Here is a 72089-nt window from a genome sequence, read left to right on the forward strand (position 1 = left end):
ACATGGCCTCGGAACACAGAAGACCGAAAGGTCGAGCATGAGTCGTATAGAAGATACGATCAACATGAAGATGTTCACCGACGTTGACTAGTCCGTCTCACGTGATGATCGGACACGGTCTAGTTAACTCGGATCATGTAATACTTAGATGACTAGAGGGATGTCTAATCTAAGTGGGAGTTCATTAATAATTTGATTAGATGAACTTAATTATCATGAACTTAGTCTAAAATCTTTGCAATATGTCTTGTAGATCAAATGGCCAACGTAGTCCTCAACTTCAACGCGTTCCTAGAGAAAACCAAGCTAAAAGACGATGGCAGCAACTATACGGACTGGGTCCAGAACTTGAGGATCATCCTCATAGCTGCCAAGAAAGATTATGTCCTACAAGCACCGCTAGGTGAAGCTCCCGTCCCACAGAACCAAGACGTTATGAACGCTTGGCAGACACGTGTTGATGACTACTCCCTCGTTCAGTGCGGCATGCTTTACAGCTTAGAGCCGGGGCTCCAAAAGTGTTTTGAGAGACATGGAGCATATGAGATGTTCGAAGAGCTGAAAATGGTTTTTCAAGCTCATGCCCGGATCGAGAGATATGAAGTCTCCGATAAGTTCTTCAGCTGTAAGATGGAGGAAAATAGTTCTGTTAGCGAGCACATACTCACTATGTCTGGGTTACATAACCGCTTGTCTCAGCTGGGAGTTAATCTCCCGGATGATGCGGTCATTGACAGAATCCTCCAGTCGCTTCCACCAAGCTACAAGAGCTTTGTGATGAACTTCAACATGCAGGGGATGCAAAAGACCATTCCTGAGTTGTTCTCAATGCTGAAATCAGCGGAGGTAGAAGTCAAGAAGGAACATCAAGTGTTGATGGTCAATAAAACCACTAAGTTCAAGAAAGGCAAGGGTAAAAAGAACTTCAAGAAGGACGGCAAGGAGGTTGCCGCGCCCGGCAAGCAAGCTGCCGGGAAGAAGCCAAAGAATGGACCCAAGCCAGAGACTGAGTGCTTTTATTGCAAGGGAAGCGGTCACTGGAAGCGGAACTGCCCTAAATACTTAGCGGACAAGAAGGCCGGCAAAACAAAAGGTATATGTGATATACATGTAATTGATGTGTACCTTACTAGTGCCCATAGTGGCTCCTGGGTATTTGATACCGGTGCAGTTGCTCACATTTGTAACTCAAAGCAGGGGCTGCGGAATAAGCGGAAACTGGCAAAGGACGAGGTGACGATGCGCGTCGGGAATGGTTCCAAGGTCAATGTGATCGCCGTCGGCACGCTACCTCTATATCTACCTTCGGGATTAGTTTTAAACCTTAATAATTGTTATTTAGTGCCAGCTTTGAGCATGAACATTGTATCAGGATCTTGTTTAATTCGAGATGGCTACTCATTTAAATCTGAGAATAATGGTTGTTCCATTTATATGAGAGATATGTTTTATGGTCATGCTCCTATGGTGAATGGTTTATTCTTCATGAATCTCGAACGTGATGCTACACATGTTCATAATGTGAGTACCAAAAGATGTAAAGTTGATAGTGATAGTCCCACATATTTGTGGCATTGCCGCCTTGGTCACATAGGTGTCAAACGCATGAAGAAGCTCCATGCTGATGGACTTTTAGAGTCTCTTGATTATGAATCATTTGACACGTGCGAACCATGCCTCATGGGTAAAATGACCAAGACTCTGTTCTCAGGAACAATGGATCGAGCAACCAACTTATTGGAAATCATACATACTGATGTGTGCGGTCCAATGAGTGTTGAGGCTCGCGGTGGCTATCGTTATGTTCTCACCCTCACTGATGATTTGAGTAGATATGGGTATGTCTACTTAATGAAACACAAGTCTGAAACCTTCAAAAAGTTCAAGGAATTCCAGAGTGAGGTTGAAAATCAACGTGACAGGAAAATCAAGTTTCTACGATCAGATCGTGGAGGAGAATACTTGAGTCACGAGTTTGGCACACACTTAAGAAAATGTGGAATAGTTTCACAACTCACGCCGCCTGGAACACCTCAGTGTAACGGTGTGTCCGAATGTCGTAATCGCACTCTATTAGATATGGTGCGGTCTATGATGTCTCTTACCGATTTACCGCTATCCTTTTGGGGCTATGCTTTAGAGACTGCTGCATTCACTTTAAATAGGGCTCCGTCGAAATCCGTTGAGACGACACCGTATGAATTATGGTTTGGGAAGAAACCTAAGCTGTCGTTTCTAAAAGTTTGGGGATGCGATGCTTATGTCAAGAAACTTCAACCTGAAAAGCTCGAACCCAAGTCAGAAAAATGCGTCTTCATAGGATACCCTAAAGAAACTGTTGGGTATACCTTCTACCTCAGATCCGAAGGCAAGATCTTTGTTGCCAGAAATGGATCCTTTCTAGAGAAGGAGTTTCTCTCGAAAGAAGTAAGTGGGAGGAAAGTAGAGCTTGATGAAGTATTGCCTCTTGAACCGGAAAATGGCGCGACTCAAGAAAATGTTCCTGAGGTGCCTGCACCGACTAGAGAGGAAGTTAATGATAATGATCAAGATACTTCTGATCAAGCTCCTACTGAAATTCGAAGGTCCACAAGGACACATTCCGCACCAGAGTGGTACGGCAACCCTGTCTTGGAAATCATGTTGTTAGACAACGGTGAACCTTCGAACTATGAAGAAGCGATGGCGGGCCCGGATTCCGACAAATGGCTAGAAGCCATGAAATCCGAGATAGGATCCATGTATGAAAACAAAGTATGGACTTTGACTGACTTGCCCGTTGAACGGCGAGCCATAGAAAATAAATGGATCTTTAAGAAGAAGACAGACGCGGATGGTAATGTGACCATCTATAAAGCTCGACTTGTCGCTAAGGGTTATCGACAAGTTCAAGGGGTTGACTACGATGAGACTTTCTCACCGGTAGCGAAGCTAATGTTCGTCCGAATCATGTTAGCAATTGCCGCATTCTACGATTATGAGATATGGCAAATGGACGTCAAAACGGCATTCCTTAATGGTTTCCTTAAGGAAGAATTGTATATGATGCAGCCGGAAGGTTTTGTCGATCCTAAGAATGCTGACAAAGTGTGCAAGCTCCAACGCTCGATCTATGGGCTGGTGCAAGCATCTCAGAGTTGGAACATTCGCTTTGATGAGATGATCAAAGCGTTTGGGTTTACGCAGACTTATGGAGAAGCCTGCGTTTACAAGAAAGTGAGTGGGAGCTCTGTAGCATTTCTCATATTATATGTAGATGACATACTTTTGATGGGAAATGATATAGAACTCTTGGACAGCATCAAGGCCTACTTGAATAAGAGTTTTTCAATGAAGGACCTTGGAGAATCTGCTTTTATATTAGGCATCAAAATCTATAGGGATAGATCGAGACGCCTCATAGGTCTTTCACAAAGCACATACCTTGATAAGATATTGAAGAAGTTCAATATGGATCAGTCTAAGAAGGGGTTCTTGCCTGTGTTGCAAGGTATGAAATTGAGCTCAGCTCAATGTCCGACCACGGCAGAAGATATAGAAGAGATGAGCGTCATCCCCTATGCATCAGCCATAGGTTCTATTATGTATGCCATGCTGTGTACCAGACCTGATGTAAACCTTGCCGTAAGTTTGGTAGGAAGGTACCAAAGTAATCCCGGCAAGGAACACTGGACAGCGGTCAAGAATATCCTGAAGTACCTGAAAAGGACTAAGGAAATGTTTCTCGTTTATGGAGGTGACAAAGAGCTCGTCATAAAGGGTTACGTCGACGCTAGCTTCGACACAGATCTGGATGACTCTAAGTCACAAACCGGATACGTGTATATTTTGAATGGTGGGGCAGTAAGCTGGTGCAGTTGCAAGCAGAGCGTCGTGGCGGGATCTACATGTGAAGCGGAGTACATGGCAGCCTCGGAGGCAGCACATGAAGCAATATGGGTGAAGGAGTTCATCACCGACCTAGGAGTCATACCCAATGCATCGGGGCCGATCAAGCTCTTCTGTGACAACACTGGAGCTATTGCTCTTGCCAAGGAGCCCAGGTTTCACAAGAAGACAAGGCACATCAAGCGTAGCTTCAACTCCATTCGTGAAAATGTTCAAGATGGAGACATAGAGATTTGTAAAGTGCACACGGACCTGAATGTAGCAGATCCGTTGACTAAACCTCTCCCTAGGGCAAAACATGATCAACACCAGAATTCCATGGGTGTTCGATTCATCACGATGTAACTAGATTATTGACTCTAGTGCAAGTGGGAGACTGTTGGAAATATGCCCTAGAGGCAATAATAAAAGCATTATTATTATATTTCCTTGTTCATGATAATTGTCTTTATTCATGCTATAATTGTATTGTCCGGAAATCGTAATACATGTGTGAATAAAAGACACCAACATGTCCCTAGTGAGCCTCTAGTTGACTAGCTCGTTGATCAACAGATAGTCATGGTTTCCTGACTATGGACATTGGATGTCATTGATAACGAGATCACATCATTAGGAGAATGATGTGATGGACAAGACCCAATCCTAAACATAGCACAAGATCGTATAATTCGTTTGCTAGAGTTTTCCAATGTCAAGTATCTTTTCCTTAGACCATGAGATCGTGTAACTCCCAGATACCATAGGAGTGCTTTGGGTATGCCAAACGTCACAACGTAACTGGGTGACTATAAAGGTAGACTACGGGTATCTCCGAAAGTGTCTGTTGGGTTGACATGGATCAAGACTGGGATTTGTCGCTCCGTATGACGGAGAGGTATCACTGGGCCCACTCGGTAATGCATCATCATAATGAGCTCAAAGTGACCAAGTGTCTGGTCACGGGATCATGCATTACGGTACGAGTAAAGTGACTTGCCGGTAACGAGATTGAACGAGGTATTGGGATACCGACGATCGAATCTCGGGCAAGTAACATATCGATTGACAAAGGGAATTGCATACGGGGTTGATTGAATCATCGACATCGTGGTTCATCCGATGAGATCATCGTGGAGCATGTGGGAGCCAACATGGGTATCCAGATCCCGCTGTTGGTTATTGACCGGAGAGTCGTCTCGGTCATGTCTGCTTGTCTCCCGAACCCGTAGGGTCTACACACTTAAGGTTCGGTGACGCTAGGGTTGTGAAGATAAGTATATGCAGTAACCCGAATGTTGTTCGGAGTCCTGGATGAGATCCCGGACATCACGAGGAGTTCCGGAATGGTCCGGAGGTAAAGAATTATATATAGGAAGTGCTGTTTCGGCCATCGGGACAAGTTTCGGGGTTATCGGTATTGTACCGGGACCACCGGAGGGGTCCCGGGGGCCCACCGGGTGGGGCCACCTGTCCCCGGGGGCCACATGGGCTGTAGGGGGTGCGCCTTGGCCTACATGGGCCAAGGGCACCAGCCCCACTAGGCCCATGCGCCTAGGGTTTCCATGGGGGAGGAGTCCCACTAGTGGAAGGCATCCCGAGGTGCCTTGGGGGGGAGGGAAACCTCCCCTTGGCCGCCGCACCTAGGAGATTGGATCTCCTAGGCTGCGCACCACCCCCCCCCTTGGCCCTCCTATATATAGTGGGGGAGAGGAGGGACTTACCAGCCCCTGGTGCCTCCCTCTCTCCCCGTTACGTCTCTCTCTCGTAGTATAGGCGAAGCCCTGCTACTGTGACGCCCTGCATCCACCACCACGCCGTCGTGCTGCTGGATCTTCATCAACCTCTCCTTCCCCCTTTCTAGATCAAGAAGGAGGAGACGTCTCCCGTCCCGTACGTGTGTTGAACGCGGAGGTGCCGTCCGTTTGGCGCTTGGTCATCGGTGATTTGGATCACGTCGTGTACGACTACATCATCACCGTTCTTTGAACGCTTCCACACGCGATCTACAAAGGTATGTAGATGCATCCGATGGCTCGTTGCTAGATGAACTCCTAGATGGATCTTGGTGAAACGAGTAGGAAAATTTTTGTTTTCTGCAACGTTCCCCAACAAAAATCACTTGGTGGCGCGTTTGGATTTTTTTGCACCCATGTGACCACTGCTGGAATCAAGCTTGTAAAGGCAGCCACCATATCATCTCTACAGGCAGCGATTATCTCAGCTTTGGTCTCAGCTTTTGCTTTCTCCATCGCCCGCGCCACCTTTTCGTCGATAGTCATTTGACTGAACTTCTTTCTCTGTCGTTTGGCCTCGAGGTCCTCGTTATAATAGTACTTCCACGTGGCGCCATCCCTGGCGCCGTGCACACGTCCATATTGCGGCCGCTGGCCGGGCGGGTGTCCCATCGTTATGTTCATGGCCCGCTTGAAAGGAGTGTCCCACTTGTACTTCGCCGACAACTGAGTCGACGAGTCGCTCTCGACCGCAAGCTTGTGTTGGTTTCTCTGCGAAATGGACCGTGAATCATTTACGAATGCGACAAGAATGTAGTAGACTTCGTTGATCAGAACCTAATATGTAAGGTGGTAAAAGGATAATTACCCGTATTCTCATGAATTTCCTAGTCGGCCTGTCGGTGAAAAAAATCTTTTTTGGGGGTCCCACGAGAATCGGGCCCTGATGAAGCCGTGCTCCTGCTGGTCGGTGAACTCAGCCAATGGGTCTGGGATCCCCTGACGTTCATGTTCTGCGTCCTCCTTAGCCCACACGAGCCTCTTTCCCGTGTAACCACAACTTCCAAGGCGGTGGTTCCCCATGTTCTTTGCCTGCAGCTACTTGCCTCTCTCCGACCTGGCCTTGGCAGTTTCTTCATTGCAAGTCTCCTTGAACCTTTCAAAGTCCTCTATCGTAATTTTCGGATTGTCTGCAACAATCTCGGCGTAGGTTTCATGGTCTACTTGAATCTCCCTTTTCACCCTAGTTTTCCAAGCGCTCAATGCGTTGCTAAACTTCCCTAGGGCTTTGTTGTTGATTTTTTTCATGCCATCATCATCCCATGGGTCGACATCGTCATTCTGACCGGGGAACAGGAATCTTGCGTGCAACCTAGTTAGAAGCAGCTTCTTCAAATGTTTATTCTTCTGTATTTTTGTGGTGTTGATGTTAGCGGTATCCCGTAGGATGCATGCTAGTTGGTTGCCGTAACACGCTGCCACTTCTCGCGGCTCTATTGGCTCGAACTCGCCAGGGTGCACCGCCATGACCACCAGTCTTCCGGTGTCGAGCTCATTTGGGTGTCGTGTCCTCTTTTCCTTCTTTCCCTCACTGGCTTGGGAGGTCCCACCTTCCGTGCTGTAGTTAGGAACATCATCAGCGCTAGTCTCAGTGCCGGTGTCGTTGGTGGCATCAGTGTCGGCGCCGGCGCCACCACCATCGTCATCCGTCATGACAAGGCGGTCCGGACACCCAGCTTGCTGTCTCTCCTGATCCGCCAGAAAGTCGAGGTAGGCGTGTGCTCGACCTAATTGGGACTGAGAACCTCCGGCCTCATCGGTGTCGGTCATGTTTCCTAGGGTTCAATGTCGTAGTCGTTTAATTATCAAGCTTTATATAATAAAGTGAATAATGACAAAAAAGTGACCTTTGTTTTGCCAGAAATGTCGTTTCATTCCCGTCGCGACAAATCTCAAGCACTCGATATGTCCAACTTTCTAGCACAAGTCATGCCGAAATTCACGGAAAATTTCGGCATGGACTTTGCTAAAAAGTGCACATATAGAGCGCCTGAAATTTGCCCTAATGGAAATAAATCAACATTTCCGGCAAAACATAGGTCACTCGCAACCGGCAAAACATAGGTCACATATAGAGCATCTCGCAAGCAATGGAGCAACTCCAAATGGACTCCAATGGACATCATTTCATTTCATTTCATTTCATAAACTTACTGTTGTGTCCATCAACATTGCATTCAAATAACAATACTTTCTTCCAACTAGTTACAGAAATGCAAAATTGATCACTGCAAAATTTCACTAACAATACTTTCTGCCAACTAGCAACTTGCTGCCAATACAACTACTTGTGGCTTAATACAAAAAACAATCTTCAGTTTCCACTAATCTTCAGTGGCAGAAAAATGCAAAATTGATCACAGCATATTTTCAGTTCCAAATTTCCCGCAAACATGACACTTTCCAAGATACTTTTTGAGCATTGTGATTTGCAATGATGCTAGGTACTCCATTTTCAGTGGCTACTTCATTTACTTTTTTTGATAACCAGTTTTTAGTCCAAATTTGGTTACATTTTGTAGGTTAATTCCTTGTGCTTATCAAGATAGTTGGTCCAACACTAAATGTTTAGTTATCAAAAGAAATTTGCTGAAGTTTGGACAGTTATCAAAACTAAAATGTTCAGTTAACTAAAAATTTCAAAAATTTCTGTAACTGAACAGTGTGCTCTAACTGAATTCATCAAAAATTTCTAGTTTGCTTTGAATTCTGTTAGTGAACAATTCTAGTTTGCTCTAACTGAAAACAGTAGCAGCACACATGCATCAATGACAGCAAAAAAACAGACTGCAGGGGGAGAACCTGCTGCACCTTGCCGAGCACCTTGCTTCTGGCCACCTTCTCCTCCTCGCCGAGCACCTTGCTTCCGGCCAAACCTGCTGCAGAGAACACATATGGCCGATCAGAGAGAGAGAGAGAAAGAGAGAGAGACTGCTGGGGGAGGGGCGCCGGCCGGTGGAGGGACTGCTCGGGGGAGGGGCACCAGCCGGTGGAGGGGAGAACTCGGGGGAGAGGGGCGGCACGGGGGGAGGGGCCGGGCCGGCGGGTGGACCTATGGGGACGGGGCGGCAAGGGGGGAGTGAGTGTCGGGGCAGCGCGCGTCGACGGCGGCGTGGGCCAGCGCGGCGTCTGGGTCTGGTGCAGCGTCGGCGGCGGGGAGGTGCGGCACAGAGAAAGGGGATCGATCGGATCGAGCGAGAGTGACAGAGGAAAGAGATGGGCGCAGTGCATGGCTCTGTATACGCAACTTAGCTATAGCGCGTCTTGGCAAAATGCACTATAGCTAACTTAGCTATAGCGCCGCTCTAGCGAAAACGCACTACTGCTAACTTTTTCTTTTTCTTTTTTCCTTTTTCTTTTTCTTAGCTATAGCGCTGCCCTGGCAAAAACGCGCTACTGCTAACTTTCTCTTCTTCTTTTTTATTTTTCTTTTTCTTAGCTATAGCGCTGCCCTAGCGAAAACGCGCTACTGCTAACTTTTTCTTTTTATTTTTTTATTTTTATTTTTCTTTTTCATATTCCACAAACTTCCTTCTTTTTTATTTTATTTTTATTTCTCCTTTTACTTTTATTATTCTTTTTCTTTTTCTTTTTCTTGTTCTTTTTCATATTCCACAAACTTTCTTCCTTTTTATTTTATTTATATTTCTCTTTTTATTTTTATTATTCTTTTTCTTTTTCATATTCCACAAACTTCCTTCCTATTTCTTTTGACCACTATCGGCGGTATACAAAATATCTAGACACGCACAAACTTTGGGATTAGTTTGTCAGGTTGGGCGACGACGACACTTCAGACTGATCTTCTTCCCTCTTTTATTCGTTGTCGAATAATTGAGCCCATGGTCGTGACTTTTCCTTCTCCAGGGATTACGATCTTTTGTAGGTAATGTAGTCTTCATTCTTCTTTTGACATATGTTTCGTCGTCATCAGCATCATCTTCCCTCATCGGATCACCGTACTGGTCATAGTCTTCCTCGTTGGCGACTCCATCCATTCCGGCGATGCTCCTTTTGCTTCTCCTCCCGACAACACGGCTGGGATTGATCGGATCAGTTATGAAGAAACATTGTGTCACGTGTTTAGCGTGTACCCATGGCTCATTTTTGGCGATGGTGTTGACGGTACCGCTATCATCAGAGTCGGGTATAAACATGGTAGTGAAATGTCGGTTTTCTCTGTGTACATTTTTAGCCCATCTGACATGGAACATCGTCGCGCTATGCAATCCAGAGTAGTTAAGCTCCCATATCTCTTCGACCCTTCCGTAATATCTTTCAATTACATTCCCGGTCATGGCTTCCATCGTCACCCCTGAGTTTTGGTCATCACTGTTTATATCTTTCTCCTCCGTGTAGAACGTGTATCCATTGATATCGTATGCTTGATAAGTCACGAGGTTGGTCGAGGGGCCATGTGCTAAGGCATATATGAGTGTTCTGTTCGGACAACCCTCTTCCGGGGGATTAGCCAGAACTCACTCTTTGAACCAACACACGAAAGTGGAGTTGTGCTCTCTAATAACTTCAGCATCCGTCCTGTGCACCCCACGGTCACGGTACTTCTTTGCGATGGTCTCTTTGTGCAGTGTCAGGAAATCTTCTAGCACATCTAGGTGTTGTAGCACTACTAAGTTTGCCCTGTCAATGTCGTTTTGTCGGCCCGAGCGTAACACATTCACATCCCTATGACCGTTGGTGTGACCTTCGCCTTCGAGCCTTCCAGAGTGCTTGTTGACGGGAAAACCAACAACAGGGTCTTTGGTCAGATAACTCTCACAGAAAGAGATGCACTCTTTGGTCAGATATCCCTGGGCTATGCTTCCATATGAACGGGACATGTTACGAACGAATCCTTTGATGACCCCATTCATCCTCTCGAATGGCATCATGCTATGCAGGAATGTCGGCCCTAGGTCGATGATGTCATCCATGATGTGGACACATAGATGCACCATGACATCAAAGAACGCGGGCGGCAAGTACATCTCTAGCTCATTCAGTATGACAACGATCTCTTCCTGTAGCCTATGGAGTTGCTTCACACTGATCTACTTTCGAGAGATAGCATCAAAAAAGTGGCATAGGTCAGTAAGCGTCTCACGCACATGTGTGTCCATAATCCTTCTAAATGCAACCGGGAGTAACTGCGTCATCATCACATGACAGTCGTGAGACTTCATCCCACTGAACCTTTTTTTCTTAGTGTCCAGATATCTGCTTATCTTCCCACAGTATCCGGAACTAACTTTGATTCCGACAAGGCAGTTGAACATTTGATCGACCTCCTTCGGATCTAAGGTGAAGCAAGAGGGGGGCAATATTGTTCTTCCTTCTTGTTTACTTTTTTGCCCCTATCTTTCATCTCCGTCTCCTCTGACGACCTTTTACCGGGCATTTGGAGATCCTTCCTGATTTTCAAAAATTCCAAGTCTTTTCTTGCATTCGGCCCATCCTTGGTCCTCTCCGGCATGTTCATCAATGTTCCAAGCAAACTCTCAAGGATATTTTTTGTGATAAGCATTTGATCAAGGCTATGAGGCGTGTCGAGTATGGGCCAATATTCCAAGTCCCAGAAAACAGATCTCGTCTTCCATATCTTCAGCAGGGGCTCCGGCGCCTTTTTCTTCGTCTTTCCCGGCGAGGGGCACTCTTTCCAGTTCTTCAATAACTCATATATTTCTGCACCGCTACACTTACATTGAGGACCTCGATGCTCAGCCTTACCATTGAATAGATCTGCACGCTTTCTCCATGGGCCATCCTTCTCGATCCATCTTCGATGCCCCATGTACACGATTTTTGAAGACCCGCCATCTTTCGATAGCTGCAGAGAAGTTGTATCATCCATGCACCTCGTGCATCCACAATATCCGTGGCACACCTGGCCGGAGAGATAGCCGTAACCGAGATAGTGCCGCACCGTCGTGATCAGCGCGGCTCTCATGTAGAAATACTCTCCTTTGCTTGCATCCCATGTCTTGGCTGGCGTTGTCTATAAGGTCTATAACTCCTCTTTCAGTAACCCGAGATATAGATTTATATCATTTCCCGGTTGTCTCGGCCCTTGAATAAGCATAGCCATGTGTATGTATTTTTCCTTCATGCACAACCAGGGGGGAGGTTGTACATCCATACAAACACGGGCCATGTGCTATGATTGGTGTTCTGGTTGCCAAATGGATTCATGCCATCACTACTAGCGCCAAGCACGATGTTCCTTAGATCATTTGTGAAAAATTCAAATTCAGCATTTAATGCTCTCCACTGGCTAGCATCTGCGAGGTGTCTCAGCTTCGGCTCATCTCTGTCATCTGGCTTCACTCACCTATGTGTCGAGAGGGATATCGAGCACCTTTCTTCTTAATTACCTAGTATCTCTATAGATATATAGCTCTAACTAGCTAGCTAGCTAGGGAGAGAGTGGGAGGAGAGGGAGAGGAGAAGAGGGAAGGCATTAATGGAAGGGGGTGGTGGAGGGTAAAGAAGAGGGGGGAGGGCATTAATGGAGGGGGTGGTGGTGGAGGGCAAAGAAGAGGGGGAGGGAGGGGGCTCTAATGGAGGGGTGTGGTGGAGGGGCAAAGAAGAGGGGTGATGGAAGGGCAAAGAAGAGGGGAAGGGAGGGCTCTAAAGGAAGGGGAGAGGAAGAAGAAAGGGGAGGAAGGAGGGGAAAGGTGGTAGGTGGGTGGTGGGCATAGCAGTAGCGCGGGTCTCCTATGCGCGCTACTGCTATGGCAGCTTGCAAAATATCTACGGCTGGTGGTGCACTACCTATAGCGCGGGCTAAAAAACACGCTACTGGTAAAATTTTATAGATAGAAAAAATAGCAGTAGCGCGTTTATACCAACAGGCGCTATAGATCCAGAAATAACAGTAGCACTGGTTGGGCGACAAGCGCTGCTAATATTTACTGATCAAATATTGTGGTGTGTTACACTTAGCAGTAGCGTGGGTTTAGATAACAAGCGCTGCTGCTAACTTATACCAGTAGCGCTCTTTCTAGCCAACGCTACTACTAACTACTAGTAGCGTGGGGTCATAAACAAACGCTACTGGTAAACTTCTATCTATAGGCGTTTTCCTAGTAGTGTCATACTAGATTCTATTGTGTTGCCTATCTGTATTGTTACTCGGGCCTTATATTTCAATTTTGTATTTTTGTCGATGCAAGTGTGTTCTTCCTACTATTAAACAACATGGATTTCTATAAATTAAATTGTATATATTATGGAAGAATATCCTATGTATGTCTATATTCATGTTCATGCCTACTATAAAATAAGGGATTTTTACATCTGTGCCCCTGGTTCCTTAGCTCTACTCATTCATCCCCCACGCTCTTAACTTTTGCTCACTTTTCCCCACTCCCTTGCCCGAAACCCTTAGAAGAGGTCACAATGGGCGTCGCCGTCGGGTCAGTGCTTTGACTGTTAACTCTGACGAGTGGGGCCGCGTTGGGGGTGTAGCTTAGAAGAGGTCAAAGCAGCTTGTTTCTTATGAGCAGGGAAATATTTAGCAGAGAAGTAATAAATCATATCCTGGGGACTACGCACAGAACCAGGATCAAGAGAATTAAACCATATCTTAGCATAACCCTTTAATGAGAACGGAAATATTTTGAGTATAGCCATAAAACGGATCAGATTCAACCAAAGTAATTATATCAGGATCAACAAAGAATTCATAATCTTTATCAGGAACACATATAGGTGAAGTAGCAAAAGCAGGATCGGGTTTCATTTAATTAATAACCTTTTAAGCTCATATCTATCTTTGCAGGCTAAAATAGCTAAAGAAGAATCTTTATCAAAAAGATAACCTTCAGGAATAATAGGCATATTTTCATCATCACTATCATCATCGTATTCAGTTTCATCAATTTCTCTTTCTCTAGTCCTAGCAATTTGTTCTTCAAGAAATTCACTAAGGGGCACAGTAGTATCAGGCATAGAAGCAGTTTCATCATAAGTATCATGTATAGTAGAAGTGGCATCATCAATAACATGCGACATATCAGAACGAATAGCAGAAGCAGATGTAGGTGTCGCAAACTTACTCATAACAGAAGGTGAATCAAGTGCAGAGCTAGATGGCAGTTCCTTACCTCCCCTCGTAGTTGAGGGATAGATCTTGGTTTTTGGATCTCTCAAGTTCTTCATAGTGTCTAGCAGATATAAATCCCAAGTGACTCAAAGAATAGAGCTATGCTCCCCGGCAATGGTGCCAGAAAAAGGTCTTGATAACCCACAAGTATAGGGGGGTCAACAAGGGGCCCACGAGGTAGGGGGCGCGCCCTAGGGGGGGCGCCCCCCACCCTCGTGGAAAGGGTGTGGGCCCCCTAGTCTTCATATTTGGCGAGGATTTTTTATTATTTTTTCTAAGGTATTCCGTGGAGTTTCAGGACTTTCCGAGAATATTTGCTTTTTGCACATAAAACAACACGAAGGTAATTCTGCTGAAAACAGCGTCAGTCCAGGTTAGTTCCATTCAAATCATACAAGTTAGAGTCCAAAACAAGGGCAAAAGTGTTTGGAAAAGTAGATACGACGGAGACGTATCAATAATCGATGGAATTTTTCCAATAGAGTTGATACTATGAACTTGGGGTTGTTTCCTCAGAAAATGTACCGTATTCTCATTACCATTAACATGAAAAGTGACATTGCCTTTGTTGCAATCAATAACAGCCCTTGCAGTATTAAGAAAAGGTCTTCCAAGAATAATAGACATACTATCATCCTCAGGAATATCAAGAATAACAAAGTCCGTTAAAATAGTAACGTTTGCGACCACAGCAGGCACATCCTCACAAATACCGACAGGTATAGCAGTTGATTTATCAACCATTTGCAAAGATATTTCGGTAGGTGTCAGCTTATTCAAGTCAAGTCTACGATATAAAGAGAGCGGCATAACACTAACACCGGCTCCAAGATCACATAAAGCAGTTTTAATATAATTTCTTTTAATGGAGCAAGGTATAGTAGGTACTCCGGGGTCTCCAAGTTTCTTTGGTATTCCACCCTTAAAAGTATAATTAGCAAGCATGGTGGAAATTTTAGCTTCCGGTATCTTTCTCTTATTAGTAATGATATCCTTCATATATTTAGCATAAGGATTTGTTTTGAGCACATCAGTTAATCTCATACGCAAAAATATAGGCCTAATCATTTCAGCAAAGCGCTCAAAATCCTCATCATCCTTTTTCTTGGATGGTTTCGGAGGAAAAGGCATGGGTTTCTGAACCCAAGGTTCCATTTCTTTACTATGTTTCCTAGCAACAAAGTCTCTTTTATAATAACGTTGATTCTTTGATTGTGGGTTATCAAGATCAACAGCAGGTTCAACTTCTACATCATTGTCATTACTAGGTTGAGCATCATCATGAACATCATCATTAATATTTTCATTAGGTTCATGTTCATTACCAGATTGTGTTTCAGCATCAGACATAGATATATCATTTGGATTATCAGGTGGTTCAGCAATAGGTTCACTAGAAGTTTGCACAGTTCTATCATTTTTCTTCTTCTTCTTTTTAGAGGAACTAGGAACATCAATATTATTTCTTTGAGAATCTTGCTCGATTCTCTTAGGGTGGCCTTTAGGATACAAAGGTTCTCGAGTCATTGTACCAGTTCTAGTAGCCACTCTAACAGCATAATCATTTTTCTTACTATTCATTTCATCAAGCACTTCTTTTTGAGCCTTAAGTACTTGTTCTACTTGAGTGGTAACCATAGAAGCATGTTTGCTAACAAGTTTAAGTTCACCTTTAATATTAGCCATATAATCACCCAAGCATCTAATCATATAAGCATTTTCTTTTAATTGTCTACCAAAATAAGCATTGAAGTCATCTTGCTTAAACATAAAGTTATCAAACTCATCCAAGCACCGACTAGCAATTTTAGTAGGAGGGACTTCAGCTTTATCATATCTATAGAGAGAATTCACCTTTACTACCTGTGTCGGGATATCGGGATCAGGAGGTTCTTCAATGAATAAAGAATTAAGATCATATGTTTCTTCAACAGGCGGTATATTAAGACCATGTATTTCTTCAATAGGAGGTAAATTCTTAACGTCTTCAGCTTTAATACCTTTTTCTTTCATAGATTTCTTTGCCTCTTGCATATCTTCGGGACTGAGAAATAGAACACCTCTCTTCTTCGGAGTTGGTTTAGGAATAGGCTCAGTAATTGGAGCAGGAGTTGGCTCAGGAGCTGGCTCAGGAGGTGCCCAATTATTTTCATTTGTCAACATATTATTCAATAGAATTTCAGCTTCATCCGGTGTTCTTTCCCTGAAAAGAGAACCAGCACAACTATCCAGGTAATCTCTGGAAGCATCGGTTAGTCCATTATAAAAGATATCAAGTATTTCAGGTTTCTTAAGAGGATGATCAAGCAAAGCATTAAGTAACTTGAGAAGCCTCCCCCAAGCTTGTAGGAGACTCTCTTCTTTAATATGCACGAAGTTGTATATTTCCCTCAAAGCAGCTCGTTTCTTATGAGCAGGGAAATATTTAGCAGAGAAGTAATAAATCATATCCTGGGGACTACGCACACAACCAGGATCAAGAGAATTAAACCATATCTTAGCATCACCCTTTAATGAGAACGGAAATATTTTGAGTATATAAAAGTAACGTGATCTCTCATCATTAGTGAACAGGGTAGCTATATCATTTAACTTAGTAAGATGTGCCACAACAGTTTCAGATTCATAGCCATAAAACGGATCAGATTCCACCAAAGTAATTATATCAGGATCAACAGAGAATTCATAATCCTTATCAGGAACACATATAGGTGAAGTAGCAAAAGCAGGGTCGGGTTTCATTTTATCTCTAAGTGATTCTTTGTTCCATTTGACTAATAACCTCTTAAGCTCATATCTATCTTTGCAAGCTAAAATAGCGGTAGAAGATTCCATATCAAAAAGATAGCCCTCAGGAATAACATGCATATTTTCATCATCACTATCATCATCATATCCAGATTCAAGAATTTCTTTTTCTCTAGCCTTAGCAATTTGTTCATCAAGAATTCACCAATGGGCACAGTAGTATCAGGCATAGAAGTAGTTTCATCATAAGTATCATGCATAGCAGAAGTGGCATCATCAATAACATGCGACATTTCAGAACGAATAGCAGAAGCAGGTGTAGGTGTCGCAAACTTACTCATAATAGAAGGTGAATAGTGCAGAGCTAGATTGCAGTTCCTTACCTCCCCTCATAGTTGAGGGATAGATCTTGGTTTTTGGATCTCTCAAGTTCTTCATAGTGTCCAGCAGATATAAATCCCAAGTGACTCAAAGAATAGAGCTATGCTCCCCGGCAACGGCGCCAGAAATTAGTCTTGATAACCCACAAGTATAGGGGATCGCAACAGCTTTTGAGGGTAGAGTATTCAACCCAAATTTATTGATTCGACACAAGGGGAGCCAAAGAATATTCTCAAGTATTAGCAGCTGAGTTGTCAATTCAACCACACTTGGAAACTTAGTATCTGCAGCGAAGTGTTTAGTAGCAAAGTAATATGATAGTGGTGGTAGCGGCAACAAAAGTAAAGACAGCAAAAGTAATGTTTTTGGTATTTTGTAGTGATTGTAACAGTAGCAGCGGGAAAGTAAATAAGCGAGAACTAGTATACGAAAAACTCGTAGGCACCAGATCAGTGATGGATAATTATGTCGGATGCGGTTCATCATGTAACAGTCATAACATAGGGTGACAGAGAACTAGCTCCAATTCATCAATGTAATGTAGGCATGTATTCCGTATATAGTCATACGTGCTTATGGAAAAGAACTTACATGACATCTTTTGTCCTACCCTCCCGTGGCAGCGGGGTCCTATTGGAAACTAAGGGATATTAAGGCCTCCTTTTAATAGAGAACCGGAACAAAGCATTAGCACATAGTGAATACATGAACTCCTCAAACTATGGTCATCACCGGGAGTGGTCCCGATTATTGTCACTTCAGGGTTGCCGGATCATAACACATAGTAGGTGACTATAGACATGCAAGATAGGATCAAGAACTCACATATATTCATGAAAACATAATAGGTTCAGATCTGAAATCATGGCACTCGGGCCCTAGTGACAAGCATTAAGCATAGCAAAGTCATAGCAACATCAATCTCAGAACATAATGGATACTAGGGATCAAACCCTAACAAAACTAACTCGATTACATGATAAATCTCATCCAACCCATCACCGTCCAGCAAGCCTACGATGGAATTACTCACGCACGGTGGTGAGCATCATGAAATTGGTGATGGAGGATGGTTGATGATGACGATGGCGATGAATCCCCCTCTCCGGAGCCCCGAACGGACTCCAGATCAGCCCTCCCGAGAGGTTTTAGGCTTGGCGGCGGCTCCGTATCGTAAAACACGATGATTTCTTCTCTCTGATTTTTCTCTCTCCGAAAGCAAATATATAGAGTTGGAGTTGGCATCAGAGGGCATCCAGGGGCCCACGAGGTAGGGGGCGCGCCCTAGGGGTGGGGCGCGCCCCCCACCCTCGTGAGAAGGGTGTGGGCCCCCTGGTCTTCATCTTTGGCGAGGATTTTTTATTATTTTTTCTAAGATGTTCCGTGGAGTTTCAGGTCATTCCGAGAATATTCATTTTCTGGACATAAAACAACACCATGGCAATTCTGCTGAAAACAACGTCAGTCCGGGTTAGTTCCATTCAAATCATACAAGTTAGAGTCCAAAACAAGGGCAAAAGTGTTTGGAAAAGTAGATACGACGGAGACATATCATGGTGGAAATAACGCGGTCAAATGTGAAGTAACCCATTTTCAAACCCACCACAGCATCGGGAGTGTACACGCGTGGGAAACGGTGGTTTGAAAAAGAAGAAGAAAAAGAAGCTAATTGCACGCGTGGGAATTCGTGGTCATATATATGATATGAACAAAAAGAGACAATTTTTGAATAGTTTGTGGCCATTTTCCATGATAAAAATAAATTTGGCCCTTAAAATTTTGGTCATTTGCTACGCAATGTCAAACGGTGCAAAAGTCAGAGCAAACGATTCAAAAAAACAGAGCCAGCACATTCACAAAAAAACAGAGCAAACGATACAAAAGAATGATGCAATTCGACGGCCCAACTAGAGCTTGGTTTCCTTTTGGGCCCAATAGCAACATTTTTTTTCGCGGAGTCAGTGGTGGGCGAGCAGCCGAGCACAACCAATAGGATCGCCTCTCACGGATCACCCCACGATCCAACTATGCGGAGCCGTCCTTGTGATCCAACGGCGCGGAGCCTGCACGCATCCAACCCACCTAATTCCTTCTAGAAGACCAAATCTGAGGGTTGTCCCTTGGCGCGAGGGTATGATCGGACGGCTGACCTTGGGAGCTAGGGTTAGGCGAAACCCCGCGGGGTTTTGAGGGGTTTTGAGCTGGTCAACTGGGTTTCAAAGGCTTTGACTGAGCATAACTAATTTAAAAAATAGAAAAATATGAAACCTTCGTCGTTCGTCGTTTTATAAGACAAACTAACAAGGAAAAATACTAAACTTGGTCTATGGTCATTTTCATGAAAAAAAAACCTAGCTGGCACGATTGAGGCCAAATGAGCACCATTACTTTTAAAAATATCAAACATGCGCACAATGTTGTCTTATGTGACATGTTACCAACGAAAAATCATAAACTTGGTCTATGGTCATTTTCATGAGAAAACCTTCACTCATATGAGCTATCATGTACATGATTTCATAGAGTTCAAGGAGAGGAGGTAGTGTTACCTTATGTTTTTGAAAAAAAATCAAAAAAATTCACCAAAGCTTTATTTTAAAGTGAATAAGAAGGATCTAAAGTTAGTTTTCCATTTTTCATATTTCAAAACAACAACAACAACAAAGCCTTTAGTCCCAAACAAGTTGGGGTAGGCTAGAGGTGAAACCCATAAGATCTCGCAACCAACTCATGGCTCTGGCACATGGATAGCAAGCTTCTACGCACCCCTATCCATAGCTAGCTCTTTGGTGATACTCCAATCCTTCATGTCTCTCTTAATGGACTCCTCCCATGTCAAATTCGGTCTACCCCGCCCTCTCTTGACATTCTCCGCACGCTTTAGCCGTCCACTATGCATCGGAGCTTCTGGAGGCCAGCGCTGAATATGCCCAAACCATCTCAGACGATGTTGGACAAGCTTCTCTTCAATTGGTGCTACCCCAACTCTATCTCGTATGTCATCATTTCGGACTCGATCCTTCCTCGTGTGGCCACACATCCATCTCAACATACGCATCTCCGCCACACCTAACTGTTGAACATGTCGCCTTTTAGTCGGCCAACACTCAGCGCCATACAACATTGCGGGTCGAACCGCCGTCCTATAGAACTTGCCTTTTAGCTTTTGTGGCACTCTCTTGTCACAGAGAATGCCAGAAGCTTGGCGCCACTTCATCCATCCGGCTTTGATTCGATGGTTCACATCTTCATCAATACCCCCATCCTCCTGCAGCATTGACCCTAAATACCGAAAGGTGTCCTTCTGAGGTACCACCTAGCCATCAAGGCTAACCTCCTCCTCACACCTAGTAGTACTGAAACCGCACATCATGCACTCGGTTTTAGTTCTACTAAGCCTAAACCCTTTCGATTCCAAGGTTTGTCTCCATAACTCTAACTTCCTATTTACCCCCGTCCGACTATCGTCAACTAGCACCACATCATCCGCAAAGAGCATACACCATGGGATATCTCCTTGTATATCCCTTGTGACCTCATCCATCACCAATGCAAAAAGATAAGGGCTCAAAGCTGACCCCTGATGCGGTCCTATCTTAATCAGGAAGTCATCAGTGTCGACATCCCTTGTTCGAACACTTGTCACAACATTATCGTACATGTCCTTGATGAGGGTAATGTACTTTGCTGGGACTTTGTGTTTCTCCAAGGCCCACCACATGGCATTCCGCGGTATCTTGTCATAGGCCTTCTCCAAGTCAATGAACACCATATGCAAGTCCTTCTTTTGCTCCCTATATCTCTCCATAAGTTGTCGTACCAAGAAAATGGCTTCCATGGTCGACCTCCCAGGCATGAAACCAAACTGATTTTTGGTCACGCTTGTCATTCTTCTTAAGCGGTGCTCAATGACTCTCTCCCATAGCTTCATTGTATGGCTCATCAGCTTAATTCCACGGTAATTAGTACAACTCTGAGCATCCCCCTTGTTCTAAGATTGGTACTAATATACTCCATCTCCATTCTTCTGGCATCTTGTTTGCCCAAAAAATGAGGTTGAAAAGCTTGGTTAGCCATACTATCGCTATGTCCCCGAGACCTTTCCACACCTCAATGGGGATACAATCAGGGCCCATCGCCTTGCCTCCTTTCATCCTTTTTAAAGCCTCCTTGACCTCAGACTCCTGGATTCGCCGCAGAAAACGCATGCTGGTCTCATCAAAGGAGTCGTCCAGTTCAATGGTAGAACTCTCATTCTCCCCATTGAACAGCTTGTCAAAGTACTCCCGCCATCTATGCTTAATCTCCTCGTCCTTCACCAAGAGTTGGCCTGCTCCGTCCTTGATGCATTTGACTTGACCAATATCCCTCGTCTTCCTCTCTCGGATCTTGGCCATCTTATAGATGTCCCTTTCACCTTCCTTCGGGCCTAACCGTTGGTAGAGGTCCTCATATGCCCGACCCCTTGCTTCACCAACAGCTCACTTTGCGGCCTTCTTCGCCATCTTGTACTTCTCTATGTTGTCTGCACTCCTATCCAGGTATAGGCGCTTGAAGCAATCTTTCTTCTCTTTAATCGCCTTCTGGACATCATCATATTTCAAAACGTGTTTTTAATAGTTTTTATATTAAAGCATATGTTTTCAAAAGAAAATGTAAAAATATGAAGATTAATTCAAAAAATAGTGAGACTTCGAATCTACACTATGGAAAGTGAATATGTGCTAATAAAAAAATTGGCTCATTTGGCTCATTTCAAATCTACACTTGATTACAAATGGGATGTTTACCCTAGCCTGGGAGCTCATTTGGAGCACATTTCTCAAATTCAAATTTATTTGACCTCCTCTAAATCACTTCAAATTTTGCACACATGATCTCCTACACAAACATAGATAGTTTGCCAAGGTTTTACTTGTTTTTGCATTTTCTTGAATTTGTATTGTCCAGGTTTGCCAAGGTTTACATGATCTCAGCATGCATTTGATTTCCTACACAACATGTGTGATCATTGCAGCACCTAAAATCATAGTTCACAACATCTAAACATAACTAACCATAGATTCAGGACATACAAATATACCACAGGCAAATTTACGGACAGGCAAATATAGATAGCAACCAGATTACTAGCATAACCAACGAGATTCAGTTCAACAAACCATAACCAACGAGATTCAGTTCAACAAACCAAAAGTAACCCAAAATATAAACTTAAACATTCAGTTCACAACATCACATCATCGATCACATCACGCCGGAGTCAGAGCCTTCGCGAGGGCGGCATGCTGCCCCTGATCATGTAGTCCTCCCCGCGAATCGCTACATCCTCAGCATGGGACAGAAGGTGATCGAAGCGGCCATCCCTTGGCTTTGTCTTGGTGGTGCAGTAGGGGCAGCGCCACTTCTTGGTTTGGCGGTTGTAGAAGGAAGCAACTCCCATGGCCTTGATCTTCACCACCTCCTTGGCTGTGAAGGATGCGACGTTGCCCTTGTACACTTCTTCTCCAAAATCATACTGCACACATGAATGAGTTACATTAATACATTATAGATTCATGCATGGATACACTATGTCAAAGGAACTAAATGAACAAGGGATAGGCTTACCTCATATTCAAAATCGTCACTAAATGCCCCCTCATACGGGTCGTAGTCGGACAGCTTCCTCTTTCTCCCCCCCCCAACCATGATCCTCCTGAATATACAATTACATCCATCACTAGTAGCCAATTGAAAATTTAGATATGCACACATGACACATTGATCATAGGGCTAATATACTCCCAATATTAGAAATGTTTTAGAAGTGGGGTTTTTTATTTCTGTGCCCCTTAGCTCTATGCATTCAAAACCCACATCCATCACTAGTATATCAATGTATTAGATTTGTACACACATTGATCAAAAACCTCAATATGACACTCAAATAACACATTGATCATTGGTCATGCACACACATTGAAGAACAGAGCTAATATAACTCATATTGTGGACAAGTTTATATACTAATGAATCAAATAACTTCTTAATCAATGGATTCCATTTGGGCATATGACATTCAAAACCCCAACTTGAGTAGCATTCAAAAACAAATCTAATAGGGACCCAATCTAAGGCAACGAATCTGAGTAGCATTAAAAACCAATCTGTGAGCACTAAAAACAAATCTAATAAGCATCATAGCATTAAAAACCCCAGTCTGTTCACAACATCTAGCAGTTTGCAACGAATTTATCCAAATCTAAAAATAAATCTAAAAACCCCAATCATTGCAGCACCTAAAATCATAGTTCACAACATCTAGCATTTTTGCAAAGAATTTATCCAACAAACCCTAGTCCAAAAACCCCCCATCCCCCAACCCATACAAAAACCCCGGCCCATCCGTCAAACCAACTACTCTAACCATCTGAACTACCATATGAATCATAATCTAACCAATGCAACTAGGGAGAAACTAACTCTACAAGCTAAGAAAGTGCAAATACCTGCTCCTCCATGGCAGGCGGCGCATCAGGGGTCGGGATGGACTGTGCCGCTCGACGCCGTCACCTTCTGTAGCGGTTGCGAGTTTCCCCGCCCCGCCGTGGACGCCACCGGCATCCGCGGTCACCGCGCCCTGACCCTGCAGCTCCACCACATCTCCGGCCGCTGCGCCGGCGTCGCCACGAGTGTCGGCCATCTGACAAATCGAGGCGATGAAGGTGAGGAAGAGGATGCGGTGGGGGAGAGCGAGACGGTGCGGTGGAGGCAGTGGAGGAGAGCGAGACGACGCCGGTGGGGGAGAGGAAGACGATGCGGCAGGGAGGGGATTTTGGGGGCAATGGAGGCGGTTGCCCCTCTTTATATGATGGGACGTTTCAGGCATGTCCATGGACACGTGCTACCCCACGACCGCGGTCTTGCATGCGCCCACGTATACGTGGCCCCACTCGTCAGCTAACGGTCAAAGGCATTGACCTGACGACAATGTCCGTTATAACCTGTTCTGAGGGTTTCGGGCAAGGGAGTGGAGAAAAGTGAGCAAAAGTTAACAGAGTGGGGATGAATGAGTAGAGCTAAGGAACCAGGGGCACAGAAATAAAAATCCCATAAAATAAACATTCTTCATTGACTATGCTTTTTCCTTCTGTTAATGATGATACACAGCTCTCCATCTTAAATTCCTTCTTCATTCACTTGAAATATTTCATAACTATTTTTCTGTGTATTTGGTTTAACAGTATGATCAGACTGAAGGTGCTTAGCATGGTCTGGTATGCATTTCTTAATTTCTCTCGATTTATGTTTTTGTTTTTGCTTCATTTCATATTAAACCGATTGTGTTTGTACATATTGAAGAGGTTATTTCTCGTGTGAAGTTACTATTTTTTTCCACTTCCGAAGCACCTAACTCAGGTTTTGATATTTCTCGGTTTGTAGGGTGCAGGTTCCTTTATGGTCTACTACTTTACAAGAGAAAACATTTCTCTAGAAGGAGCTGCTGATAGGGCTATCTTAACAACAAACTGGACGGAGTTCTTCACATTGCAAACATAGATGAAGGAATGATGTATGCCTTCACCTTCAGGCGCAAAACAAAGCGCATCGGCCTCTGTCTAACCGTTCGCTCACACACACATAGCTTGTGTACCAGACTTCATGTTTATAATGCTCTTATGCTATCTCCACATTGCTTCACCTTTTCTTATGGATTACCTCTTAGTATAGATATTATAGGTCGTCCATCTGAACTACTATAAGTATGAGCACAAACAGATAAGCCTATATTTCTCTCTTCCTTAAGCTGCCCTACAATATGCACATAATACACGGTTCTAATTGGCCATTTGCGCCATTGGCGCAACAGGTCTATCTAGTACTAGAAAACTTGATAGAGATGGATTGGGAACAGAAAGATACATGTACATACATATAGTTTTTTTTCAATACTCTGTTCCATTGTTTGTTGTCAACCTTTGTCATTCTTTCTCTGAAATAGGGAACCATAGATGATCCTTTTTATTTGCATTTGTAATCCAAAGATGTGTAGATTGAAATAGTTGTTCCAAACTGGAAAAATAGATCAATCACTATATATCACTGGCACAATATAAGTTCATCACAAGCCATAAATTTGTAGCTTTCTATTTTGATGCCTTATATCAGGGCTTGACTGTCTTGGAGAACAAGAAGTAGCTCACTACATCTTAAAAAGAACCATAACCATGGTGAGGTTTCGAGATGATTGAAGATGGTGTTCAATTTATTGAGGGCTATGTATCATGCTTTTGCTTTCATTTATGTATTGTATCTCTGTTAGTTTACATTGTTTGGGTTGGTCATTTTCTCATGTATTTACATTTTAATATAACTTTCTTCTAAAATTGAAGAAGGTAATTATCATTGTATTTAGTTTATGAACTTGGATATGATAATTATTGATGTATTTAGTTTACAGATTTGATAGATAAACTTCATTGCTAATTTGGCATATTGCGATAAAACATGGTATTGGATTTTTGAATAGTCACCATATTAGCGGAATAGCAACATTATTTTGCCCTGCAATTATAAGTCATGCTAGTCATGCTATCATTTGATGAACCATATTTGCAAGAGCTTCATGTCGTAAGGCTGGTCGTAATAGAAGTATCATAGGTAGTATCATGCATGCCAATTAAGCAAATTTGTTGATGTGGCATTGAACATATAAAGGATGAGCCCCTGCGCCCAACTAGTGGCCACGTCTCCTTTTTTCTTTTTGTGCGTGAATTACTGTAGCAGCACGGAGATGGGGCGCTTGGGACTCTTTCCCCTCCTCTCGCCTCCGCCATTGCCTCCTCCCCTCTCCTCTCTCTCTCCCGTCTCCTCCCTCTCAACCCTAGCTGCCACCACCCACCCTCTACTGCTCCACCACGCACCCTCCTCCCCTCTGGATCAGGTGCAGGCCAGCCGGTGCGCGCAGGCAGCGGCGCTCCACTCGAGGGCAAAGGGAGGCAACGGCGGCGGTGGCCGCCGTGGACACCCGCGGCTATGGTGAGCCCCTGCGCCATCGCCCTCTCTCCTCTCCTCCCCTACTCCCTCACCCATCTCTCTCCCCCGCAGACGAACCCCGCCGCCAGGAGACTGCCATGGAGGCCCGTCCCGAGCTCGCCTCGCCGCTCCTCCGGTGACCCTCGTTGCGCCTGGATCCGGGCGGATCCGACGATTCCCCGACACGCAGGCGGGCCAGCACGCGGCGCTAGGCGGAGGAGCCCTCCCATGGCGGTGTCAATGTACGTGTGTGTGTGGATAAATTTCGACAGGATATGCAACCAATCTGATTGTGGATATGTCGTATATGGAAATGATGCTATAAATCTGCTTATAATAATTTTGTGATGCTCAGATTTGTTCAGATAGGCTCATTTTTTCAGTAAAAAGTTGCTTCCCCCATTTCATTGCAGAAATTTTGGGTTGCACAATAATAACCTTCAAAATAGTAATTTCTACTATAGAGTCTTCTCATGATGATTTCAGATTAATTATTAATAGCTGCTGTTTGGTCATTTCATAGAATGCTTCTGGTATTAATCATATTGTCACTCGGATTGATTCATTCATTTTTAGGCAATACTCAGCTGTTCATGGCAAGATACTTTTAGGAATAAATTCAGTCGTACTGCGCACTTTTTGTATTTCATGTCTATTGAGTAACACTATGACAATAAGCTAATCTGGTACGGAAGGAGCATTTTTTACTTTTGTTTTCGCTGCCCAGTTAATGTTTATGGGTAAATCTTACCAAATTATTTTCTGAGATTGCCAAACGAAACAGAACCCCAATAATATGCATGTCTTTTCGCTGTGACATAATGTTCTGATTAGCCTGTAGTTACCTGTTGCATTCCCTTCTGTGATAGATATCCCATATTTGCAATGGTACAACTCAAGGCATTATATAATCATGTGTTATTCTAGAATATAACCAAGGTGAACTTTTTCGGTTTTAGACCAAAGACCAACTTCATCTCTTCTAGAGAAACAAGCTATTTTGTTCATATATATATATGTGTGTGTGTGTGTGTGTGTGTGTGTGTGTGTGTGTGTGTGTATTAGTGATCTGCATAAATGGATGTCTCTTTTTTTAAGTATTTTCATATTTTGATTCCTGCCAATTTGATGTATCAATAAGTACTCTCAGCACAAATCAGTATACGCACCACATAAATAGGTTTTAAAAACTTTCAGACTGATTGAAGAATGAATGTGGAGCAACTCACCATGTTAACTCTGTAGGGTGGTGGGTTTGCCATAGGATATGCACTGGCCAGTGTGCGCATGCCGGTGTACGCGCACATGATGTACCTCAAGATCTCAGTTCTCACTATGACCATAGGTATGCTCAATGGTTTGGCCTGAACTTTAAATTAGTCATGTGCTGCATTTGTGGTCATGCAGGTGCAGCTAACAACAGAAATCCAATTGATGACTGTTGATTATGCTATTGCTTATGGGGCCTTTCTTAAGAGTTGAGAAGGTAGTTAAATTCCTTTTTTTACTGAACCTATGATAATTGGCTCTAGACATCACACAGACTGGTTCTGAAGTGCTATGTACAAAAGGCTAGAATAGTTGTATCCCAATCTGCTTGAGTTGTAACAATACCTAAACAAAAGAACTAGAAGTATGGTTGTACAAACAATTGTGCTATTTATTCTGTTATGTTCCGCCATGGTACAAGTGGTGAGCAAAATCTGAAGTTAAAGGAGGCATTGACGGCTCTTTGTTACCATGTTCATTTTTGGTTTCAATGATTTCGATGATGAATTCGCACGTCTCAATGTCTTCCTCTGGCTTAGCATGCAATTCCAATGTTAGATACTTATTTGTACAGAAGATAAGCATATAATCCTCTGTAGTGAATAGGCAGAGCAATAGCAAAGGCCTGCCGGTGTGAAGTTCTCAGTATGGGAATTGCTACAGTGGCGGCGACGACACATCAGCAGCGGCGGTGCAGCAGTATGGTACCCTGCCTCCACCTTGCCACCAGCCTCCTCTATCTCGCGATGGCGGCGTCTCCGACCTCCAACTCTGGTAACCCCATCCTCCTCTGCGACCCGTGTGATATTTTTCTTGCTACGACCCACATTGTCTGCTACTTTTTACTCTTCAGTTATGTTCTGCGCTTTTATGGCTACCTAACCACCAATTGTTAAATTAGTAATACTTGAAACTGGTTCTTACAATGATATTTACTAGAGTAGATGAACAAGTTGTACCAGCATTGCCATTCTGTGTACACCGCATGAGTTTTGTTAGTTGCATATTTTTTTATGCTAACGTTAGGAAGTCCAATGATGACAATATTCCCCTTAACACGATCATCTTTACAGATATATGAATAGAACAATATTTTTATCGGAACGGAAAAGAAAAGGTTGATTTCTGCAGTCAGCTAGCTTCTTTAGTGAAGTTCCTTACCCATGCTTCATACGGCTCACTATTTGCTTTCCGTTTTTGGATAGACCATCAACCAAGTTCAAATAAACAAAAACATGTGCAATGCGTTGATGAAACTGATATTCACCTTTGTTGCTGTAGGCATTCAAGACCTGGCAGGGCTGGGTCAACCGGCCCTTCGTGTTCAAGACCCGGCTCTGATGAGCCTTGACAGCCGTGCTACCTGCTTGGCATATTCATCCTGAGCTGTGTCCGGAACCAGACCAGTAGGGGCACCCTGAGCGAGCACTCGAGGCATGCTGTCAAGTTGGACGAGTGCAACCAGGCCAGCTGCCGTGTGTGTCCACGGTTCATACAGCAAGGTGTTCGCTCATCTTTGGCCAGAATGAGCACTACAAGAGGAACCCCCCCCTACATATTTTTCATTCCTTGATAGATGGTTACATTGTTGTATGTTGGTTAAAGACAATGTTTTTCTTCTCGAATTATGAAACCTCAAACAACACTAAGATATAACCGTTTTGTTCGTTTTGCAATCAAAGCTTCCATCGAATAATGTTTTAGAATTGTGCTCTGTCTTATTCATAAAGTGTGGCTATTTTGTAGATTCATACAAGATACGGCTTTGTGTGCATTGAAATAGCAACAAGTTGGCCTCTCGGTCTCATTTCTGTATACATTTGATTCGTACACGCAGCCAGCGTGTCCATGTGATCTGGATGAATTTCTCTATCCTGTTTTATGTTGTGATGTCTTTGATTTTTGTCTCTTCCAGATTTACATATAGATGCCTCGATGAATACTCAAGAATTTTGTGTTCTTTTCTATTTACGGCCTTTAGGTTTTTTTATAATGATTTTAAAACGAGGTCACTCCTACTAATCTTGCTCTCCAGGCCTGGTGGCAGGATGCTTGGTCAAGAATGCAGGGTGAGCAAAAGAAAACTAGGAACACTTTTATCTCTCTGGTCATCTAGAGCATATGGAGGGAGCAAGATAGCGGGCTTTGATAGTGTCTTCACACCGCCCTAGAGGGGGTGCCACTAAGGGCTTTCTCATGGAACGCGGTGCAATGTGGTTTTATGCACGCCTATGAGCAGGCTACGCTGCATGCTGGTCTTCTACTGCTTTCTCAGACCTATTACTTCCCCTTGAGATGCTTCCAAGGGTTCTATTATGCTCCATTGTATTTTTTTTCCTTTTTTGATTGCATTTCCTTCTCTGTTTCTTTTTTTTATATGCAAGGCCATAAATTTTTACCATGCATCCTTGCTCACACAGAAAATTACTTCAAAATACACATGCTTCTAAAAATGCACATCCTTTTCAAGACTATGTATATCTTATTATCAAAGGTTATAAGGCAGAATGTGTTTGCCCACGACTAAAAGAAGTAATACATTGTACTTTTTTTCAAAGCACGCGTGGAATTAGCGGGCTCCTTCAGGTATTTCAAGGGAAAAAACAGAATCTGTTTAACTAATTTTCTATATTGCTTATTTATGCATTTGTGACCATAGCTTTCCACTTTAGCTCATAAACTGGATGGCAAAATAGAGTTTAACCATTTCATATCTATGTTGTCTTATTAGGAAAATAAAGTTTGTTTTATAGCTGATGCTTAATATGTTTTATCGACCGGTGAATGCTCAACTTTAGCTCATAAACTGGATGGCAAATGCTAATTCTGATGGGCCTTTTGCCACTTATTGTTTTATGGTTGTCTAGACAGCTGATGGCATGCTTCTTTCTTGCTAATTGTCAATTCTTTTGTACATGGTCCCTCGGCTACTTATGCTTTGCTAGACAATGAGAGTATGTAGATAGCATGTATGGTTTTTACATTGTTTTGCGCAGGTTGAGATGCATCACATGATATTTTCCTTTTACATTTATGAGTATTACAGAATCTTTTTTTCCACAAGGGGCAGTAGTTGTGCCATTTGATTCGAAGGACAAAGAGTTGATCACAAAGGGGTGGCATTCAAAATATATACATACAAAAGAGTATAGAACCAAATTATATGATGTAATTGACCACTATTTATATTAACTTCTCATGTACACAATGTTCACGAGTTCATGTATTAAGTACATTTATTTGTGTTTACTTTTCTTCAATGCAAGTTTACAGCTACTCGGAGTTCCTAATTGTAGACTCAACTATCTTGGCCTACCGATGATCTAATTTGTGGCATTATTACCTTAAGAAAATATTTGCATTTAATTTCCTTTATATACAAGGGGTATAAGTTCTTATCAAATGTACTCAAATATACGGTTATTGAAAAAATGCAAACATTTTCAACACAAACATGGTTTTAAACGGGTCTTTGCACCATTTGGCGCAACTGGTCATCTAGTAGAATTAAATGAAGAGAGGATTGAGTATCATATCATCATACCGTATCATATTAAATGTTGTGCTACTTTGTGTTATACATGGCAATAAATGAAGTCATCCATGATACTGACATATGATACTATACAGTACAGATGTAGTATCATACACTAGTATGCATATGATACTAGTATATGATACTTGCCATTACGACCGGCCTAATGCATACTGGAAACAATATTGGACTATATAGAACCATAGTGATACATTAGTATTGTGGAACCGGGCGCAGCATCGGGCGCCTGTGCTTCTAGTAAGTTCTACGCTCCAAAAAATCTAAGCTATTACATGACGATGACATCATAAAAGAGCCAGCAGCTCATTGGGGCAGAGAGGAGGATATAATCAGCACCGGAAACCACCCATTCTTAGCTCATGGCATAACTTCCCTCAGCTCACTCTTGCGGCTCATGGGACAGGGCGCAGGGTGGAATCAGCACCAGAGACCATTCTTCGCTCACGCCATAGCTTCCCTCGGCTCACTCTTGCACCCTTTGCTTCACCGTGGTTTTCCTCGCGTTGTGCAGTAACCTCTAGGCTGCTGCAAGCAAAATTACACAACAAAAAAATAATTCAGAAATATCATTCTTATTACACGGACATGTAAATAGATAGTCAAGTTTGTTCTTACTTGTGGGAATCAATCCAATGCGTGCTGCGATTTCCAACTTCTTTCTGGTGTAATCCAAATAGTTCTTCCTTTTCTTAAACTGAAAATAAAGTCAGACTTCCACTTCAGCAAAAGAAAGGAAATTGGAGACGGATCAGATTTAGATTATAAAAAAATCTCCTAACTACTCCCTCTGTCCCGTAATGTAAGACGTTTTTTGACTGTAGTGTAGTGTCAAAAAACATCTTACATTATGGGACGAAGGGAGTACAAAACTAGCAGGATCAACTAACCATTTTCTTAACGGCCTCTGTGATCAAGGGATGAGCTTTGTCTTCCGGAAGCTACAGACAAGCAACAGTGTTAGTCACACCAATCAATGTACAAGATTCCAACCAGGCATGGATCCACAAAAACCAAGCTTACCTTCTCATCAATGCCATCCACGTAGGTATCATACTGCAACGAAACAAACAGAGCAATTAGTAAAACAAGATGATTAAATGGAAAAAAGGAAGCATCTGCTGATTAATTAATTAATTAGCTGATAAACCCAAATGAACACTATATGTGATGTAGATGAACCTACGTTATATTTTATCAAACTGGTGTCTGGACAGCTATCCAGCGCAAATTTGATCAAACCCTTGCGGGAGGGGAAAATGTCCTCTTTATACAATTGCCTCAAAGCCTCACCGAAATTCACCTTAGCAATGTGAAAGGCAAGTGAATATCAATGTCAACGAGCATACAAAGCTAGCACAAAGTGAAAAAGAAAAGAAGTTTTCTTGGTTGTGATGAAGATTTAGGCATGAGAATACAACCTTATTCTTAGCAACCCTTCTCCATAACTCAAGATAGAGACCGACCAAGTCCTTCCTGTCTTTGAAGTCGAACCGAAGGTTATTTATATGCTCCTGAAATTGAAAACAGAAACGTCAAATGCCACCACCACATATTTCACCAGCCAAATTAATAGGTGAGACAAGCGCATTACTCTGAAGCCAGACATAACTGAACGTCCAGGAATATTACGAAACTGCAGTGCAATCTTCAATGATTGAAAGAGAGCCACTAGCTCATTTTTCATCCGCTACACAACAAAATTAAATTTCTGTCATGCTCATGTGTGACATATAACACTAGATATAGTATGCAAGAAACTTTATTAGAGGTACCTGATCCCCCAAGAGTGCTGCTTCATCTTCAATCCACTGTTGCATGGGAAATAGCGCTATCAGGTCAAATTAGCAGAATCAATACAATTGTTTACACTTTATTGCGCCATGCCTACCTTAATTTTCGCTGATATCTCCTCACGGAACTTGACATATTCTAGATCTCCACGGTAGGTATGGTAAGTCAGGCGGTACTCATCCCAATCTCCGTACATTGGCTGCACACAAAGGAAATGTCAATTGTAGAACATTAAGCTGCTAGTGCTGGAGCACATAAAGAAACATTATGCACTTGCTGAGTTAATCATGACTACCAAAAGAAGTTATTAACAAGTTCCGTTCATAAGGAGTGCAATAATGGATTTTAAGGCGTCCCGCTTTGGAAACTTATCCGGCAAGGCGCCCTCCTAGGGCCTTGGAATTTTTCCTGCCAGGCGTCAAGGCGGTGGAGCCTTAGGACACCTTACCGGCATGAGAACATTGAGTATCATAAAGTCCAACCAAACAAACAAAAAAAATTCTTCCCCAACCTCGGAGTAGTTTTAAACAGAATGCAGATTAACTGTGGTTGCAGAAACAAATTTGATCAAGTCAGCACAAATGAAAGTTAAACTAAATGGCATGGAGGAGTCGTATTGTTGACCTACATCATCACGAAGCACTAGCCGCTGGTAGTCGTCCAAGCCAGCAAGCTTGCATTGTTCAGGATGGAAGTACCATTCAGGATCCTTTTCGACATACTTAAGGAAAATATTTTCATATACATGCAGAGGGTCCAAATCCTTGTTACTTTGTGCATCATCCAGTTCCTTTTCGAGAGAGGACAACTGCAGTAGACAAGCAGAAAGTAAATGAATACAAACGCAAAAGCAGAGACATCAGACTACTAAAATACACAGGCCAAAACCAACCAGGTAATACATCATGAAAACCGTAAAGCTAATGTTGTTTCATTTCCAGATTAAATATCCTGAAGCTCAAGGTAAAGTTCACCCAAAAAAAACAGATACCTTGAGGGCTTCAATGTAGTACCGGGAGAGCCGCTGGTAGACCTCAACCTGCTGCATTTCATCACACGTAGAAGGAAATACTAGTACATTAGCAGTGTTCAACTTGGAAATGAGAAATCTGGTCTTCATCATGATGGACTCTTGGTCCAGATCAAGGAGGTTTTGTAATTCCTCTGGTCCCTGTTCTTGTTTGTGGTCAGTTAGAACCTTCTTCTCTTCTGTAGCTGGGATTGGGATGTTTACCGTCTTCTCTTGTGTCCATGTACTTTCTTCTGAAGTGCTCTTGCTGCGGCTAGCAGGAGGAATTAATTTGACCATCCTTGGATTTGCATCGACACAATAGTTGGCAGGCTCAACGCCATCTGGCTTGCTTATGCTGTCATTCATCATTTGCTTCGACGTGGCAAACTCTTCTTCTAAAAGGGGTTCATTTGTCGGAGAGTGGCAAGAGCTGCTATCCCTTGCTGGCGTGAAAATCAATGAGGCGATGTCCGCCTTCGGCTGGCCAATGTCCAAGACCCTCTTAATAATTTTCTTCTTCCTATAAACGGAAGCAGATGCAGCGGATTGAGGCGGCTGAGCACTGGGTCGTACGGCACCTGGTGGTTGCGGCAGAGCTGGGAAGGAGGAGGCCCACGGATGCGTCGATCAGCCGGGGCGGCCGCCAACGGGAAGGTGGGGTGAGCGTACGGCCTCGGCCGCAGGACGCCTAGATCTGAGCAGGAACCCTAATCTACCCAGCGAGAGTTCGTGGCAGGGCCGTACCGAGGAAATCGAAGGCCCTGTACAAATCAAAATTAGGCACTATGTGTAAAAGAAAAACAATAATATTTTTGTCAGCCAGTGTAGTTTTTCACAAGAAAATACACCAGTTGGAAGCGGAAGTTTTAAAGACATGTACATAGCACACACCTAATCTATTTTTTTAGCTGTACTATGCTATTTTGGAAGAGCTGTGAGATTGAAAGAGCTGAGAGGAACTCATGGATCGTGATTAGAGAGAAATGGGTAGAGTGGCTTGCTGTAAAATATTTTAAACAGTTCAATTAATACTTTGATTAACAAAAAAATGGGGCCCCTCTGGTGCCGGGGGCCCTGTTCGGTCGCTCCTGTTGCACATGCTCATATACGGCCCTGGTTCGTGGGATTACTCGCTCGAGGATCCAAGGCGACTCGAGAGAGGGATTAAAAAGAGGATTGAGGAGGTGAAGGTGGAGACGGAGACCGATAGCCGGGTGGGTAGAACTAGTTTGGAAAGCGATCCGACCGTCTTCGTCCTATGGCAACTACTAAGCCGACTACTACGACCATATATACAACAAACTGGCCATATGGTCGTTCCTGGCCGGCATTTTCGGTCCATAGAACGCAGAACGAGGCCGATTCCCAAAGTCAGACCTTATAGCATCTCCAGCCCCCCCCCCCACACCCCCCCTACAACACGCACCTCAGGGCGCTTTTTACCACCGGCGCTGAAAAGAGTCGCCCAGCCGCGTCCCCAGATCCTCCTTTTTCGTCGGTTGGGCCGAAATTACAGCCCGCGAACCCAAGCGGAACCCAGCGCACAGGGGAGCACCGGCTGAAGCGAAAAGGCGCGTGGACCCTCACTGTCAGCGACACCGACCGATTTCCCTCTTTCCCTCCATTTCCCCCCTACCGGCCCCTTCTCCCCTGCAGCTCCCGCCATTCTCTCCCCAGATCCGCCCGCCATGCCGCCGAAGAAGTATGTGCCCCTCGCCTAGCCAACGATCCCAGCCAGCCAAAGCAGAGGAAGCTGAGGGCACCGATGCCAAGGCCCTCGGGCTTGACGAACGCCCAGTGGAAGGCTGGCGTTGATCACAGGCAGCGGTCACCACTGATCGGCGGAATAGGCTCAACATGAAGAAGGCCAGGGACGTGGCGGCGGAGCAGGAGGAGTCGTCTCGCACGGACATGGCGAACGAGCGCCGGCTCCTTTCACCTCAACAGGCTGGTTAGTACCCACAAGGCGCGCGGGGTAGCCAGCAGAGCGTCGCGTCGTCGGCCAACTTCTCGCCGCCGGTGTGGGGGTACGCGCCCTCGCCTGACTACGTCGACGGCGACGCGCTTGGCGGCTCCAACCCCAACATCACCTTCCCGCATGGCTCTGCGCCCCCCCCCCCCCCCGTTCTTCAACCCCGACCCATGCACGCCCTCCCCCGTGTTCATCGCCGGCCTCAACACACAATACGTCTACTCGCCGACGACGTACTCAGGCCCACCTGCGCCGACTCTGCGTCGTGGGCCCCTACCCTTCACCCATGGCTCGGTGCCACAGTTCAGCAGCACCAACTCCGACATGGACGAGATCATCACGAATGGCTCAGTCGCCGCCACTTTGTGCCTCGGGTTACGCACGCAAGACGAAACGCTAGACACCGCCATCGACATGGAGGACGTCGAGCACGACGATGCCGAGGAGGAGGTGGAAGAGGAAGAACCAGCGGAGCCACCGGCCAAAGGAAGAAAGAAGAAGCGGTCGTCCAACGCCAGGCCAGGCGAGCCTCACATCAAGTGGACGCCAAAGAAAGAAAGACTAGTGCCTCGCCAAAGCATGGAAGACTGTCAGCATCGACCCGATCACCGGCGCGAATCAGAACGCCGACACCTACTGGAGAAGGGTCAAGGCAGCGTTCGATGAGCGCAAGTTGGTCGACCACGACTTTGCCGGCATCCACATGGATTGCGACGAGAAGGCGGCCATGGCTAACCATTGGGCGACCATCCAGCAGGCCTGTAACAAGTGGCGTGGGATTCAGGAGGAGGTCAATGATGGAAATATGCCCTAGAGGCAATGATAAAATGGTTATTATTATATTTTCTTAATCATGATAGAGGTTTATTATTCATGCTAGAATTGTATTAACCGGAAACTTAAATACATATGTGGATACATAAACGAATATCGTGTCCCTAGTAAGCCTCTATTAGACTAGACGAGATGGTTAAGGTCTCCTAACCATAGACATGTGTTGTCACTTGATAACGAGATCACATCATTAGGAGAATGATGTGATGGACAAGACCTATCTGTTAGCTTAGCATATGATCGTTCAGTTTATTGCTACTCTTTTCTTAATGTCAAATACATATTCCTTCGATCATGAGATCATGCAACTCCCGGATACCGGAGGAATACCTTTTGTGCTATCAAACGTCACAACGTAATTGGGTGATCATAAAGATGCTCTACAAGTATCTGTGTGTAACATCTCAAATTTTCAATTTGGAATGTTATATATAGGTCACTCATGCATATCATATTTTATTGCATTTTCGTTTTGCGATCCTCGAAATTCCAAGCAACTCAAGGACCCTCGGAGAGAGTTGGTGATTTCACCGTTTTCATATTTGAATTTTATCAAATATCAAAACAAGGATCAATTTGGTTTTAATTGTTTTTCTGTCCGAAATTATTTCATATTAAATATAAATGAGAGGAGATAATATGACTTTTCCCAAAACAAATGAAATATTGGAGGAAAAATATTAAAATCAAATAAATAAACTTTATTTGGATTTTATTTGCAATTTTATTAGAATTAGGGCCAAGAAAATGTTCACCCTGTTCTAAATATTTTATTTAGACGGTGAAAATTGGTTTTGGTACTTTTAGATTTTTATTTATTTTTTAGGATTTTATCTTTAACGGATTATGTTTTAAAAAAAACTTCAGCCAGACCGCACTGGGCCGAGGCCCAGCCGCCAGCCGCGCCGCCTTCCCGTCCCGTGCTGGAGATGGACTCACAGGAGGAGTCCGACGACGCCTCCGCCTCGTCGCCCCCTGCCCCAAGTCACGCCCCCCGGCCCCTTTATATGCCGCCCGCCCCGCCGCCTCGACCCCCACCACCACCAGCCGCCGCAGCCCACGCCCGCCGCTACCGCCTGCCGCGCCAGCCAGCCGCCGCCGCCCGCTCCGCGCCGCGCCGCCCGCTCCGCGCCGCGCCGCCCGCTGCTCCGCCGCCCGTGCCGCGCCGTTGCCCGCTCCGCCGAGCCGCTGCCCCGTCGGAGTGCCTCGCCTTACCGGAATCCGATCCGCCACCAACGGATCTTGCCGTTTGGTTTTTTTGGTTTTTAGGTAAAACCCCGGTTTTTGTAAAAAAAACCTAGTTGCGTTTTTTTATTTTACCGGTTCGGTTAAATCGCGGATGTTCGTCCGTACGTTCGTTTTAATGAACGCTGTTCATCCGTTAGTCACAGACAGCGAATGTTCGTTCATTAGCCTGTTCGTTAGTTTTTCTTTTTCAAGGGTTTTTCTGCGATTCTTTCTAATCGCGATTTCTGCCCTGATCTTCGTTTTAGTTTATCTTTTTGCTTGTTTATCCAAATCAGGTGAAACAAGCGTGGAGATCTTCGTCTCGAAGTTCTCTTTCTGTTTAACCGACTTGAACAAGATTTTGATACAGTAAAATTTGACTTTAGTCTAGATTAGTATTCAGATCTTGTTTCTTCTGCAGTTTGAGTTTCGTTGCTCCGTTTGATTTGATTCTTTTTGCAAACCGGAGTTCTTCAGTTGAACTTTCTGGTTAGATCTTCTTATTTGAGTTTTACCCGTGCATCTTTGCTTGATTGCTTATGTATGCTATTGTTTGTTTGCGATAGAATTCTCGGAGTGCGAAGCGTGCTACTACGAGTCACTAGGTTTTGCGGATCGTCAGCAAGGCAACTAACACATTGATCATACTCTTTTATACCCAGCTTTTATGCATTAGTTACAATCCTCAAGCACTGCATGATTAGGATGTGTTTAACATATGGGTTTTGGGAAGTAGTTGATGAGGTAGAACATATTACCTGTTTATGATCAAACCCTTGGGAGTTACTTTCTACGTTAAGCTTATATTGCTATGCTATGCTCGTAGACGTGGATTGGGCTTGAGTGTATCCATGACAGATATGAGATTGTTTAATTTAATGGTTCAACTTTAATACACATCTGGGTGGATTGTTGGTTTTGGGCACCTGGGGTTATACCAGTTTTGTCCTAGGAGATCCCGGGGTTATACCGTGTGATCCTCCTATGGTCTGCCACCCAGGCTCGAAGGGATCGTAAGATTATTCATGCTAGAAACTTCCGTGTGCAGCCACAAGCTATTATGGGCTCTAGCATAGTCGAGCATGTTGCATGACCTTTTCCAGTGGTAGGCTAGCAGATGTAGGGGATGTAGGTTGGTACTGTCTACCCAGGGTTAGAGTTAATGTTTCTGAAAGACTGTGTCTCGGTCATCCGTTTCTCAAACACCATGTAGTGCGAGAAATCCAACGGAGGAGATCGAGTCTTGTGGGGAAAAGTGCGCAAACCTCTGCAGAGTGTACAAACTAATCATGGTTAGCCGTGTCCATGGTTATGGACATCTTGAGTATCTGGTTCTTGGATTATCATAGGATCTCATCACTTTAAATTAATTTGTTGGGTTTATAATTATTTTTAATTGGGATTGAGATGGGGGTACCATTCTCAATGTTTCAACTACCATGATAGTTAAATAAAATATATTTCTTTGTTGTAGGAAAAAATTGGCTTTTCGCAAAAACATATCAACCATAGAGGCTCCACCAGCCATATATGCATGTAGTGATAGCATTTATCTGTTCTTTTCTACTGTGTTACATTGCCAACATATTCCATGTGCTGACCCGTTTTCGGGCTGCAACGTGTCATGTTGCAGACTTTTCAGACGAGGGGTAAGGTTCGCTAGGCCGTTGTCGTGCACTCAGCTATGCCGTTGGAGTTGATGGACTCACTTTATCTTCCAAGCCTTCTGCTGTTATCGTATTAGATGGCCTTAAGCCATATTTATTGTATTAAGTTCTCTTTGGAGACTATCGATGTAATAAGTGTGTGATTGCTACTATGTTATAAATCCTTCGAGTACTGTGTGTGTCAGCATTACCGATCCAGGGATGACACTGAAACACAGAGACTTGACCGTCTGTGGTCGGGTCGCTACAAGATGGTATCAGAGCACATGCTGAATGTAGGACACGACCACTAAGATGAACCATAGGTCACTCTTCTCTACTCATTTCTGACTCCTCTCCATTTTCTATTCTTTAGGATGGCGGACTCAAGGAACAAGTTTGCACAACCGGATGAAGACACTCCTTTTGGACGACACTTGAAGGAAGTCACTAGGTACCTGAACATCGGAATACCAAGCTTCACCGGGGCCTACACCGCCACTTTACCAGAAGAGGAGCGTTGGATGATTCGAGTTCAAGTTTCAGGAAGGACATTCACGCCAGTCACTGAGCCCATAGAGTTTTCCTTTGATGCACCAACCTGGAGTCTAGGCAAGAGCATGGCAGCCCACATTGCTATGGGACGTATTGGAGAAGTCTACAAACAGGAGCTGAAGGACACTATCTATCAGATATGTGGGCGCCGAGATGAGCAATGGGAGATGATCAGCACCAGGAAAGACAGGTCCATTGCAGCATTCATCCAGGAGTTAACCTAGCACATTCGATGTCAGGAGAACCAGATGTGCGCTAACATGATAGATTTGAAGAAGGCGATGACCAGGAACATGGATCTAGAGGAGGAACTCAAGTCTACACGCGACGGATACGAGGAGGAAATCGCGATACTATTGGAGAAGAATGATGACCTGATAAAGAATATCGGAGTATTTATGGGAGATCCCGCGCCAGGAGATGACGATCAATCCAAAGACATTCGATCTGAAGACTACATCATCATCGACGACACCGACTCCGACCCCGACAGTAGTGATGATGACTATGAAGACGAAGCTGGAGTAGATATCATGAAATCTTCCACTGATCAAAATTTCTAGAAGACCACCATATGATCAAGTAGTATTCCCCCATGTATATAGTAGTAGTCTGAGCACTGTGACGACAGTTAGATCGATTGTATGCCCTTGCTTGATTGATTGAGTGTTATGATATGATTGTGTTTGTCTCATGTGCATATGGGTAAGCTCTCTCAGTAGACCTCATTCTATTGTAATCTCTTCCCTCTAAAACCATCAGATGCCTCTGTGGCGTGATACCGGATTTGTCTTCCCATCGGAGCTCACTCAGTTGATCTAGCAGTAGAATGCCTTGATGCAATTGTTAGTTCAGAACCAAGGCAACAACAACAACAACAACCCACCGCCACCACCACCAGTTGACAACTTAGTCCGTTTTCTGAGGTTGCAGCCGCCGGTGTTTTCCAGTAGCATCGAGCCAATAGTTGCTGATGACTGGCTACGCAGGATTGGAAGGGAGTTGACCACTGCAGGTTGCATAGATGTTGAGAAGGTGCATTTTGCCGCACATCAATTGGATGGACCAGCAGCCTCATGGTGGGAGAATTACACAACCACTTTCCCTATAGCCAATGTCACTTGGGAGCAGTTTCAGCAAGCTTTCCGCACAGCCCATGTCTCAACTGGAGCTATGAGCATGAAGAAGCGTGGGTTTCGCAACTTGCGCCAGGGAAATCGTACTGTGGCTCAGTACGTAGATGAGTTTAGTAAGCTATCTCGTTATGCCCCTGATGATGTGGCCACAGATGCCGCAAAGTAGGAGAAGTTTATGGAAGGGCTGAATTGTGAGATGAGCATGTAGTTGATGGTGGCAACATTTAACAACTATCAAGAGTTGGTAGATAAGGATCTTATGATTGAAGGGAAACAACAGCAGATAGAGAGCCACAAGAGGAAGTATGGACGAGGGAAGTACAATTCAGGAGCATCGCAGAAGCCTCGTTTTACCCCGAACTCGGGAGGATTTACCCATAACCATGGAAGCCACACTCACAATGGACGAAGTTCTCATAACCACAATGGCCCTAAGAATGGGAATGGGAATGGAGCAAGCAGCAATCAGAATCGCTCTAACCCAGCCACACCCGCCAAGAAGGACCAGAGTCACGTTACCTGTTTCAAGTGCGGGAAGACTGGACATTACGCTAATGATTGTCCAGAGTTGAAGAATGGCAATGGAAATGGGAGCTCTGGGAAGAAGCCCAACCCTTTCAAGAGGGGACAGGTGAACCACATGAACATGGATGAGGTTGAAGAGCAGCCAGATGCAGTTATTGGTAAGGTTTTGGTTAAGTCATTTACCGCTCTCGTTCTTTTTGATACTGGTGCATCGCATTCATACATTTCAAGGGGATTGGTGGACAAGTTTAAGTTACCCACCTTAGCCCTTAGGACACCAGTGAGCTCACCCGGTGCAGAGTATATGGCTAGCCGATGGTGCGATCGGTTACCCTTAACCATTGGCAGCCATGTTTTCCCCTCAAACCTCATTATTTTGGAATCCCAAGGATTGGATGTGATACTGGGAATGGATTGGCTATCAAAGTATGGAGGAAGCATAGATTGCCTAGCAAGTCAATTCTGCTCACTACCCCAGAGGGAAAAAGGATCAAGTATGTTTCCAGGCATGCGCCAAGGAGAACCCAAGTAAATTCACTCTCAGGAGTTGTTCAGGAGGAAGTGCCTGTAGTGAAGGATTACCCAGATGTATTTCCAGAGGAACTACCAGGCATGCCGCCAGATCGAGACATTGAGTTTTTAATAGAGCTATTGCCAGGCACCAGACCCATATCGAAGAGACCATACCGGATGCCCACAAATGATCTGGAAGATATCAAGAAGCAGATTAAGGAGTTATTGGAGAAAGGTTACATTTGACGAAGTTCATCACCATGGGGATCCCCAGTGCTCCTGGTTGAGAAGAAGGATGGATCATTGAGAATGGTTGTTGATTATCATGCGCTGAATGAAGTGACGATCAAGAACAAGTACCCACTACCGATGATCAATGATTTGTTTGACCAGCTGCAAGGAGCTAAAGTGTTCTCGAAGATCGACCTATGATCAGGATACCACCAGTTGAGGATTCGAGAACAGGATATACCTAAGACAACTTTCACCACCAGGTACGGGCTTTATGAGTACACGGTTATGCCATTTGGATTGACTAATGCCCCTGCCTACTTCATGAGTATGATGAATAAGGTGTTCATGGAGTTCTTGGATAAGTTTGTTGTGGTGTTCATTGATGATATTCTAGTATACTCAAAGACTAAAGAGGAGCACAAGGAACATTTGCGTTTAGTTCTTGAGAAACTCAGGGAACATCAGTTGTATGCCAAGTTCAGCAAGTGTGAATTTTGTTTGAAGGAAGTTGGATTCCTTGGACATGTTATATCGGGAGAAGGTATAGCAGTAGACCCCACCAAGGTTAAATCAGTCACCGACTGGCTATCACCCACCTCAGTTGGAGAGATCCGCAGTTTTCTGGGACTCGCGGGATACTATCGGAGATTTATTGATAATTTCTGTAAGATTGCAAAGCCCATGACAGAGTTGTTGAAGAAGGACACTAAGTTCAAATGGACAGAAGAATGTGAGGTTAGTTTTCAGGAGTTGAAGAAACGTGTGACTACCGCCCCAGTGCTAATTCTGTCGGATATACGCAAGGATTTCCAAGTGTATTGCGACACATCTCGCTTAGGACTTGGAGGAGTGCTTATGCAATATGGAAGAGTTGTTTCATATGCCTCACGTCAACTTCGACCGCATGAGTTGAATTATGCCACACATGATTTGGAGTTAGCAGCCGTAGTGCATGCACTCAAGACATGGAGACACTTTCTTATTGGAAACCGTTGTGATGTGTACACGGATCATAAGAGTTTGAAGTACATTTTCACACAGAAGGAGCTGAACCTCAGGCAGAGGAGATGGTTGGAGCTTATAAAGGATTATGATATGAAGCTGCACTATCATCTAGGAAAGGCCAATGTCGTAGCAGACGCTTTGAGCCGGAAGAGTTATGTTAATACTCTCCTAATGTGAGGGATGCCAAAGGAGTTAGCAGAGGATCTCAGGGAGCTTCGTTTGGAGATTGTTCCTAGAGGTTTTGTTGCAGCAATGGAAGTTCAATCAACATTGTTGGGAAAGATTCTTGAAGCTCAGAAGGATGACAAGGAAATTGCTGAGATAAAGGAGAAAATGAGCAAAGGAAAAGCCAGAGGTTTTCGTGAAGATGAGTGATGTCTACTACACAACCTTCTTCTTGTAGACGTTGTTGGGCCTCCAAGTGCAGAGGTTTGTAGTACAGTAACAAATTTCCCTCAAGTGGATGACCTAAGGTTTATCAATCCGTAGGAGGCATAGGATGAAGATGGTCTCTCTCAAGCAACCCTGCAACCAAATAACAAAGAGTCTCTTGTGTCCCCAACACACCCAATACAATGGTAAATTGTATAGGTGCACTAGTTCGGCGAAGAGATGGTGATACAAGTGCAATATGGATAGTAGATATAGGTTTTTGTAATCTGAAAATATAAAAACAGCAAGGTAACTAATGATAAAAGTGAGCACAAACGGTATTGCTGTGTGTGGAAACAAGGCCTAGGGTTCATACTTTCACTAGTGCAAGTCCTCTCAACAATAATAACATAATTGGATCATATAACTAGCCCTCAACATGAAACAAAGAGTCACTCCAAAGTCACTAATAGCGGAGAACAAACGAAGAGATTATGGTAGGGTACGAAACCACCTCAAAGTTATTCTTTCCAATCAATCTGTTGGGCTATTCCTATAGGTGTCACAAACAACCCTAGAGTTCGTACTAGAATAACACATTAAGACACAAATCAACCAAAACCCTAATGTCACCTAGATACTCCAATGTCACCTCAAGTATCCGTGGGTATGATTATACGATATGCATCACACAATCTCAGATTCATCTATTCAACCAACACATAGAACCTCAAAGAGTGCTCCAAAGTTCCTACCGGAGAATCACGACGAAAACATGTGCCAACCCCTATGCATAGGTTCATGGGCGGAACCCGCAAGTTGATCACCAAAACATACATCAAGTGAATCACGTGATATCCCATTGTCACCACAGATACGCACGGCAAGACATACATCAAGTGTTCTCAAATCTTTAAAGACTCAATCTGATAAGATAACTTCAAAGGGGAAACTCAATCCATTACAAGAGAGTAGAGGGGGGAGAAAACATCATAAGATCCAACTATAATAGCAAAGCTCGCGATACATCAAGATCGTAACATCTCAAGAACACGAGAGAGAGAGAGAGATCAAACACATAGCTACTGGTAAATACCCTCAGCCCCGAGGGAGAACTACTCCCTCCTCGTCATGGAGAGCACCGGGATGATGAAGATGGCCACCGGAGAAGGATTGCCCCCTCCGGCAGGGTGCCGGAACGGGTCTAGATTGGCTTTCGGTGGCTACGGAGGCTTTTGGCAGCGGAAATCCCGATCTATTGTGCTCCCCCATCGTTTTAGGGTATATGGAGATATATAGGAGGAACAAGTGCGTTAGGGGGGCCACGAGGAGCCCACGAGGGTGGAGGGCACGCCCAGGGGGTGGGCGCGCCCCCTGCCTCATGGCTTCCTCGTTGATCCCCTAACGTGCACTCCAAGTCTTCTGGGCTTCTTCTAATCCAAAAATAAGTTCTGTGAAGTTTCAGGTCAATTGGACTCTGTTTGATTTTCCTTTTCTGCGATATTGTAAAACAAGGAAAAAAACAGAAACTGGCACTGGGCTCTGGGTTAATAGGTTAGTCCCAAAAATCATATAAAATAGCATATAAATGCATATAAAACATCCAAGGTTTATAATATAATATCATGGAACAATCAAAAATTATAGATACGTTGGAGACGTATCAGCATCCCCAAGCTTAATTCCCGCTCGTCCTCGAGTAGGTAAATGATAAAAAACAGAATTTTTGATGTGGAATGCTACCTAACATATTCATCATGTATTTCTTTTATTGTGGCAAGAATATTCAGATCCATAAGATCCAAGACAAAAGTTTAATATTGACATAAAAATAATAATACTTCAAGCATACTAACCAAGTAATCATGTCTTCTCAAAATAACATGGCCAAAGCAAGCTATCCCTACAAAATCATATAGTCTGACTATGCTCTATCTTCACCACACAAAATATTTAAATCATGCACAACCCCGATGACAAGCCAAGCAATTGTTTCATACTTTTGATGTTCTCAAACTTTTTCAACCTTCACGCAATACATGAGCGTGAGCCATGGATATAGCACTATAGGTGGAATAGAATGGTGGTTGTGGAGAAGACAAAAAGGAGAAGATAGTCTCACATCAACTAGGTGTATCAATGGGCTATGGAGATGCCCATCAATAGATATCAATGTGAGTGAGTAGGGATTGCCATGCAACGGATGCACTAGAGCTATAAGTGTATGAAAGCTCAAAAAGAAACTAAGTGGGTGTGCATCCAACTCGCTTGTTCACGAAGACCTAGAGCATTTTGAGGAAGCCCATCATTGGAATATACAAGCCAAGTCCTATAATGAAAGGTTCCCACTAGTATATGAAAGTGACAACATAGGAGACTCTCTATCATGAAGATCATGGTGCTACTTTGAAGTACAAGTGTGGTAAAAGAATAGTAGCGTTTCCCCTTCTCTCTTTTTCTCTCATTTTTTTGGGCCTTCTCTTTTTTTATGGCCTCTTTTTTTTATTTGGGCTTCTTTGGCCTCTTTTTTTTCGTCCAGAGTCTCATCCCAACTTGTGGGGGAATCATAGTCTCCATCATCCTTTCCTCACTGGGACAATGCTCTAATAATAATGATCATCGCACTTTTATTTTCTTACAACTCAAGAATTACAACTCGATACTTAGAACAAAATATGACTCTATATGAACGCCTCCGGCGGTGTACCGAGATGTGCAATGACTCATGAGTGACATGTATGGAAGAATTATGAACGGTGGCTTTGCCACAAATACGATGTCAACTACATGATCATGTAAAGCAATATGACAATGATGAAGCGTGTCATAATAACGGAACGGTGGAAAGTTGCATGACAATATATCTCGGAATGGCTATGGAAATGCCATAATAGGTAGGTATGGTGGCTATTTTGAGGAAGGTATATGGTGGGTTTATGGTACCGGCGAAAGTTGCGCGGTACTGGAGAGGCTAGCAATGGTGGAAGGGTGAGAGTGCGTATAATCCATGGACTCGACGTTAGTCATAAGAACTCACATACTTATTGCAAAAATCTATTAGTTATCGAAACAAAGTACTACGCGCATGCTCCTAGGGGGATAGATTAGTAGGAAAAGACCATCACTCGTCCCCGACCGCCACACATAAGGAAGACAATCAATAAATAAATCATGCTCCGACTTCATCACATAACGGTTCACCATACGTGCATGCTACGGGAATCACAAACTTAAACACAAGTATTTCTCAAATTCACAACTACTCAACTAGCATGACTCTAATATCACCATCTCCATATCTCAAAACAATTATCAAGTATCAAACTTCTCTTAGTATTCAATGCACTTTATATGAAAGTTTTTATTATATCCCTCTTGGATGCCCATCATATTAGGACTAAATTCATAACCAAAGCAAATTACCATGCTGTTTAGGACTCTCAAAATAATATAAGTGAAGCATGAGAGTTCATCTATTTCTTCAAAATAAAACTACCACCATGCTCTAAAAGATATAAGTGAAGCACTAGAGCAAACGACAAACTACTCCGAAAGATATAAGTGAAGATCAATGAGTAGTCGAATATTTATGCAACTATATGAAGACTCTCTAACATTTAAGAATTTCAGATCTTGGTATTTTATTCAAGCAGCAAGCAAAACTAAATAAAATAAAATGACGCTCCAAGCAAAACACATATCATGTGGTGAATAAAAATATAGCTCCAAGTAAAGTTACCGATGAACGAAGATGAAAGAGGGGATGCCTTCCGGGGCATCCCAAGATTAGGCTCTTGGTTGTACTTGAATATTACCTTGGGGTGCCTTGGGCATCCCCAAGCTTAGGCTCTTGCCACTCCTTATTCCATAATCCATCGAATCTTTACCCAAAACTTGAAAACTTCACAACACAAAACTTAACAGAAAACTCGTAAGCTCCGTTAGCGAAAGAAAACAAAACACCACTTCAAGGTACTGTAATGAACTCATTATTTATTTATATTGGTGTTAAACCTACTGTATTCCAACTTCTATATGGTTTATAAACTATTTTACTAGCCATAGATTCATCAAAATAAGCAAACAACACACGAAAAACAGAATCTGTCAAAAACGGAACAATATGTAGTAATCTGTAACTAACGCAAACTTATGGAACTCATAAAATTCTCCAATAAATTGCTGGACGTGAGGAATTTATCTATTAATCATCTTCAGAAATAATTAACTAAATATCACTCTCCAATAAAACATGGCAGCAATTCTCGTGAGCGCTAAAGTTTCTGTTTTTTTACAGCATGATCGCAAAGACTTTCCCCAAGTCTTCCCAAAGGTTCTACTTGGCACAAACACTAATTAAAAGCATAAAACCACATCTAAACAGAGGTTAGATGAATTATTTATTGCTAAACAGGAGCAAAAAAAAATAAGAAACAAAAATAAAATTGGGTTGCCTCCCAATAAGCGCTATCGTTTAACGCCCCTAGCTAGGCATGATGATTTCAATGATGCTCACATAAAAGATAAGAATTGAAACATAAAGAGAGCATCATGAAGAATATGACTAGCACATTTAAGCCTAACCCACTTCCTATGCATAGGGATTTTGTGAGCAAACAACTTATGGGAACAAGAATCAACTTGCATAGGAAGGTAAAACAAGCATAACTTCATAACTTTAAGCACATAGAGAGGAAACTTGATATTATTGCAATTCCTACAAGCATATATTCCCCCCTCATAATAATTTTCAGTAGCATCATGAATGAATTCAACAATATAACTATCACATAAAGCATTCTTTTCATGATCTACAAGGATAGAATTTTTATTACTCTCCACATAAGCAAACTTCTTCGCATGAATAGTAGTGGGAGCAAACTCAACAAAATAACTATCACATGAGGAATAATCCAATTGAAAACTAAAATCATGATGACAAGTTTCATGGTTATCATTATTCTTTATAGCATACAAGTCATCACAATAATCATCATAGATAGCAACTTTATTCTCATAATCAATTGGAACCTCTTCCGGAATAGTGGATTCGTCACAAAATAAAGTCATGACCTCTCCAAATCCACTTTCATCAATATAATCATCATAAATAGGAGGCATTCTTTCATCATAATAAATTTGCTCATCAAAACTTGGGGGACAAAAAATATCATCTTCATCAAACATAGCTTCCCCAAGCTTGTGGCTTTGCATATCATTAGCATCATGGATATTCAAGGAATTCATACTAACAACATTGAAATCATGCACATCATTCAAATATTTAGTTCCAAACATTTTAATGCATTCTTCTTCTAACACTTTGGCACAATTTTCCTTTCCATCATACTCACGAAAGATATTAAAAGATGAAGCGTATGAGGCAAACTCAATTCCATATTTTTTGTAGTTTTCTTTTATAAACTAAACTAGTGCTAAAACAAGAAACAAAAAAGATTCGATTCCAAGATATAAAGATATACCTTCAAGCACTCACCTCCCCGGCAACGGTGCCAGAAAAGAGCTTGATGTCTACTACACAACCTTCTTCTTGTAGACGTTGTTGGGCCTTCAAGTGCAGAGGTTTGTAGGACAGTAGAAAATTTCCCTCAAGTGGATGACCTAAGGTTTATCAATCCGTAGGAGGCGTAGGATGAAGATGGTCTCTCTCAAGCAACCCTGCAACCAAATAACAAAGAGTCTCTTGTGTCCCCAACACACCCAATACAATGGTAAATTGTATAGGTGCACTAGTTCGGCGAAGAGATGGTGATACAAGTGCAATATGGATAGTAGATATAGGTTTTTGTAATCTGAAAATATAAAAACAGCAAGGTAACTAATGATAAAAGTGAGCACAAACGGTATTGCTGTGTGTGGAAACAAGGCCTAGGGTTCATACTTTCACTAGTGCAAGTCCTCTCAACAATAATAACATAATTGGATCATATAACTAGCCCTCAACATGCAACAAAGAGTCACTCCAAAGTCACTAATAGCGGAGAACAAACGAAGAGATTATGGTAGGGTACGAAACCACCTCAAAGTTATTCTTTCCAATCAATCCGTTGGGCTATTCCTATAGGTGTCACAAACAACCCTAGAGTTCGTACTAGAATAACACATTAAGACACAAATCAACCAAAACCCTAATGTCACCTAGATACTCCAATGTCACCTCAAGTATCCGTGGGTATGATTATACGATATGTATCACACAATCTCAGATTCATCTATTCAACCAACACATAGAACCTCAAAGAGTGCCCCAAAGTTCCTACCGGAGAATCACGACGAAAACATGTGCCAACCCCTATGCATAGGTTCATGGGCGGAACCCGCAAGTTGATCACCAAAACATACATCAAGTAAATCACGTGATATCCCATTGTCACCACAGATACGCACGGCAAGACATACATCAAGTGTTCTCAAATCTTTAAAGACTCAATCCGATAAGATAACTTCAAAGGGGAAACTCAATGCATTGCAAGAGAGTAGAGGGGGGAGAAAACATCATAAGATCCAACTATAATAGCAAAGCTAGTGATACATCAAGATCGTAACATCTCAAGACCACGAGAGAGAGAGAGAGATCAAACACATAGCTACTAGTACATACCCTCAGCCCCGAGGGAGAACTACTCCCTCCTCGTCATGGAGAGCGCCGGGATAATGAAGATGTCCACCGGAGAAGGATTGCCCCCTCCGGCAGGGTGCCGGAATGGGTCTAGATTGGCTTTCGGTGGCTACGGAGGCTTTTGGTGGCGGAACTCCTGATCTATTGTGCTCCCCCATCGTTTTAGGGTATATGGAGATATATAGGAGGAAGAAGTACGTCAGGGGGCCACGAGGGGCCCACGAGGGTGGAGGGCGCGCCCAGGGGGGCGCGCCCCCTGCCTCGTGGGTTCCTCGTTGATCCCCTGACGTGCACTCCAAGTCTTCTGGGCTTCTTCTGATCCAAAAATAAGTTCCGTGAAGTTTCAGGTCAATTGGACTCCGTTTGATTTTCCTTTTCTATGATATTCTAAAACAAGGAAAAAACAGAAATTGGCACTCGGCTCTGGGTTAATAGGTTAGTCCCAAAAATCATATAAAATAGCATATAAACCATCCAAGGTTATAATATAATAGCATGGAACAATAAAAAATTATAGATACGTTGGAGACGTATCAATGAGCACGACACCTTGTGGTTTGAGGACCGTGTTTATGTGCCCAATAATGCGGAGATCAGGAATGATACTTCAAGAAGCTCATGACTCACCATACTCGATACACCCCGGAAACACTAAGATGTATTTGGATTGAAGGAGCGTTTCTGGTTGACTGGTATGAAGAAGGATATTGCCGAGTATGTAGCCGTATGTGATGTATGTCAAGGCAAAACATCAGAAGCCAATAGGATTACTGCAGCCTATGCTGATACCCGAATGGAAGTGGAACAAGCTTGGCATGGACTTTATCACCGGATTTCCCAGGACCCGATCGGGATATGATTCTATCTGGGTAGTAGTGGATCGGTTGACCAAGGTAGCACACTTTATCCTAGTGAAAACCACATATACAAGTGCGAAGTTGGCCAAGATATATATGACCAGGATCGTATGTCTGCACAGAGTTCCAAGGACCATCGTATCAGATAGAGGAACACAATTTACTTCAAAGTTTTGGCACCAGTTGCACCAGACTTTGGGTACCAGACTAGAGTTCAGTACAGCTTTTCATCCACAGACAAATGGACAGACTGAGAGAGTCAATCAGATTCTGGAGGACATGTTAAGAGCGTGTGTGCTAGATTATGGATCTAGTTGGGATGACAACCTGCCCTACGTGGAGTTCTCATACAACAATAGCTATCAGGCCAATTTGAAGATGGCACCGTTCGAAGCCATGTATGGAAGAAGGTGGAGAACACCGTTGATGTGGGATGAAGTTGGAGACCGTCAGTTATTTGGACCAGATTTGATCAAAGAGTTAGAAGAGAAGGTTAATCTGATTCGAGATAGACTGACGGTAGCTCAGTCCAGGCAGAAGAGCTATGCAGACTCAAAACGCAAGGAGGTAGTCTATGAAATCAAAGACAGAGCTTATCTGCGAGTGTCACCACTGCGAGGTGTTAAACGTTTTGGAGTTAAGGGAAAGTTAGCCCCGAGATTTGTAGGACCATACCGAGTTTTGGAACGTATGGGAGAAGTTGCCTACAAGTTGGAGTTACCCGAAGGTTTGTCAGGAGTTCATGATGTGTTTCATGTTTCTCAGTTGAAGAAGTGTCATGCTGAGATGGCCGATATACCTCTGAGAGATACAGTACCCCTGGAAGCAATTCAGTTGGACAGTGATTTGACCTATGAAGAGAAACATGTCAAGATTCTCGAGTTTGCCAGCCGAGTTACTCACAGCAAGGTTATCAAGTTTTGCAAAGTTCAGTGGAGCCACCATACCGAGGATGAATCCACTTGGGAACGAGAGGATGATCTATGGAAAGACCACCCACACCTATTTTCTAGCCAACCTGAATCTCGAGGGCGAGATTCATCTTAAGGGGGGTAGGTTTGTAACATCCCAAATTTTCAATTTGGAATGTTATATATAGGTCATTCATGCATATCATATTTTATTGCATTTTCATTTTGCGATCCTCGAAATTCTAATCAACTCAAGGACCCTCGGAGAGAGTTGGGGATTTCACCATTTTCATATTTGAATTTTATCAAATATCGAAACAAGGATCAATTTGGTTTTAATTGTTTTTCTCTCCGAAATTATTTCATATTAAATATAAATGAGAGGAGATAATATGACTTTTCCCAAAACAAATGAAATATTGGAGGAAAAATATTAAAATCAAATAAATAAACTTTATTTGGATTTTATTTGCAATTTTATTTGAATTAGGAAAAATATGCATTTTTCAAAATTGCATTTTAGGGCCAAGAAAATGTTCACCCTGTTCTAAATATTTTATTTAGACGGTGAAAATTTGTTTTGGTATTTTTAGATTTTCATTTATTTTTCTAGGATTTTATCTTCGGCGGATTATGTTTAAAAAAACTTCCGCCGGACCGCACTGGGCTGAGGCCCACCGCTAGCCGTGTCGCCTTCCCGTCCCGTGCCGGAGACGAACACGCCGGAGGAGTCCGACGCCGCCTCCGCCTCGTCGCCCCCGGCCCCAAGCCACGCCCCCGGCCCCTTTATATGCTGCCCGCCCCGCCGCCTCGACCCCCACCACCACCAGCCGCCGACGCCGCAAGCAGCAGTAGCCGCAGCCCATGCCCGCCGCTGTCACCTTTTGTGCTAGCCAGCCGCCGCCGCCTACTCCGCGCCGCCCCGCCCGCTGCTCTGCCGCCCGCGCCGCGCCGTTGCCCGCTCCGCCGAGCCGCCGCCCTGCCGGAGTGCCTCACCTCGCCAGAATCTGAGCCGCCGCCGACGGATCTCGCCGTTCGTTTTTTTGGTTTTTAGGTAAAACCCCGGTTTTAAAAAAAATCCTAGTTGCATTTTTTTACCGGTTTGATTTTTCTCGGTTCGGTTAAATCACAGACATTCGTCCGTACGTTCGTTTTGACGAACGATGTTCATCCATTAGTCACAGACAACGAACGTTCGTTTGTTAGCCTGTTCATTAGTTTTCTTTTTCCAGGGTTTTTTCGCAATTATTTCCCATCGCGATTTCTGCCCTGATCTTCGTTTTAGTTTATCTTTTCGCTCGTTTATCCAAATCAGGTGAAACAAGCGCCTAGATCTTTCTGTTTAACCAACTTGAACAAGATTTTGATACAGTAAAATTTGACTTTAGTCCAGATTAGTATTCGGATCTTGTTTCTTCCGCGGTTTGAGTTTCGTTGCTCCGTTTGATTTGATTCTTTTTGCAAACCGAAGTTCTTCTGTTGAACTTTCTGGTTAGATCTTCTTATTTAAGTTTTACCCGTGCATCTTTGCTTGATTCCTTATGTATGCTATTGTTTGTTTGCGATAGAATTCCTGGAGTGCGAAGCGTGATACTACGAGTCACTAGGTTTTGCGGATCGTCAGCAAGGCATGTAACACATTGATCATACTCTTTTATACCCAGTTTTTATGCATTAGTTACAATCCTCAAGCATTGCATGATTAGGATGTGTTTAACATGTGGGTTTTGGGAAGTAGTTGATGAGGTAGAACCTATTACCTGTTTATGATCAAACCCTCGGGAGTTACTTTCTACGTTACACTTATATTGCTATGCTATGCTCGTAGACGTGGATTGGGTTTGAGTGTATCCATGACAGAGGAGAGATTGTTTAATTTAATGGTTCAACTTAAGGTGACAACTTTAATACACATCTGGGTGGATTGTTGGTTTTGGGCACCTAGGTTTATACCAGTGTTGCTATAGGAGATCCCGGGGTTATACCACCCAGGCTCAAAGGGATCGTAAGATTATTCATGCTAGAAACTTCCGTGTGCAGCCACAAGCTATTATGGGCTCTAGCATAGTCGAGTATGTTGCATGACCTCTTCCAGTGGTAGGCTAGCAGATGTAGGGGATGTAGGTTGGTACTGTCTACCCGGGATTAGAGTTAATGTTTCTGAAAGACTGTGTCTTGGTCATCCGTTTCTCAAACACCATGTAGTGCGAGAAATCCAACGGAGGAGATCGAGTCTTGTGGGGAAAAGTGCGTAAACCTCTGCAGAGTGTACAAACTAATCATGGTTAGCCGTGTCCCTGGTGATGGACATCTTGAGTATCTGGTTCTTAGATTATCATATGGATCTCATCACTTTAAATTAATTTGTTGGGTTTATAATTATTTTTAATTGGGATTGAGATGGGGGTACAATTCTCAATGTTTCAACTACCATGATAGTTAAATAAAATATATTCCTTTGTTGTAGGGAAAAAATGGATTTTCGCAAAAACATATCAACCATAGAGCCTCCACCAGCCATATATGCATGTAGTGATAGCATTTATCTGTTCTCTTCTACCATGTTACATTGCCAACATATTCCATGTGCTGACCGGTTTTCGGGCTGCAACGTGTCATGTTGCAGACGAGGAGTAAGGTTCGCTAGGCCGTTGTCGTGCACTCAGCTATGCCGTTGGAGTTGATGGACTCACTTTATCTTCCAAGCCTTCTGCTGTTATCGTATCAGATGGCCTTAAGCCATATTTATTGTATTAAGTTCTCTTTGGAGACTATCGATGTAATAAGTGTGTGATTGCAACTCTGTTATAAATCCTTCGAGTATTGTGTGTGTCAGCATTACCGATCCAGGGATGACACTGAAGCATAGAGACTTGACCGTCTGAGGTCGGGTCGCTACACTCTGGAGGTGTCTGTTGAGTTTGCATGGATCATGATTGGGATTTGTCACTCCATGTATCAAAGAGTTATCTGTGGGCCCTCTCAGTAATGCAACATCACAAGAAGCTTGCAAGCAAAGTGACTAAGGAGTTAGTTACGAAATGATGTATTATGGAACGAGTAAAGAGTGTTGCTAGTAACGAGATTGAACTAGGTATGGAGATACCGTCGATCAAATCTCGGGCAAGTAACATACCTACAGACAAAGGGAATTACATATGTTGTCATAAAGGTTCGACCAATAAAGATCTTTGTAGAATATGTAGGAACCAATATGGGCACCCAGGTCCCTTTATTGGTTATTGACCGGAGAGGCATCTCTGTCATTTCTACATCATTCTCGAACCCGTAGGGTCCGCATGCTTAACGTTCATTGACGATAGAGTACTATACGAGTTATGTGAGTTGGTGACCCAATGTTGTTCGGAGTGTCGGATGAGATCACGTACATGACAAGGAGCTCCGGAATGGTCCGGGGGTAAAATTGGTATATAGGACGATGTTATTTGGTCATCGGAAAGGTTTCAGAATGAATCGAGTATTCATAGGAGTGCCAAAAGGGGTTTCGGGAGGCCACCGGTAAGTGGTGGGCCTTATGGGCCAAAGGGGGAAAGCACACCAGCCCACAAGGGGGATGGCGCGCCCCTCCACCCCTGTCCACGCGCCAAGGAAGGGATGGAAGGAAGGAGGAGGCGCCCTAAGGCAGCCAGCCCCCTTTCCTTCCCCCATGTCCATATATGGAAGGGGGCGTGGCTAGGCAGGCCTCTAGGGAAGTCGCCGGCCACTTGGGGGCGCCCTAGGGCTGCCTCCTCCCCCCCCTCCACCTATATATATGAGAGGAGGGAGAGGGGCAACACACACCACGATTCCCAAGCCATGTGTGGCGCCCCTCTCCCTCAAGTTCGTCCTCAGCCATAATTTTCGTAGTGCTCGACGAAGCCCTGTGGAGATAGTTGCACCTGTTGGGGAACGTAGTAATTTCAAAAAATGTCCTACGCACACGCAAGATCATGGTGATGCATAGCAACGAGAGGTGAGAGTGTTGTCTACATACCCTCGTAGACCGTAAGCGGAAGCGTTTTATCAACGTGGTTGATGTAGTCGTACATCTTCCAAAACTTTGGGATATCAAGAAACTTCGGGAGGCCGTGTATCTGGCCCAGAAAATCGGCCACCGTCTCCCGACGGCGGGACAGATCGTCCCTACCCCGGAACCCCATGAGAGGGTCGTATTCCTCCCTCATTTTATCCGCGGGCTAGGGTTTCCCCTCCACCCATTCGTTCGCGGCATCATGTATTATTACGGGATTGATTTTCACGATCTATCCCCCAATTCCTTCCTCAACATTTCGATATTCATCGTCGTGTGCGAGGCTTTTCTCTGCATCCCGCCTCACTTCGGCTTATGGCTGAAGATCTTTAATGTGAAGCCCAAGGTAGTGGGCGGTGAGCACGCTGAGTCCGGGGGCGCTATGGTGAGCAAGATGCCCAACGTCACATGGCCAGCAGGTACCTTCAATGATTCCGTCAAGGAGTGGCAAAAACAGTGGTTTTACATCACTGAGCTGCGCGACACGGGGTTGGCCGCTGCTATCGAGTTTCGATCCAGAGCCCCTCTGCGGCTTACATCCTGGCTCAAGAAGGGCCTGAACTGGTCTTCGTCCGACAAACTGTTGGTGCTCCAGACGCGCGTCAAGGATATGGAAGACAAGAATATCGAAATTGTCGATGTAGTCTAGGTGATGTTAGTTCGCCGGGTCCTACCTTGTCAACATCGGTCTTGCAATCTATGGGAATTCAATCCAGCCAAGCACCAGACCCTATGAGAGCTCTTCGGCTCTTCACACGAAGACATTTGGAAGGTGCTTTTTAAGTCCGGCAAATCGTGGCCGGACTCGGCCGAGGACCGCGGGTAGCAACTGTCCCGCCCTGCAAGCTCGGTAAGTTATCATACGTTTTATTCGCATAACTCAAAGGAAATGCTTAATGTGTTTTGCACAATTCTCCTAGGGCTGGACGAAGAAGGAGAGGCGGATCCAATGTCCGGCCCCGCTACCCGAAGAACCGGCCGGCCCACTTCTGACGAAGATGTTGGATCCGGCGCCTTACAAGGTACCAGAGAAGAAGGCCGAAAAGGAGGCCAAAAAGACCCGGGGCGGCCTTCGTCGCCGTGCCCATTCTGCCTCCGAAGAGGACGAGGAGGAGGAGGAAGATGAATCCCCACTGGGGGAAGAAAGAAGAGGACGGCTTCCATACACTTGGAGGCTGAGTCGCCTAAAAGGGGAAAAACTCTTCTTCCGGAAGAGTCCACTGCCATCGCTGACAGCAACCCGGCGTGGGATCCTAGGGCCCAGCCCCTGGTGAACTCGTGATTATATAAAATCCGAACACGTCCATGCATCCAGATTCATCATGGCATAATATTTTAACCTGAGCCATATTTTTTGTAGTCCGACGGGGCCCCGTACCGAACAATCCTCGTCGGAGGATTTGCTGAGCTCGGATGCTATGGAGAGCGGGACGCCTCCGAAGGCCCCTCCCCCCGAATATGTGAATAACACCTAGGCTTCGTCCCAGAGGGACTCCGACCAAGGAGGGGTGGAGAAAATCGTGAAGGCGGCGCCTGGAGGTCAAACCTCAGGGGGCGGAGACATGGGGGAGAAGATCCCCATGGGAGTCGATGGCAGGGGCCATCTTGAATTTGGCCCCCAGCCAGACACAGTCCCAGAGACCAATACGGCTCCGGAATCAAGCAGGCGGCCTCCCTCGGCTGGAGAGGGCGTGCCTGTTCCACCGGCAACCTCTGTCCAACCAGAGGCGCCGGGTGCTTTGTTGGCGGCGCTGAAGAGTGCCTCCATCATCGATGAACACCGTGCCCTTATGGGTGCGGTGATCGAGAAGATTCAGTCTGCTGAAAATGGACTGAATGAAGCCTGTATCGACCTTATAAGAGGTTTTGAGTTATGTTTTATATGGTTTCGAAGAGTTTCATAGTATGGATAGTAGCCCTTGATACACTGTCCGGTGAACGAAAGAACCGGACAGAGGATCAAATATATTTTTCGCAGGAAGACTCATTTGATGACATCTATCTCTCTTCTTTTGTAAGCATGCATCTGTAGCGGCTGCTGCCGCTCATACTGCGGAGGTTTCCGGACTGAATCAAAGTCTGGAGCGGGCCGAAGAGGAGCTTGGCTAGTTGAAAAGGCAGTTGGAAGATAAACAAGGTATGCGCAAATCTTGTTTGCATTTAGTGCGAACGAATTTCCAGTATGATAAAATATGTGTCATGATTTGCGCCAGGGGTGATGTCGGGGATATACCCCGCGGTATGATCCGGCCGGAGTTATAACCCGGCTGGGACTTAGTAAACCGGCAGGTGTTAAAGCAGGTGGTAAACTGGCAGGTGTTAAAGCAGGTGGTAAACCGGCAGGTGTTAAGGCAGGTGGTAAACCGGTTGGTGTTAAGATAGACGGTAAACCGACAAGTTGTTAAACCAGCTGACAGTTAAGACAGACAGGTAAAACAGACAGTTAACTCAGACGGTAAACCGACAGGTTGTTAAACCGGCTGACAGTTAAGACAGGAGTTAAGTCAGATGATAACTCAGCAGACATTCTTAAACCGGCAGACCATCTTAAACCGGCACCAGTTAACTCCCGGCAGACCATCTTAAACCGGCACCAGTTAACTCCCGGCAGACCATCTTAAACCGGCACCAGTTAACTCCCAGCAGGCAGCGGTATCTGGGTTGCCAGGAGTTATGAAGCCCGTGACGTTATGAAGCCCAAGATGTCAAGAAGCCCAAGAAGAGAAGTCATAATAGTTAAGTCTTAAGTCCGAGTTGGACTCTACATGTAACCCGCCCCTTCAATATATATAAGGAGGGGCAGGGCTCCCCAAAAGAGGGACAAGCAAGAAGAAACAATCTTAAAGGGTTAGGGTTAACTGGGAGAGCCGGTTGACGGTGACTTCCTCGTAATCATAATGAGAGATAGCCTCAAACAGCACGTAGGGTTGTTACCGGATGATGTTTCCCGGGGCCTGAAGCTGTCTAAACCCTTGTCTCGCGTTGCGTTTCTCGATTCCACTCAACCCCTCTCAAGCTACTACATAGATGCGTTGGCCTCACGATCAAGTCCTCACACTAAGGACATCTGCCGTGACAATTCCACGACAGTTGGCGCCCACCATGAGACCCGCGCACGATGATATTGAGTTTTTAAAGGGAGCTCTTCAAAGGATCGAGAAATTCGCGATGGGACGGATCAGGAAGAACCAGCTCGAAAGTGTATTAACTATGGCAATGGTCTAGTTGGACAATGGAAAGTACGGTTAGCAATTGATCGTGGAACCAGCTTGGAAAAGTCTACGTCAGAGTTATATTCATTAAAACAGATTTATAACTGATGAGACTGAAGGATATGAGGGTTTGGCGTGTTCTCTGTGCGTCACCGAGGCAACGTGATCCGTCGAATCTGAGTTGGAAATCAGATTTTGGCCGCTACAGCCGAGGATCGCCGAGGCCGACAAGAGTTACGCTACCACATGCCGGGTCAGATCGGTCAACAAGGGTGAACACGCGAGGCGGTATCATAGATTGAGCTGTTAAAAGCATGTTGTTGCACGGAGTAGTACTACTTCTGAAAGCAATTATGCTACTGTTGCTTGAAAAGCAATACTACGTTGCTACTGTTTGCATAAAGTGATCCGTCTAGTACTAAGTACTGCCAATGTTAAGGTTCAGTTTTTAAGGAGTAATATTTGCTGAAACTGCTTGTTTGGGCAAAGGACTAGTACGCCGGTTCAGACTAGCAGATTAGCAGGGTGACTCTGCCGTGGTGGCCCATCTCCAAGCGGTACCTCCGCCTTGCCTTTGCAGCTGCGCCCTGTCTGAGACACATCCGTCATGCGCCGCCCAGAACCGCCATCTCCACTCGATCTAGGATTGAGTCATCACCACTGCCGATTCAATGTTAAGAAGGAAATTGGGATTGCGTTTGAGCAGGATTCTGAAGCCGACTCGCCGCCCGGCCTCTTCAAGTCGCGGCCTTGGGTCGTCATACCGCCGGCCGCCTACACCGCCAAAACGGCTGCAAATCACCGTACCACCGGCCGCCTACACCGCCAAAACGGCTGCAAGTCGCCGTACCACGAGCCGCCTACACCGCCAATATGGCCGCAAGTCGCGAGCTACCTCGGGCTGCCGCGGACGCCGCCCACCTCTGCTGCTGCTAAAACCGACCTCTACTGCTACTGACCCGGTTTCTACTGCTGCTGATCCGGTTTCTACTGCTGCTGACCCGGCTTCCGCGCTGCTTCCCTGGGCCGGCGTCACCTCTGATCCGCTGTCGACGACCCTTCCGTGGCTCGTTCCCGTGGCTTCTCCGCTCCACCCGCCACTCGAGCATCGCCGGTCCGCCTCTCCGCCGCAGACTCGCCGCGGCCCTCCAAGCCGTCCTAGCTGCGACTCACACCGCTTCCTTGCGCGGTCAAGTTGCCAGGCTGCGCCACCGTGAGCCGGCCCAGCTCCCCCCGCGCGCACATGCTGCCGCGGATAAACCGCCGGCTGCTAGACTGCACCACCGTGAGCCACCCTTGTTCCCGCCGCTGAACCGCTGAGACGCTGTTGAGAGCCGCCGGCGATTCAACGACAGCTACCGACGCTCCCTGCCTTCGCGGCCTTGCCGTCGCACCGCTCAGACTTGCCATCGCGCCTCCGCCTCGCTGGATCACTTTATCAACCCGCCACGTCTCTGGATCGCTGGGTGCCTCGCCGCGACCCCTGCGGCGTCGCCTCGCCTTTTTCAACTCGCCAGCAACCCCTTGCCGCCCGCCAGTGATTGAGTCGCCTCGAGCCGACCCCGAGTCACTGCTATCGGCCTCGAACCGCCACTTCCACTGGCTTCCGCCAAATCGCCGTCTCCGCCGGGTCGCCACGATCACTTCCTCCGTTTCAAGCCGGCCGACACGCCTCCGCAAGCCGTCCCCGCGCTGAGTCAACTCTGTCAAAACCACCGCCACCACGGCCCTTTGCCGGTTCACGTTATTGCCGCAACAGCCCGCGCCCCCGCCTCGTTGTCGAGTCGCCTCCGCGGCATTAAATCACCGCTCCGACCAAGTTACTGCCTGTCTACGAGACTACGACCCGGTCCAGCTCGCCGCTGCACGAGGCCGCCTCCGCGTGCCTCCGCTCCGGTTTACACAGTGCCGCCCTGCTCTGCATCGATCCGGCCTCGCAGGCCTCACCTCACCCCTGCAATCTTTACTAAACCGCCAATACGGCCACAAGTTGTCGTGCTTCGTCAATTCGTCGGCCCACTGCGGCCCTGTGCTAAATCGCCGGCCTGACGTGAGTCGCCACGCCGGATCACCATGCCTGCTCATCCTTATAAACCAGAGCCGCTGAGGTCGCGGGTGCTGCTGCTGTGGTGCTGTGGTCGCGGGCGCTGCTGCTGGTTCAAGCTCTCCTTCTAGTGCCATCCCGGGTCAGCTCGCCTCTGCTGCAGTGGTCGCGGGCGCGTCCACGGTCCGCCGGCCGCTAAACCGGACATTGTCGCTGTTGGATACAAGTTTCAGACATGAGGCATTTGAAGCCCTGTACTGGTACATCAGGTTGCATGCTCAAAATCGCCTGATGAAGTTGATTCAATCTAAAACATACGGGTGTGTAGTGGACATACGGCATGCCCCGAACGACGCTACTGGTGCATAGTGGACATGCGGGTGCAGTACATACCCGCAACAGGATTCGTAGCACTTAACACCCGGGTTAAGTTCTGACGATTTGGACCTTTACAACCAGATGTTTAATGACAGGGCACCTCGGAGGAGAGCCCAAGAGCAGTCCAAGATAAAAAATGTTAGTGCTGCTACACAAGTCCAAAAAAACTGATGCAAGGTCGTCAGGGTATCTTATCACGTGAGGAAAAGAAGCAAGGGGTACTACTGCTTTAAAATTTTGTCTTTTCAAGTTGCTCGAGCCACCCACGTGAAGGGCCAAGCACCAACGTCTACGTGAGAATTAAAAACAAGAGCCACCCCGATTTAAGGTCTCCTTGAGAGAGTGATTAAAGTGCCACTGGAATCACCATGGATTATTCATGGACGCTATGTAGACGGATCATTCGTCGTCCAGACAAGTCAGGTGATGTCTATGTAAGTCTATTTTAGCATATATTATAAAGAACAATTACTTGGTCTGCGGTATTTTTTCGCAGGATCATTATTCATTACAAAGGTGTCGTAAGGGGCGTGCGTCAAATATTTTTGCAGTAGCGCTTGTCCGTACCGTGCCGCTCGACGGATACGTGCGCAAGGCCCGGCCTCTGCTACATCAGCATACAGCCGACTCGCCCGTCCGTGCCGACGTACAACGACAAGTGCTCATTGTGAAAGTGATGCCCTACCGCCGACGGCGCGCGCTAGCTGTTCTACACCGGCATCTGTGCATATCACACTGATGAACCGGAACACAAACGGCCGCCCCCGCAGTCCGGATTACATCAACAATGCCGCGGCCGACTCTCTTGTCCGCGCTGGCTTATAACACTGCAGCCGACTCGGCCATGATTAATTTCAGCTTCACCATGGTGATCATCAACCCCGCGGTGGATATTAACTACCCTGACATATCAGGTGAAATCCATCCAGTATATTTTTATGTTATATATTGCTTTCTTTAAAAAGAGCAAGTACTCCGGCTTGCAAAGTTATCTAATGCAGGACCCTAAACCTTCATATTGGTGCAAATTTAAAAGCCGTCAGAAAATTTTCGGCTTAAAAAGAAGGATTCCAGTTTAAAAGCCATCTTAAGGGAAAGCTATCTCCCACAAAGCTTTGAAGCTCTCAATATCCGGTTTAATAATTTCCGGTTCAAGAAGAGTATTATTTCTCGCAAAAGTTCGAGCTCTCAGAGAAAATTGAAAGGGACCAAAGAGAGTCTGCTGCACAGCACAACTTAAACATAGGTACCCCTTGAGCACAGCTCAAACATAGGTACCCCTTGAGCACAGCTCAAACATAGGTACCCCTTGAGCACAGCTCACAGTATCATTTGGGGGCTTGGTCGTATTCGAACCATAGCTACACCTCTTGATCCGTCTATCAAGCCAATATTATCATAAGGGGCCAAAGAGAGTCTGCTGCACAGCACAGCTCAAACATGGGTATCCCTTGAGCACAGCTCACAATATCACTTGGGGGCTATGTTCGAACCATAGTCACACCTCTTGATAGGCTTAAAGCCACCAGGGAAATCACTTGGGGGCTCTGGTCGTATCCGAACCATAGCTTACACCCTCTTGATCAGCATAAGGGCACCAGGGAAATCACTTGGGGGCTTGGTCGTATCCGAACCATAGCTACACCTCTTGATAGGCGTAAGGCCACCATGGAAATCACTTGGGGGCTATGGGTTCGAACCATAGTTACACCTCTTCATAGGCATAAGGGCACTAGGAAAATCACTTGGGGGCTTGGTCGTATCCGAACCATAGCTACACCTCTTCATCGGCGCAATGCCATAATTATGACTACATGGGGGCTCTGGTCGTATCCGAACCATAGCTTAAACCCTCTTGATCATATATATACATAATCATATATTACATCATTACATCATCATAGCATGTATCATATGTGCATGGATATACTGGCTTATATGGCAGGAATCGGTTTTCAAACCTGGTTATACTTATTCAAATCTTTAATAGCCAACACGGCTGGATTTTTTATTATGGTTATCAATAACCAATATTAGGACTGAGGTTTTCAAAGTTGCTTTAGCGCAATGACTATTATTTTATCGATGGATATGATTCATTTTATAATGGAAGGAATAGTCCCGAGTCGCTGAAGGCTTACGATCCGGCACTTGGGGGCTACATTATTCATGTTGGGATTACATCAAATACACAAGTCTCATGTCGCTGCAAGCATGCACCATGACACTTGGGGGCTAATGCAAAGTCATTGTTTGCTCACTTATTGAAGACCCGACTCATCACATCGTAATGAGCCGGCCCTTGGGGGCTACCAATTGCTCCTGTCAACAATTCAAGGTAAATAAATTTTCATCTATTATTAAAGGATCCACTGCTCAGTGGGTAAAGCACAAAGCTCTCAACCTTGTGGATGTGGGTTCAAGCCCCATGATGGGGGTCACATCATATAATGTTATTCTCAATGAAGTATATATAAATTCCCAGCTCAATATTATCTTACTGAGCCGGCCCTTGGGGGCTACACATTGCTGCTCAAGTTTACATGATCATAACTAGAAAGTCCCTGCTCATTATTGCATAATAACCCGGCCCTTGGGGGCTACACTGGTTGAAGTTTTTAGGGGCATAAGGCAATTTCAAGTCCCAGGTTGCTGCAAGCATGACAACCCAGCACTTGGGGGCTACATATGTGAAATACTCAGTTCTGACTGGTGATTGGGATGAACAACCTGGATTTCTTCAAGCTTGTGACATTCATATTGAAGCAAGTCTTAAGCTATTGCTATGCTACCTTCTTAAGACTTGGGGGGCTACAAGTGATAGGCATATAAGAGGTATATTTTCAAAGCTTGATGTTAACTACAATTATGACCCGGTGCTATCAATATTCTCAAACCGGCAATTTTAGCAATGGTGATCCGGGAAAGTTTTACATTCTAAACACGGCAAGTTCTACATTCTTAAACCGGCTGAAGATCAAATGAGTATTTCAAAGGCCAATATTTTTGTTAAGCATTGGGAGCTGAAGTCAAAGGAGTTATTCTTCACAATATTTCTCTGTGACAAACCAATGTCAGCAAATTGATTATGAAGCTGGCCTGTTGACTCAGATTTTATAGAAGAAGGAAGTGATAAGGACTTAAGGAGGATCATGGTCAGTTTAACATGGATAAATCCAAATTAAACTGGAGGCTAATGTCGGGGATATACCCCGCGGTATGTTCCGGCTGGAGTTATAACCTGGCTTGGACTTAGTAAACCGGCAGGTGTTAAAGCAGGTGGTAAACCGGCAGGTGTTAAAGCAGGTGGTAAACCGGTAGGTGTTAAGGCAGGTGGTAAACCGGCTGGTGTTAAGACAGACGGTAAATCGGCAGGTTGTTAAACCGGCTGACAATTAAGACAGACAGGTAAAATAGGTAGTTAACTCAGACGGTAAACCAACAGGTTGTTAAACTGGCTGACAGTTAAGACAGGAGTTAAGTCAGATGATAACTCAGCAGACATTCTTAAACCGGCAGACCATCTTAAACCGGCACCAGTTAACTCCCGGCAAACCATCTTAAACCGGCACCAGTTAACTCCCGGCAGGCAGTGGTAACTGGGTTGCCAGGAGTTATGAAGCCCGAGACGTTATGAAGCCCAAGATGTCAAGAAGCCCAAGAAGAGAAGTCATAATAGTTAAGTCTTAAGTCCGAGTTGGACTCTACATGTAACCCGCCCCTTCAACATATATAAGGAGGGGCAGGGCTCCCCAAAAGAGGGACAAGCAAGAAGAAACAATCTTAAAGGTTAGGGTTAACTGGGAGAGCCGGTTGACGGCGACTTCCTCGTGATCATAATGAGAGATAGCCTCAAACAGCATGTAGGGTTGTTTCCGGATGATGTTTCCCGGGGCCCGAAGCTGTCTAAACCCTTGTCTCGCGTTGCGTCTCTCGATTCCACTCAACCCCTCTCAAGCTACCACATAGATGTGTTGGCCTCACGACCAAGTCCTCACACTAAGGACATCTGCCGTGACAATTCCACGACAGGTGATGACCGAAGTCAAGGCTTTGAAGAAGGCTGTTGCCGAGGCCAAGGAAAAGGAAGCCGCAGAGTAGGCTCTTCGTGAGAAGCACGAGGCCAAGGTTGTGGAAGCTAAGCGAGAGCTCCAAGAGGCCATGAAGAAAAGCGAGACCCTGAAGCAGAGTCTAATGGAGAAAGAATCCGAACTCACCAGGGCTCATCAGGCCGTGCAGGAGATCCAAGAGGCGAGGGAGATCACGGCGGGTAAGGCCTTCTTCCATGTAAAGCAAGTATTTGAGGAGAAAAACATGTTTTCTAATGTTAAGTTCTGATTTCTCCAGGGGTATTTGCGGAACTTCCCACAGCATATCAGATGCCGCCCAATTCTACTGAGCCGAAGAAAGGAACACTATGGATAAGCTCTTCTGGTCGCAGTATCTGACACCGAATTATCCGGTGCCTTTTACCGATCAACTGAAACAGCTGATCGAACTGCATAAGGCGGCCGAACTAGCCATGAAGGATTTGATTATCCGGCTATGGCCCACCGAGCCGATTCCAGGCAGCTACTTGATACGGCTCCGTCGTTTCTACTTTTCCAAACACTTTTGCCCTTGTTTTGGACTCTAACTTGTATGATTTGAATGGAACTAACCCGGACTGACGTTGTTTTCAGCAGAATTGCCATGATGTTGTTTTATGTGCAGAAAACAAAAGTTCTCGGAATGACTTGAAACTCCACGGAATGTCTTACAATAAATAATAAAAAATCCTCGCCAAAGATGAAGACCAGGGGGCCCACACCCTTCTCACGAGGGTGGGGGACGCGCCCCCTACCTTGTGGGCCCCCTGGAGACCTCCCGACTCCAACTCCAACTCTATATAACTGCTTTCGGGGAGAAAAAAATAGAGAGAAGATTTCATCATGTTTTACGATACGGAGTCGCCGCCAAGCCCTAAAACCTCTCGGGAGGGCTGATCTGGAGTCCGTTCGGGGCTCCGGAGAGGGGGATTCATTGCCGTCGTCCACATCAACCATCCTCCATCACCAATTTCATGATGCTCACCGCCGTGCGTGAGTAATTCCATCGTAGGCTTGCTGGACGGTGATGGGTTGGATGAGGTTTACCATGTAATCGAGTTAGATTTGTTAGGGTTTGATCCCTAGTATCCACTATGTTCTGAGATTGATGTTGCTCTGACTTTGCTATGCTTAATGCTTGTCACTAGGGCCCGAGTGCCATGATTTCAGATCTGAACCTATTATGTTTTCATCAATATATGAGAGTTCTTAATCCTTTCTTGCAAGTCTATAGTCACCTATTATGTGTTATGATCCGTTAACCCCGAAGTGACAATAATCGGGATACTTACCGGTGATGACCGTAGTTTGAGGAGTTCATGTATTCACTATGTGCTAATGCTTTGTTCCAGTTCGCTATTAAAAGGAGGCCTTAATATCCCTTAGTTTCCATTAGGATCCCGCTGCCACGGGAGGGTAGGACAAAACATGTCATGCAAGTTCTTTTCCATAAGCACGTATGCTATATTCGGAATACATGCCTACATTATATCAATGAATTGGAGCTAGTTCTGTGTCACCCTATGTTATGACTGTAACATGATGAACCACATCCGGCATAATTATCCATCACTGATCTGATGCCTACGAGCTTTCCATATACTGGTTTACGTTTATTTACTTTCCCGTTGCTACTGTTACAATCACTACAAAATACCAAAAACATTACTTTGCTTTCGTTACTCTTTTCTTACCGTTACCATCACTATCATATTACTTTGCTACTAAACACTTTGCTGCAGATATTAAGTTTCCAGGTATGGTTGAATTGACAACTCAGCTGCTAATACTTGAGAATATTCTTTGGCTCCCCTTGTGTCGAATCAATAAATTTGGGTTGAATACTCTACCCTCGAAAGCTGTTGCGATCCCCTATACTTGTGGGTTACCAAGACTAATTTCTGGCGCTGTTGCCGGGGAGCATAGCTCTATTCTTTGAGTCACTTGGGATATATATCTGCTTATCATTATGAAGAACTTGAGAGATCCAAAAACCAAGATCTATCCCTCAACTACGAGGGGAGGTAAGGAATTGTCACGACAGATGTCCTAGAGAAAGGACTTAGTCGTGGAGCCATCGTGACGGGTTAGCTTGAAGGGGTTAAAGCGGACACAAGGACGCAAGAGAGTTTATACTAGTTCGGCCCCTTCGATGAAGGTAAGAGCCTACGTCTAGTTGTGATGGAATTGATGGGGTTTCGATGATTAGGGAGCAAACAAGCTTCGCCTATGTCTCGAGTTGTTGTCTGTTGTCCTTGAACCGCCGCCGGGTCGTCCCCTTATATACATGGGTGACGCCCGTCGGTTTACAGAGTCCCAACACCGGCTCATAGATGTGTCCGGTTTGGTCTCTACTTATTCCTAACTTACAATACAAGTTACATATTGACGCTGGTTTACGGCTACAGGCTCTCAACCGATTATGGGTCTTGAGCCCTCATCTACCTTCATGGGCTTTAACATACTTAACTACTGATGAAGTTAACCCGGCCCAGATAGGCCGGTTTACGCCCAGTAGTAATATCCCCAACATTAGGCCCCAGATTGATTTGAACAGGTTCATGTCAATCCTTAGCAAAAACTTCATCTTCAACATCTTCTTGTAGTTTGGTGAACCGCCGTGATATCATCTTCTCTGATTGCTGTAAACTGGCGTGACGTCATCTGTCATAAAGAAACTATCCATGATACCTTCTTGTTTAATAGATCTGCGATAATCGAGGCGACAACTCTGTTTCCAAACTTGCGGCCCCTTGATTTTCGCGCCTGACCCATGTCCCTTGCTTTATAAATAGGACCGAAGGGTCATTTCTTTTTCCCCTTCGTGCCCTTCTGCTTCATCTTCCTCGCGTCGCCCAGCTTCGGAGCTCCGCCGCCGCCGTCGACCTCTGCACCAACTTTGGCCGCCGCATCACCCTGAGCGTACCAGAGCACCGCGGCGACCTTCCGCTTCTTCCTCAGCTCCGGAAAGTCTTCTATCCTTTTCATCATAGATCTGTTCTAGGGTTTCCATGTTCTCTAGCGTTCATCGCTTGCTTCTTGTTCATATGATAGATCCTTAGACGAGTCTGTGACTCTTTGCTCTATGTAGCAGTAGTTTTTATCCTCCATTTTCACTTTCGCATATTAAGACCATAGATCTTATCCGTACCTTCGCTCATTGATTCGGCACTGCTCCTTTTGGGCCTTGAATATTTATCTCCTTTATAAACATGTTCCAGATCCAAAGCTGTATTATAATCTTGTGAAATCTGTTTTTGTGTACTTACTCATCTGCAGTCTTGATTGTTCAATGTTTAGACCAGGCGGTTTAACTTTGTAGAAAAAATTGACAAACCGGTATATACCATTAGTCCCCTTGTTGAACCGCCAGATGTTGGTTGCTTCATGAAACTCTGGTTCAGATAGTTCTGTCTCCGGTTTAACAGTGCCCATACCAACGTACCTTGATCAAATGCATTTTTGAACCGGGATCTTCTACCTTGTAGATTCCATCATGGCCAAGCAAGTATATGAGTGCAATTGGGTTCCTTCTCGCGTCATAGAGGATCAACTGGACGATTTAGTCCTGATTGGCGCTTTAGGCAGCAAAGATACCATCCATTGGAGGGCTCCTGGCAAAGAATGCCCTCCCACACCTCGAGAAGGAGAGGTTGTTGTTTTCGTAGATCACTTAGCCCGGGGCTTTAAGCCGGCCGGTTCTAAATTTTACCGGGATGTTTTAGCCGATTTCCAACTCCATCCGCAAGACACTGGCCCCAACTCTGTTACAAATATGTGCCACTTCCAAGTGCTCTGTGAGGTGTTCTTTCAAGAGGAGCCCACAGTGGAATTGTTCAGAGATCTTTTCCATCTAAACCGCCGTACTGAGTTTACTGATGGCTCAAATACGGAGTTGGGTCGCATGGCGATTCAGAAAAGGAAAGAGGTCACATACCCTCACGCCAAGCTGCACAGTCACCCCAAGGAGTGGAATCAGACATGGTTCTACTGCAAAGACACCTCCCCTGCTGGTGAGAATCCCTTGCCTGGCTTTCGTCCGGAGCGGCTCAGCAATACACACCCTTTTCCTCAAAGATTGACTGCCCAGGAGAGAAGCAAATATGCTCCCCAGCTGTCAAAGCTCAGAGCCTTTATGGCCAACGGTTTAACAGGGGTTGATCTCGCTCGCTGTTGGATATCATGGAGCATACTGCCCCTTAGTCAGCGCTCCGGTTTGATGTGCGAGTATAATGACAGTGTTGATGACCCACTGCGACATTCAAAATTCCAGCTCTCCGATGAAGAAATCACAGAAGCTGTGCATAAGATACTGAATGAACCGGAACACGTCTGCGCTAGAACCGGCCTGCTTCCCTTCTGTGCCACCAACAAACCGCCAGCTGTAAGGCTTTGATTTTTCTATTTGCTGATTCTGTTATTGATATGTCTGGTCATTGTTTTTAATATCAGTGTCTGCATAATCAGGGCAATGATCCGTTTTGGAGCAAAAAACTGCCGTAGGAGAAACCAGAAAAACCAGACAAATTGGAAAGAGCAACCCGACAAAAGACTAAAGCTGTGAAGAAGACTGCCCACAGGAAAAGAACCACTGCATCTTCTAATCCGGCCGCTGATGATGATGTAGATAATCCGTACTTTGAGGTAGAGCTTGACTCACTTGGTTTATTTTTTATACGTCTTATTGATGATGATATTTGTCAGGATGATGCCGAAGCCAGCCACGCGGATGTTGCAGATGTAATTATTCTCTCTTCCGATTCAGAAACTTTGCCTTCACAAAAAATCCGCCAGGCAAACCGGAAAGTTAAATTTTCTCATCCTCTTGCTTATTTGGATCCTAACTTTCTTATGAAGACCCAACAACACGACGCTCGTCGCACAACCCGGCACAGCGGCCAGGTAGTTACCTCCGCCGGTTTACCGAATAGTCCGGTTCGGAAACGCCATTCAGAGGTCTCTAATTTGCTTGTCAGTGCTTGTCCTAAAGCGGGCTGCTTTGGTCAACCTCTTAATCCGTCTGACTCCGATTACCAGGTTACTTCCCACTCATCTTCTGGCGAGTCCTCGGCTACTCAGCTCCCACCGCTTAAAACGGTGCTTGGGTAAGCTATACTTATTGTGATTTTTGCAGTACATCGCCTTAGAACATATGATGTATTTGATTTTATTATTCTTCTCAGGGCCAAACCTAGGCCAAGCAAGAAAGCCCGCCTGGACAAAGCGGCCGAAGATGATGTCATTCTTGAAGCAGACAAGACACCCAATGCTGAAGCGGCTATTCCTGAGGATATTCCCAATGATCCACTGCAGCCAGATGATGATCTTATTGCTGAAGAGAGACCTACTGATACCTCAGGTCCTATCCATCAGCCCACAGGTTCCATCCGGATTGAAAGCTCCACTGGTCCAGCAAAACCTACTGACAAGCCAACAGCTCTAGTGCAAACCGGCGGTACCAAGGATGATGAGGTTGTCATTACTGGCACTGGCCATACTGAGCCAAGCAATCCTGTTGCTTTATCCAAACATTCTGCCAAGAAAGAATTTGCTGCTTTTGGCAAAGGCAAGTGGAACGCTGATCTGACGACTTACGCTGCTCTGAACGCCCAAGATATCCATTCCGGCTATCTGAACCGGCTGTATACCAGCCGTGACTACGAAGCCGGTCTGGTTAATATGATGAAAGATAAATATGAGGTAACTTCCATATGCTCCTTCCTGCTTGTATGCTTCCATTCTTGCTGACTCTCTAGCCCCCAAGGGCCGGTTTGAAATATTCTTTCAAACCGGGACTTAATAATATAAATCTTGATGCTTTGAAATTTGCTGATGTAGCCCCTAAGGGCCGGTTCAACTTAGCGTAGTTAAACCGGTACTTTAAGTTATTGAAACTGCCGCATCAGAATATATATGATCAAATAGCCATTAGCCCCCAAGTGCCAAGTTGAATGCTTGTATTGATCTTGGGACTTTGTAAACAATTGAAAGATGAAGATCGAATATGCATTAGCCCCAAGTGCTAAGCGCATAACTTGTTATGTGGTTGGTACTTGAATCCTTCTACCGGTTTGTTGAAACATATATCTGTATGCATGCAGGCGGAGCTGAAGACGAAAGAAAACCAAGTCATCGATCTTCAAGAAAACCTGAAAACCCAACAGGCTGAAACCTCCAAAGCAAAAGAGGAATTGGCTAGTGCTTTAAGCGCCATGGAACAACTTAAGGAGAACTTCAAGAAGAAACGGGCGGATTGGGCCACTGAAAAGTCCGCTTTGATCAAACGAGCAGAGGATGCCGAGGCTGCACTAAAACCAGTGACGGATGAACTGACCAGCATAAAGCGGCACGTTCATGCCATGACCACT

General features: G+C 44.8%; 1 protein-coding gene across 4 annotated transcripts; it reads right to left on the reverse strand.

Moving 5' to 3' along the window:
* Positions 1 to 30889: 30889 nt before the first annotated feature.
* On the reverse strand, positions 30890 to 34269 carry LOC125548990 (uncharacterized). Of its 4 annotated transcripts, XM_087513767.1 has the most exons (12): positions 34121 to 34269; positions 33522 to 34022; positions 33159 to 33338; positions 32628 to 32729; positions 32512 to 32547; positions 32331 to 32426; positions 32158 to 32250; positions 31923 to 32039; positions 31760 to 31792; positions 31627 to 31677; positions 31355 to 31433; positions 30890 to 31264 (listed from the first exon to the last, which is right to left on the reverse strand). In XM_087513767.1, the coding sequence occupies exons 2-12, from the start codon at positions 33909 to 33911 to the stop codon at positions 31257 to 31259; spliced, it is 1185 nt and encodes a 394-aa protein (XP_087369893.1). In that variant the 5' UTR covers positions 33912 to 34022; positions 34121 to 34269; the 3' UTR covers positions 30890 to 31256. The 4 variants fall into 4 exon arrangements, with proteins under 4 accessions (XP_087369893.1, XP_048568450.2, XP_048568449.2 ...); XM_048712493.2 differs by having other exon boundaries at positions 30890 to 31261; positions 33522 to 34269; XM_048712492.2 differs by having other exon boundaries at positions 33522 to 34269.
* Positions 34270 to 72089: the final 37820 nt, after the last annotated feature.

This window comes from Triticum urartu, chromosome 3A (assembly GCF_056163025.1).
Source record: "Triticum urartu cultivar PI428250 chromosome 3A, HENAU_Tu73, whole genome shotgun sequence".
Classification (NCBI taxonomy): domain Eukaryota; kingdom Viridiplantae; phylum Streptophyta; class Magnoliopsida; order Poales; family Poaceae; genus Triticum; species Triticum urartu.

What these genes read in the sequence shown, in the direction of transcription:
- LOC125548990 (XM_087513767.1), bottom strand. Translation starts at nt 33,911, where the DNA reads ATGATGAATGACAGCATAAGCAAGCCAGATGGCGTTGAGCCTGCCAAC. An exon ending in AGATATCAGCGAAAATTAAG is followed by an intron (nt 32,548 to 32,627) that starts GTAGGCATGGCG and finishes CCCATGCAACAG; the next exon opens with TGGATTGAAGATGAAGCAGC. An exon ending in CAGTTATGTCTGGCTTCAGA is followed by an intron (nt 32,251 to 32,330) that starts GTAATGCGCTTG and finishes TTTCAATTTCAG; the next exon opens with GAGCATATAAATAACCTTCG.